The following is a 72,089-nucleotide window of genomic DNA, read 5'->3' on the forward strand; positions in this document are numbered from 1 at the left end:
CTGCAGTGGCTACCGCCGCGCACATCCCCGCGTTTTCCCCACACTGTTTTCACCACAACTGTTGCGCAGTAGTATTGAGTGCAGACAACAACAGTAATGGCGGCCAGCGCGGGTGTACTCCCCCACTGCGTAGGTGCGGCGCGTGGTGAAATGAAATGTCCTGTCTTTCTTATTCACCGTACTATCGTTCGTTATCTTTTCTGTTCGTTTTACGGATGTTAGCCAGCCCCAGATACCCCTCTACAAAACCACGCATGCAGCTCATTCATATAGGTCTGTCAGGCGAACACCTTTGCTGTAAAACAAATGATCTATTGCTTCAGCCTCATGACAGAGTGAACATAATGGAGAGGGAACCATTTTAGACCTGCATAAATAGAAGGTGTTTGTAGCAGCTGGTTAGTGTTGACACACGACAGCTCAGCCTTATGATGCGAGACTTCAAAGCACTGTTGATGGGGCATGAACCGCTAGCCTGTCTTCTTTCTCATCCACTTTGCTCCTGCTTGTCCTATTCCTTAACCTCCAAAGCGTTCTTAGCTCATTGTGAACACTTATCTATCAACACTTCACAGATGCGTTATCAAAGCAGCATCAAGTCAGAGCAAATGCCACAATCCTTATAATGTAAGGATAGATCCACCTGCAGCTACCATCGTTAGTATGAACACCATTTAACATGGCACTGTATACTGCTTTAGAGTTCCACACAGGCTGCTAGATGACAGTATGGTATTACAATCATTAGGGAGCATTCATAACCATTCATGCAGGCTCCCTAACAATCATTCTACTAAGGTACGGCTTGCAGGCACAGGGGTAAGGTGGGCAAGCCCATTTATATTGAACTCCCAAAAGAAAGTGTCTGTGAATGCAACATAACTTTTAATTCGATGTAAACTTCCATATAATTTTACTACGAAATGTACTTTTATTTTTAAAGGCGCTATCTTTACCAGGAGAGACATTGATTAACTCTTACTTAGGGGAACCCCACCATAGGATCCACAATTTCTTTTAAGGGGCTGTTGACATGGCATGTCTTGGGAAAAGTTTAATGCAGATTCCTTCAAGCAATATTGCAGTAGGTAGCCTACTACCTGCCTTGCTTCAACTCCAAGTGCATAACCTTCAGAATTGGCTCCTGTTGTCACAATGCAACCGCTGCGATTACCATACCGCTGTCGTCATCAACATATAGGTGGTGTTGTCTACTGTTGCAAATGGGTCGGAAGCCCCAAGGGTAGCGTTGGCCTGGCGGCCTGGGGCACAGCTGGAAGCATCCAAAGGTCCCGGCAAAGGATCAGTCGACTGCTAACAGAACAACTTGTTTATTTTAGCGTCGCAAAAGAGCGGCCGGTCAGGTCGACCGAAGTGGAGAGACGGGAGACCACGTTACTCGACGGAAGAAATCGAAGCCTCTCTTGGCGTCCGGGGGCAGCTGCTTTTATACTCTCGGAGTCGAGGGCAAAAAGGAACAGCTCTGAAAGAGGCGCCCGTGACGGCGGCGCACGGACACGTTGTGAAAAGAAGTGACGTATCCGCCGGGCCGGCGCCGGTCCGACCTCCTCGCTTCACAGTTGGGGAGCTCCTCTCCCCGGCTGCCGCGCTTTGACAAGCGTGGGCACCAACATGCACACACACACACACACACACACGAAGACACGTGGCATTGAAACATGCCTGGACACGCTTGGCAGGAAGCGTTGCGGCAGTGCTGAATCGGCCAAAATGTCCGCCGCTTTGAACGAAGCCCCGGCATTCGTTGCATCCGCGCCGGCTATACCGTGCGTCGTAGGCGAAACGTGACACTACATGTCATCGTTATGATGCCATCATCATCATTGCTGTTGTACTTTTCTCGCCAGCGTCATTATCATACCATCGTCAACACTGTCATACCATTGTCGCCACACCATTGTCATTATCATTTCATTGTCGTAATCATACCGTCGTTGCCATGCCATTGCGATTCTGCAAGCATCACCACTATCTTCATGCTGTCATCACACGCACGCACAATGGCCTTGCAAAGACACAGACATGGTTCACCAATTAACACTTTGCAGAATGAGGCTAGATAGTCAGCTACTTGCAAAATGCTTTGCATAACATGATTCCTGCAGTGCATGGGGTCTGCTTTTTTTATTTTCCCCTTCAGGTGGTAGGAGCCTGTCGGTGCAGGAAAACCAACTTATGGAGCTCTTTCAATTGGGCATTGCATGGAGTTTGGTTGACCAGGTGTCGATATAATTTTCGTTTGATGTAACAGTACATTTAGCTATGTATTGTCACGGTAGCTTTACTGTGTTCAGAAATCATTCTAATAAGGGACAATTTAACATAACCAGCTTCACTATAATCAGGTTTGACAGCACACAGAGCTCTTAAGATCTATTCAATGGCTTCATAAAGAACAGTCTTTATGACTTCTTTTATTGTTCTGCACAATTTTTTCACTGCACAAAAACAATGTGGAGGAAGTTCACCCCTCTGCACTGAGTCCAGCCACTGGTGGCTAGAAAACCACAGTCTCTCATTGCTTCACACACGCTAAACCAGTGTGATCAATGAACACTTGCACAAAAATGTAGCCATAACATGCTTCCAAAAGAACCCCAGAATAACCAGGTTCAGAATCATGCACTTTCTAGACACCACACTGATAGCGTGCTCTTTAAGAGAAAAGTGCCTGGCATCAAATTGAAATGTTTTTACACGAGGCCTACTCTGTGACAAAGCAAAATCTAGAGAACAACAATCCCACAAAAAAGAGCAAGCTGATTTTCTTTTAAAAGACTTCTAGGCCAGCTGCCCACATTAACACCAGCCTGCTTCGACAAACCATGGCAAGCTCATTACAGTCCATGGGGCCTGCACACCAGCAAAACAGAATGTCATGCACGTAGGAATGTGAGACTGGGAAGTGTTTCATGCACGGTACTTTTGTTGCAATGCATGCTTCAAATGCCATGCATAACACGGTCTGCTCAAGGCTTGAAAACCACAGCGTACGCAAAGCTGCACTGTTTTTACAGTGGACAGTTGTCCTTGCTACACGTTGCACCTTCTTTAAATTACATGCACCTTCATTACCGAAGGTAAATAAGTGCAGCACAGTTCTAACCCGTCACTGCATCACACCATGGCGAAGTAAGCAATACCAGTAGCTGCTCCCTATGATGGGTTGGCGATCGCAGTTGTGTGCATCTCCCTGAATTTTCTTTTACTAAAAGTTGCGGCCCAGAGATAAACACCATTCGCTAGCTGCACTACACTCGGCAAAAACATTGCAGTCACAGCATTCACCTGTTCTCTGACGAGTTCTAACTACAGTGCGCAATCTCCTTCGTGCGCAAATGCCAACAATAAGAGACCAGATCGCGCACCCTGGCTGCCTCCCTGCATTCATTCTCACAAAAGAAACAAGTGTCTTCACACTTTCGAAATATGCAATATGCACAGTTGGCATAAAAAAAGTTTGCGGAGTGAAGTATCTGAGAAAAACATGCGCAATTCTACAGCCTCGCATTCAGATTTCCAGCCTGTACTTGTATACAGAAACAACAACAGCCTCTTAACTTTCTACATTCTACAGAACAGGAAAGACTGCAGATCTCATAACTTCACACAATGCAATGGTTACATTAATGCAACCCACTTTTAAAAAAGTATCCTGGTCATAACATTTGGCTGTGCTCTTGCCTTCTTAAAAACAATGATGATAAGTGGTTTGAGAAGTACAGATGACACAACTTCCCGAACAATAATATCAATGGGAAATCTAGGGCGAGCATTCTGTAATTCGCTCATTTAGCAGGCAAAGGTAATTCCTTATATCAACTGCAACAGAACACGGCACTTAAAATAAACTAGCCAGAGCTTTTACCAGCAATGTCCAGAGGCAATGTGAGGGCACACTCTTTGAAGAGAAAAAAAGACCTAATGTTCACTATGTCAGCTGTAGAACACCGCTATTGTGGGGTCTTCGTGCTGCACAGTGAAGAGCACCTCGCGGAACTTGTCCAAAAGAGCGAGGAGGTGAGACCGGCGCACATTCTCGTAGTACATGATCTCCTCGAGGTGATCCTTGCCCTTGAAGCGTGGGCACAACCTGAAATGAGTGGCACGACTTCATTTTAGAAACATGTTACAGAGTGCACGGTGAAGCGTGACATGTAGCTTAACCCTGCAACTTAAATGTCCTAAATACTATATGAAAAACCAAGAGCGGCATTATTTATTCAAATAAGACACGACCAAACATAGAAATAAGATGCTGTACGAAATTATAAAGATACAGTTACCAAGAGTAGATAATGCAAGCGTAATATCTCATTATCAAAAGAAAATTTCGAGAAAACACACGTCTTTTGTAAAAAAAACATTACTTCAAGTAAAAAAATGCAAAACTTACTCCCACAAGGTGGACAAAGATACAAATTCACATGCAATATAGGAATGGTGTGGTTTTTTTACATGCACAGAAAAAAAAGTACAAAGTTTTAAGTATACATACAGAAATATTGCTCTAAAACTCGTGTGTTCGCCCCCTCCTGCCTCTAACTCCTTCCCACAAAACTTATGATTGGCATGAAAAACAAAAGCAAACAAAAAACAGTATAAACTCACAAACTTCAATGAATGTCAAGCACCCAATCGATCCATTACTTCTAAAGAAGAGCCACAGAAATGAAAAAAGTAAAATAGTGCACATTTGGGAATTTGTTTTACTGGCACCGTGATTCCCCTGTTTACTACAGAGACATTTCACAACTTATAATGGCTACCCTCAGTAAAATCCATCCAAAAATAATTATGCCATTGCAAGTTTCGTCGCTGCTGCTAAACAGTCCTCAGGGTGTCTACCAAGTTGACATTTCCAAATTCCCTGAGATTTCCAGGTTTTCCCTGAGTGCCTTTGCAATATTCCCTGAGTGACACAGAACTTTGTTTTATGTCAAGATGTGTTCCCTACATCATGTCACCCAATGGTGTCACTCTGTAGTAAGCATGTTAAAAAATAAAAAAAACAACTTACTCCAGTTTGAATAGTAAGGAGTAGAGTTTATTTGATTCAAAACGAAAACAGAAGGGAAGGGTTAGTAAAATGCAGAGCGAATAAAATAGCTTCGTAAAAAATAGTAAAACCCATTGCAAATCGAGTCGAACATTCTCAACAACAAATAAAAATGATGTATACAGAATATTTTCGACTGTGAGCTATTACCAGCAAGTGATAACAAGCTAATTGGTAGGAGGCCCAAACTTTATCACAAGTGAGATTCTCTCACAACAACTGGTAAGTCAACCTCAACTGTCCTGACATACCCTCAGCCCACGCTCAACGCCTCAGCATTGCGTTTCACTGTTTTTATTAAAGAGTTTTTTTTTGGCTTGTATGAGGGACACCTGCATCTCAGTGTCAGCCAACACGTTGCTTTGAGAGTGCAAGCTCCTTCAAAAAAGCGGCAGCACACTTCCTTTCCCGTTCATTTCTCAATGCGTAGGTCTTTTGTCTTCTTGTTCTCCTTCGGCTGCACGTTCACCGCACATACTATTTGAAGCATCCCCTTGGACAGTTGTACAGTCAGCGTCCGATTTTTCGGACTCCCTAGGGGCTGCAAAACCTTCTGAAAAAACGAATGCATGTCTTTTACATCCCTTAAGGGCTCAAATCGCCACAGGCACGCCCGAAAAAGCTCTGAAGGCCTGCCAGCACACTTATTAGGCATGTCGGTGCTCGTACTGTGACAGAAGATGGCGGGTGCACGCGTTTATAATTAAGGAATACATATTGTATCCCGTGACAGTTGCCCCTTCACACACTTAAGCTTCACAGCGTAACATTCCTGTAATGAGGTGATGCTGACTTTCGGGAACAGGCATCCTGTAATGCGCCGTGCTTTCCTAACTTCGAAGCCAATCGCGATGACCACAAAAGCGGTGTCGGTGCCATTGCTGACAGCGGCGAATTCTTTCAATGAAAAACACGGCACAGAATGGCAAGAAGCTTAATACCGAACCTCGAAGCAGCTAGGCCTAGCATTGCCGCGGTGGTGGCTACGGCTGCCAGCGGATCTGCGTGCGAGTGTGCCGGTTTGAGGCGGCGAAGTTATCAAAATGGCGACGGTTGTGGCTTCTATTAATGCCGTTTCGGACCTGCGGTCACGGCAAAAAGTCCGGATAATCGGACGGCGAAGGGTTCTTGCGTCCGAAATTTTAGGAGTTCTTATACATTGACCCTATGGAGTACGTAGTGGTGCCGCGAAGCCGTCCGAATCATCTGGCGTCAGGAAAGTCGCTCGTTGACTGTGCTCTGGCAACTCCTCCAGCCCACGACGTGGCATCAAATACCACTCGTTACGATTCCTCTCTGTTACTCAGGCCAGCATTACCGCGACTTTCGTTCCCTTTCGATAGAATTACAGCTAATTTTCCCTGATAGAAGCACAAATTCCCTGAGTTTCCCCGAGTCTTTCCAGACTACTCAAAATCCCTGAGAATTCCCGGTTTTCCTGGTTTTCCCGGTTCGCAGACACCGTGAGTCTCCACGCTACAGATGCTTCAGTGCATGTGTCTGCCTTGTAAGTTCATGGGCTCGCTTTATTTAAAAAAGCAATATGCCTTAATGCATTAGCAGCTATTGACAATAAGGGGGCTAAGGGTCTTCTTTAGATGCTTCTGCTATGAATCAACAGATCATATTACAACATATAACATAAGCCACATATATACAGCGTGTTAGGGTTTTTTTAAGACTTACAAAATATTAAAAAAATTACCTGTCGCATGCAGCACAATACCAGTGCTTAAGCTTGTGGGGTTCTCCTCCCGTACTCTTGGGACAAAGGAACGACAACACAGTAGTGCAAACAATCACAAGGGCATTTATTGCACCTTTCATAGATCAATGCCTGCTAGCCGGGTTGCTATCCACAAAACATGCCGATGGGCGCGCGACAAATCTAGAAGTCCGCCTCACCGCGACCGGATAGCGAGCGAATATGTTCGCCCCATGCTGGATCCCAACGCCTGGTCGTTCGCGTGTACGGTCACGCCAACGGTGGCGCATTCCAAGGCGGCCACGCGAGACGGTCTCGCAGAAGCATGGGTCGGCGCACGCGCGGCACGGCACGTCCGTCCCGCTTGCTTCCCGAACCCAAAGAGAGAGCGCCTTCCGCTCCCGCGCCAAAGTAACCCCGCCGGTAGCAGCGCAACACTCGCGCCATCTCTCGCGCTGCGCTTCAACCACATCGACCGCCGCGGGCGTCAAGCAGGCCACGCGGCGAAGCGGGAAAACAGCATATCAGGGGATGCGTGAGAGTCGCGCATGCCCCACAAGCTGGATTACGTAATTATGCGAACATAATGCGCATGAGAAATTAAAATGTGCAAGTGATTTCCAAAACTTGCCAAATTTTCTTTCAAACTAATTACTTTATTGCACACATATTTGCAAATTACTAGTGGTACAAGGCGAGCTCGCAAGGCATATTCATTTGTAATGAATGCGCAGGATAACACTAGTTTCGAAATATGCATCTCCAAACTGCGATGAAATACACTGGCATTCCAGTATTTTTGTGTTCCAATGCATAAATAAGCACTACGCTATAAATGTAAATGAAACAGCAAAGCCTTTTACCATACGTTTGACTTGTCGCAAAACTTGGCTTGTCGCAAAACTGGTACTAGTTTCAAAATTTGCTTCAAATCTTGTGCTTCAAGATTGAAAACTCAGTGGCTTCAATTCGTAAGTTGCAACATCTGCACTAAGTTAATTAGTTAAAAGTTAATTACAGAAACCTTGTAAATTACTAAAAGTGTTTTTTATTTCTTGTGCAAATAATGTCTGTTATTTGAGTAATCCAGCTCAAGTAGTAGATTAGCGCTATATCCTACAGACTAATTCTTAAAATTTTTGTTAACTCTAAGGTAATAGACGTGGCAAAATACTGAGAGAGCTGGGAACCTTTGAGCACCTGAGAAAGAGCTTGCGGTCTTCGAGGTTCCGGTAAGCAGGCACCCTGGCCACGGCCTCCTTTTCGTCCCAGGACAGCGCAAAGCGGCCATCGGACTCTGCCGGTGAGAGGTCTTCGTCGGAACCACACTTCGAAGACTGGCTGGACTGACTCGGGCTGCCAATCATGGAATCTTCACTGAGTACTGCATGGACAACAACATCAGGATTATAGCTGGCTTGCCAAGATGCAGCCATTTCTGCAGGTATAAGAGGTGCAGATGCGCATTCAAGCCACGAATAGAATTCTCACCAATTTTCCCGCACTTGCCTATGTACCCCCCCCCCCCCACTTATGCATTTGCTGTTTCTTTTTTTTTTTTTACAGGGATTTTTATAGCTGAAGACAAATACCTGAATTGCACATTCAAGTGTCTGTGATCTGCAAATGCTCATAGATACTTCCAGGCCATTTTGTCAGCCTAGGTAAATGTCATGGGCTTGTTATAAAGAAACTGGTCATATGTTCCACAGAAAAAAACATACAAATGTGTGAAGACTATTCGATTTCATTACTAACATTATACTGCACTTTTGAATCTGAAACCGGCAGTATGTGACTTTAAAGTGAGCTATATTAAGATGCATTTCTTGGGAACAACTTAACGATAAGATAATCTTTTAAATCCCAATAACAATTCATGGCATACTGATTAAGCTAAACTCTTCATAAGTCAAACAGATTTATAAGGAGCCTTAAAATTATTTCTAAATGAATTTTTTCTTAATTTTCTTTCTTAAATGGCTCAAGTGATGTGGCACCTGTAAGATGCCCAGAGAAAACATACACAAAACTCCTTAAAAGCCCGATAGGCTACATTACTGTACAAAATGCAACTGCTCACAACATGTAAACTGACGTGTGCTTCTGACATGGCCTGATTATGACCAATAGGACTTGTGAATTCAAGAAAACTTGGGCAGATCTTCCCAAATTTCAGTGGCTGTACATGATGGATAGCGCACAGCTGCCAGTGTTGTTTAAGACGTGACCGTGTGCTTCCAAATTTTGTTCATTATTTCTGTGTAGATTTTGACAAAACTTGCCGAGTTTCTGTATTTCAATGTGCGAACTTATGATACTGTATTTGCACAAATAGTTTGTGTATTTAAATGTGGTAACTTAAGATAACATATTTGCAGAAATTTTCTTTCAGAAAAAAATGGGTCCGAAAATTGCCTGCGCACTAAGACCGCATACAAAACCAAACTGAAGTTCATGGTGATGACCGCAGACTACCGTCGGAGCCATGCGATATGGCGTCATCGCCACCACCAGAGGACGGCAGAGAATGTTTTTTTTTTCCTACTGAGAGGCTAGCTTTCCCACTCAGTTCAGACATTTAATGGCAAAGCGTGCTTTACAAAGTTTCGCTAGCAGCACGAAGTCATCGCCAAATTCTACCCAAATATTCTTAGATTAGATAGCAACAAACGATAATAACCATGTTTGCTCCCGCACAGCCAGCAATATATTCGATTTGATTTAAATGTTCGTATCCAACTGAATATTCGAACTATGTGAATATTTGCACGCCCCTATTTTTATGCTATTCCTTTTCCCGCTTTTCATGTTTCATCAGTGGTCAGAGCGACACTCCGCACCTGTTATCAACAGCATTAACCGATCAGGAAGAGTGCCTTAGAATCAAGTGGAAGGTGTCACTACAAAAATGAGGCCCGTATCTCGACCAGTCTCATGCTGTCTCTACAGATAGTATAGTCAATGCATGCGCTGAATTCTCATTGCCGACTACTACCTAGTTTCGGTTTTGCGGAGCACCGGCAATATGGCTGATGACCATGCCGGTGATGTCTCAAAACGAAACTATTGCTATTTAAGCTTGACTTGGTGTCCACCCTAAGCATTCGTGCAGGCGGAGTAAGAATTATTGCATGACGCCCTGGAAGGTACTTGAAATTTTGGTCATCTCTATACATTCTCTATGGGTTTGTGGCGGAGCTGCGGGGCTGTCCAAATGATCGGTGTTCGAATAATCAGTCTTGACTTCATTGCTTTTTAAAAATTTCTGTAATAATATTTGTACATATTGTAACCAAGCGCAGCCAGGGACAAAGCTGAGGACATTACAGAATACGAAGACGCTCGCTGATGTCGTGCGAACTGTCTGCCATCTTGTACGCCAGTGAAAGCATTGTAAATACCTGTAAACATATCTAACGCTCTCTTAGCTCCATAAAATTTTGGTGGAGGTTGCAGGCTCTCCAATATGCACGGGAGATTTACGCAGCGAGCATTCCTTGGCTACATCAGTAATGTCAGCTCAAGACGTCACTGCTTTGAGCACGTCACCACCCACGCCCACCGTCCCCGTAGCACAATCGCATGACCCAGGAACCTCTTCTGGCATGCATAATACCGACTTTGAAGATTGCCTTCAACTACACAAATGGGTGAGCACAAGCAATCACTGGGACCAGGCCGTCATTCTCGTTAACCTATCTTCGACCTCATGGGAATGGCATGCGTCTGGTTTGAGACCCAAGAAAAAAAGAATCTCACTGATTTGTTTGGCAAGCCTGTTGGCCCCCACCGTGCCACGCAGAAAGCCTGTGTGCAGAGTTCAGGCTTGCACTAAGTTCTGTGTGACATATATCCAGGACATGCTTGCACGTTGTCGCAAGGTTGACGACAAAATGCCAGAAGCGGAAAAGGTTGCCCATATCCTCAAAGGAATTGCAGGCGATAAGTTCACTCTCCTAGTCTTTAAGAACACTTCGACATTGCAGGACATCAATGCTGAATGCCGCCACTTCGAAGAAGCCACAAGCCGTCGCATTGCCTGCCACTTTTCTCACCTTCCTAACACGGCTGCAAACCTACCTGCGAGAACCTCCATCTCCCACCCATGCCAGCTGCATCCCACGGTATTGCGCGCATCTGCTGGGACATTGAAGCTGCCTCTACAGTTCATCCCCAGGTTCGTGCCCAAGACGATTTTTATGCAACCATATCCCTCATCCAGACCGTCGTACCGCAAAAATTGGCCAATGTTGGATTCCAGTCACTTTGCCCTGTCAACAGACCCGACTGCCGCTCACCACGTCTACCATAAATTTATCTACCACGAATTTATCATCTATTTATATTTATTTTTATCATCATATCACATCATATATTTATCATCTACTACGAATTTCGTATGCTCGTCCTCATTATCAAAATCATATTTCATATTTCATTTCAAATTTCATATCAAATGTTGTCCAGGACCTCTTGCACGCCTGCCCTACAAAACACAAGTTGACAATGGCGTACCACCCTCAGACCAATGGCCTCACAGAGAGTCTTAACAGAACTATCAAAGACATGCTTGCTATGTATGCTTCTGCCAACCATTGTGACTGAGACGTCGCTTTGCCCTTCGTAACATTTGCTTATAATTGCTCCCGACATAACTCTGCGGGTGCTTCTCTGTTTTACCTACTGTACGGAAGAAACCCTATGCTGCCATTTGACACAATCCTTTCCACCGTTCTTGACATGTCGTTAGAGTGCGCCCATGACGCCATCTTCAGAGCTGTAGAGGCATGGCAGAGTGCCGACCGGCACCTTACCACTCTGCAGGAAAAGCAACGACACATCTATCATGCCCACCATCATGGTGCTCACTTCAACCCTGGTGATATGGTACTTGTTTGGACACCGTTATGGCGAGTGGGCCTTTGCAAAAAGTTGAGTTCGCCTTACTTGGGCCCATACCGTGCTTTGCACCAAGTGATCGACGTGGCATATGAAATAACACATCTCAATTCCACCATGCCTTGACCTTCCACCGATGCTGTCTATGTCATCCGCCTTAAGCAATACCACTCGGATGATCTAGCAAGCACCGGGATGGCACCTTCGTCACTGGGGGTCATGTTACCAAGCACAGCCACAGACGAAGCTGAGGACAGTACAGCAGACGACAACGCTCACGGATGTCACGCGGACTGTCTTCCTTCTTGTATGCCAGTTAGTGCATTGTAAATACGAGGGCAAATCAGAAAGTCTTCACTCCTATTTTTTAGCCAAATTACGGCTTTAAATGTGAAGTCAACATATCCATTACCAGCAGTGGACCCTTTGATGGACTGGCCCGGACTTATTTGCTGATAGGTACGCGGCACGGCACTGCTGCTGTTGAAGATGGTGGTTATGATTCACATGTCCACGGTGTACGAGCAACAGTTATTCATTTTCTATGGAGCACAGGGCGAACACCCATCGAATCCATAGGGAAATGCAGCCCACATATATGGAAAGGAGTCTCGCTTTGAGAAGTGCGAGGTGGTGGTGTTGCGAGTTTGCAAAAGGCCATGAAGACCAACGGTTGTTCCACAATCAGCCAAACGAGTTCTACCACAGGGGCATCTCAAATTTAGTGCAATGTCTGAAGCAAGGACTCTGTGGAAAAATGCTGTAAGGTACTTAGAATAGTATGTATATTTGTAATTACCTGTATATACGTTACTTTGCCTAATAAAATAATAAAGGCAAAGACTTTCTGATTCACCCTCGTACCTGTAAACATGTACAAACCTCTATTCTCCCCGTAACAATATTATAGGCCTACTACACTTTCTAATTGTCTACCTTTCTTGCAAAAAATAATTATTGCAAACGGCTATGTAGAACCAGAGATATCATCACTCCGAAACTGTGACCCCATCAGAAATGCGGTTTCCAGAAAATGAAATAAAACATTTCACATGTTTGTGGTGAACGTCGAATCAATTAGAAATGTTGCCGGGGTCCAATCAAACAAAAATAATAAATGCTCCACACAAACCTGGAGCAAGGGAATGTGAAAAGGTGTTCGGGCCAATTTGCGGCTCCCGAGCAGTCTCCTCCCTCCATTTCATTTGTTTCCCCCCAACAGCTTCAATGTCAACCCAAAATATGGGGTTTAATGTCCAAACCAAAAGCAACACAACAGCTATGACGGACACCCAAGAACCACCTGGGCTTCTTTAATGCAGGCCCAACCCTATGTATGCAAAAGTTCTTGCATAGTACTCCCGCTGGAACTTGTCCACTGTGGCTAGGAAGTGGCCGTCATGCTCCACAGCAGAATGCCATAGCCACTGAGACACAGCAGTGGGTCACCTAATAGTTTTTCCTAACTTAATGGCTGCTCATTTATGACTCTCTCGTGCACCACCAAATTGCTAATTTTTTCCTTATTATTTTCATAATTTCATTACCCACAACACCAAGTAAAGTACTGTTGGTACTGTTCTTCTTCATATTGCTAGGGGAAAAAATTGACAGTCTTGCCCGAGGGGCAAAGAAATGAAAGGAAGAGCAATGTTTAGTGTTGCACTCCAGCTCTTCAGACGGCATTCTAACAATATGCAGTGGCAACAGGGCCCGACACAGCACTGCAGAGCCAAGCAAGCAAGGCATGAGAGTGCTTCCGCTTGGCTTCCGTCATCTTTGTAGCGAAACACACTGTGCATCGCTCACATATATAAAAACCTTAAACCTTCCATGCATGGGCTGTGCATGCACTCCCAGTACTATGACAGCACGACAGCAGCAGCACTGACAGCATGGATGCAGCTCCAGCATCCACACAATTGCTTTTGCAATGAAAGGCCTGGACCTTGTACAACACACTTGCAAAGTCACAAACGATGGCAGAGGCACTTCAAAGGAAATGACACAAAGTGGACAGCGTATTTGCCAAGCACCGCAAGGGCAACCATTCACTGTAAAGCCATGAGCTTCACTTCTGACCTGAGCCACTGAAGTCCGATTGGCTGGTGGCCGGTCGGTGACCCAGATGAGGTTCCGACAGGTAAGGCCGCGACCCGAGGTACCCGTTGGAAGGTTGCTCAGTTGGCACGAGGTAGACGTAGGTGTGCAGCTGCATCAGAATCCTCTCCTGAAGCATCCACACCAGGATCTGCAACAGCTGCTTCTGCAGATAGATAAATCGGAAAGACAATGCAGAAGATTTGCCTACCACTGTGTGCAGCTGCAAACACTACATGAGCACTACACCAGTGCCAACAAAATGAGGAGTCTCAAAAAAGTGTGCTGATCTACCCATTAACATTATTAACTCCTCTAGTATGTTTTGCAATGTACCCGCTTTATGTGTTCAAAGTTTCAGCCCAGTATGGCTTTTTAGTTTGCCTACAGCAATGGTTTCAAATATCCCAATGTATGTTATTTTCAATTACAAGAAAATAGTTACTTGAGCATCCTGAAATTAACCCAGGTCTTTATTGTTTTACCTACTTATCACATGCAATTATCACTGTATGCTTGGAAAATTTCATCCCAACACAACTTTTAGTACTCTTGTACAAGACAGAAACACTTGCTGTGTACACATACTTTTTGCAAATGCTTATTTCTACATACTTATAAGCAATCACAGTAGGATTAAGAGCTTCAGTAAAGCTAAGATTTGTGTTCTGTCCATATATGAATTGCATATAAAATGCTTAAACTGCTTTGAACTATGGCAGCACCTCATTAGTAACATCTATCCAAGGGCTGTTTGCAATCATCATCAGTCTAATTTCAATGCAATACATAGACCCATGCTAGAAATATCTAATCAACTCTGGCCTGCATTAAACAAACATAAGCTATATAACTCAAATTTTCAGAACTTACATATATATCCTAAGTGTCTCTATTGACCTGGTTTAGCTAAAAAGCTACATATACCGTTAACATCCTATTTTTCTTACTCCCTAGGGGCTGCAAAACATCTAAAAAATCGGGCAGTCCAAAAAAACCAAATGAATGCAGTGGCTCAAATCCCCACAGGTACATCCGAAATAGCTCTGAAGGCCTGCTAGTACACTTACTAGGCATATCGGTGCTTATACTGTGACAGGATTGGACAGGAGATGGCAGGTGCATGTGTGTGTAATTAAAATATACACACTGTGTCCCATGACAGTTGCCCCTTTCCACTCTTAATATGCATCACTGCAATACACTGTGTATGCTTGACCGCGTAACATCACCGTGTTGCAGCGAACTTTAGGGAACTGACATAATGCAATGCTTAACCCTTGCCGTACTTTCCGTGCTTTGAAGCCATTGGCAAGGATGACAAAGGCAGTGTCAGCAACACTGCTGACAGTGGCAAATTCTATAGATGAAAAACATGGCACTGAACAGATGAAGGCTTGGTAGCGAATGTCGAAGCAGCGAGGCTGGTTGCTCTAGTTGCCGCAGCGGATGCGGCCACTAGAGGGATCATCGTGAGAGAGCGCTGGTTTGATGCTGCGAGATAATCAAAATGGCAGCGGTGATGGCGTCGATTTTAGCCATTTCTGACCTGGATCTGACCTGGATCATGGCAAGACATTCAAAAAATCAGATGGCAAAGGGTTTCAGCATCAGAAATCTCAGATGTCCTTATACATTAGCTTTATGGGATACAGGGTGGTGCCACAAACACATCTGAATTATTGGGCATTTCCAAAAAACTTGGTATCTGAAAAATCGGTCGTTGACTGTACACCACTTCAAGTGCAGCAATGAATGCAGCTAACATCCGAAAACATATGTACAGACTACACTTGGGACATACCCGCTCATTCTTCAGGTCCATAGGGTCATTCAGCTGGGACAATGATGTTGGCAATGAGAACTTGGACATAAATGCTGGCAGGGAGACTCCAGGGAACATCTCTGCAAACCTCTCGTGCACCGGAGATTTTCTGGAAGTGAATTAACACATTTGTTTCAGTCATGTTAACTCCATTACAATGAAGCTCAAATGACATGGACCAGAGCATTAGAAAACATATTTAGTCATCCCAAATGTACCATGTTCATATACATAGAACGAAACCATTGATTTCTGCTCAAAAGGAAATACTAGAAGGAATGTCAACAACCAGAGGATAATTATGCACCAGCTGCACTACCCTAATCCATGATTACTGAGCGCATGTCATTCACAGTATGATCTCGTGGACAAGCTGCCAAGCGAACAAGCAGCCACTGAGAAAGAACAGATTGAGTTGATCTTGCAAACTATGTGAATACACCACCATAACTTGAAGGAACAGTAGCTATGCCCCATACACACATTGTTTCGAGTCAGTTTGACAAAAAGAAATGCTTATCGAGAGCCACGTACCAAAGGCAGACTCTTGGTGCCACTGTTAGTAGAAAAAGCTGCTTCCCCAGCTGGCTTCAAGGCACAGATAGGGTTATCATAGCAACAAGGTAATCATATCGAAAAGACATAGCAAAAGGCCATAAAGGAAACTCATTGCAAAAGCCGAAAATTGGACAGCCGAAAAATTGGGCAGTCCAAAAAAAACGAACGCAGGCCTTTTCGTGCCCCTAAGGGCTCAAATCACTACAGGCACATTCTAAATGGCTCTGAATGCCTGCCAGTACACTTACTAGGCATATAGGTGCTCGCACTGCGGCAGGAGATGGCAGGTGCATGCACATATAATTAAAAAATACACACTGTGTCTTGTGACAGTCGCAGGCTTCTGGCTAACCGTGCTGTGTGATCTTATTGGTCTGTGCAGAAATGAAGATCAATCTTTTCTTATACGCCCCTTCAGCATTCAAAAATCACCATCAAGTAAGCTTTGTGATTGTGTTTGGGCCATACTTTTGTCATTCAACGATGAAAGTCAAACTTTGCATACCGCTTTGATCCGAGTTGACGACAGAGAGTTCATAAAAGAAAGAAATTTTGGACTATGGACTCGGCAGTCATGCGAACAGAAGGCCATCAGAGCCCTGCTGCATTTTTTCAAGACTGGGCTCAGTGGCCTCCTTTCAATGTGCTGTGAATGCTGTCATGAGCGTTCTCTATTTCCCTTTTCTACCTGCTTCCCTCAGGATAGGGTAGCAAACTGGATGCAACCTGGTTAACCTACCCAACTTTCCTTTCTCTCTCTCTCTCTCCATCGAGCAGTCTAGCTAAGGTTCCAGTGCGATCAAACCAACTCACAGATTGGTCGGCGCATTGGGAGCAAGGACGTAGCAGTTGCTCTCGCACAGAGGGTAGATGATGGTGGCCTTGGCCCAGTAGACCAGATGCGCTGACAGCTGAAATACCTGAGGCAATGAATCCTCCTATAAGCAATCCAGCCAAACACAGCCCGCAGACAATTTTCTTTAAAAGTAAATAATGGTAAAGGAGCATCAAACTTAACTCCTTTTTGAACACATGAAGCAAAGTAAAATTCTCACTCAAGCGCGTGGCTCGATTAAAAAGCTAACAGTATGTGTTCGACAGAAGCTTGAGAAGGAATTAAGGATCACCCCATGAACAAAGAAAAGTCATGGTTGTAACATTAAGACTGTAAGACAACTGTGTGCATTATACCTAGAGCAAATATTGTAGTTGAGAGTAACAGGAATAAATGAAGTTTGGCTGGCCGTGCGCCGCGTAGAGCAGATAATTTGTGGTGGTCCTTTAGAGTTATACAATGACTGCTAAGGGAAGGGAAGTGCAGTCAAGATTGGCATAGAACTAGGTGACGTGATGAAGGAATTTGTACAGGCATAGCATGAAAGTGGCAGCTACATCGGAGGCATAAATAGAGACTGCAGAAAGAGGCCCACAGTGGACATAATAAATTGTAGTAGAGTTGTGAGCTGAGTCAATTGGTACATATTCTTGAGAATTAAACCAGCAAAAGACGAAGAACAGACACGAGACATGGCACACACAACGACTGGTCAGCAGTCCTGTGTGCTACGTCTGGTTTGACTGGTTTAATTCTCAATAATAAATTGGGTTTGCGATGATAACGTATTCTGCTTGTTCTGATATACAGTCTACATCCAATTTTTCGGACTCCCTAGGGGCCAAGAAAACGTCCGAAAAATTGGGAAGTCTGAAAAAACAAATGCATGTCTTTTACTACGCCCAAGCGCTCAAATCATGACTGGCACGTCCGAAATAGCGCTGAAGGCCTGCCACTTATTACACAGTACACTTATTAGGTTTACTGGTGCTCGTACTGTGACAGGAGATGGCAGGTTGTATAATTAAGGAGTGCATAATGTGCCCCGTGACAATTGCCGCTTTTCACTCTTGGTATGCTTCACCACAATACTTAGTGCATGATTCGCCGCGTAACATCACTATATTGAGGCGAAGCTGACTTTTGAAAACCAGCATTATGCAACGCATTGTGCTTTTCAAGTTTTAAGCCATTGGCAAGAATTACAAAGGCAGAGTCGGTGCCATTGATAACAGCGGCAAATTGTTTCAATAAAAAAACACGGCACCAAGCAGCAAAAAGCTCTGTAGCGAACATCCAAGTTGCTGGGCCTAGCATTGCTGCGGTGGTGGCTACTGCCAGTTGATCTGCATGCGAGGGTGCTTCTTTGAGGAGGCGAGATAATCAAAATGGTGGTAGTGGTGGCTTTGATCAATACCGTTTCGGACCTGCGATCATGGCAAAAAGTCCAGAAAATCAGACGGCGAATGATTTTTGAGCCCAAAATTTCAGACATTCTTATACATTGGCTCTACGGGGTATCATGGCAGTGCCGTGAAGGCGTCCGAATTATCGGGCATGTTCGAAAAATCGGGTGTCCAGAAAAACTATCACTGACTGTATTCCAGAGTTCCTTACTTGCAGTATGCTACAGTGTAAATAGCGTTGTATAATTAACAAGTAACTACATTATCCTTTTGTTTTTTGTTCATACCTCTGTTCTTCTATAATGTTTTCTCTGCAGCTTACTTGCCTTTATATTTGCGTTTTGTCATTTCTCCCTAGTTCTTCAAGGGCCTCACAGCAAAGGCTTAATAGCTGTCCTTGCAAACTATATAGATGATTGATTGCCAAAAGAGATATATTCAAGAAATGGAAATGAGAGAAGGCAGACTGGCTGTAGCACACAAGAATTAAAACTATTTCCCCTGTAGTAGCACCAGATGCACACAGGTGGAGCAGCGATGTATCATAATTTGCTCAACCAGCTACATTAAGTTCCCCAAGCAACTTCAAAGACGTCAGAACACCACACATGCCTGTCGCAGGGTAAGATCCGTATCTGCAGCCAGTTGCACCAGGCTGCGCATTGGGCTTGCCATGTGGATGAGTCGGACAAGTGCAGATGATGCGTCTGTAGGTAGAGATTCCACCAGCTCCCTCGGGTCCACCAAAAGCAGGAGGGAATGGTATGGCCTGAAAAGTATGGCATGTCCTGGAAATGCTAATGCATTCTCATAATCATCACAGGTGAATTTTGCAACACGTTTTTAATTTCGTTTTTTCTTTCTTCTTGTGCATGCGTACCTACCCCCTAACTCTACCTCCCTCCCCAAGAGAGAAACTGCAGAGTATAAGGTCATAAACGTAGCAGCAGTGCCCTCATATTCTGTGCAGGAAGAAGAATTTCGAAATGATCTACTGGTACGAACATTCACAGAAGGCAAGAATAATAGCTGCCATTATGTTCTCAAATGGAACTTCAAAAAAATAATCTAACAATGATGTCAACGTAATGCTCTTTTTGTAGGGTGAATGTCCCTGTGTTAAACCAGCATGCTGCCCATCTATAATGCTCATATAGCATTGCAGGTTCGGCATAATATGTGATTAATATCTGCATGTTTCTAGTAAAGCGCTACAAGTGAACAAGAAGCATACGTAAAACCACAAACAAAATAGCACTTTGTTTGCCAGTCACCACAGTTAATTGGAATAGAACATTTCAGTATGCATAGCATAAAAAAGAACACACAATGCAAATGCTCACCTGAGTTGTGTCAGGCACTTCTGAATAGCTTCGGCCTGTTGAAACAGAAAATGAGTTCACAGTTATTTAATGACCCGCAGTGTCAACATGTCCACAAAAATATCATGATGCCTCATAAGCACAAAATCCGTCTGTGAGACAACCTTCTTGGTGTGCTCTTGTTTTGCTACACCAACTTCTTCCAGTTCCACCATGCAAAACAGTCGAACTATAATAAAACATTGTATATAAAGAAGTAAATATAAAACTTGGTTGGCCATTCGTTATTTGAATAACACTTTTGCAGCTATGATGAAAGAAAAAATCAAGAGCCATTCCACTCTGTGAAAATGGATGAGCAGCAAAGCTGTTTAGTACATAGCACAGAGGCGACACAATTTTAAACAAAGGTACAACCACACATTTATTTATATACATTTGTGTGGACTGTGTGTGTGTGTGTGTGTGTGTGCGTGCGTGCGTGCGTGCGTGCGTGTGTGTGTGTGTTTGTGTGTGTGTGTGTGTGTGTTTGTGTGTGTGCAGGGTGTCCAACATTACTTGAGCCAAAAATTTAAAAATGAAAGGCATGTTGGAAGCGAATTGAACTGAAAGGTCGGCTCCAGTCAAATGATGGCAAAAATGCATGCTGCTGGCCGAGCGCTGCCGAGGAGATAAAGAACGCCCTGCCGCTTCTTCGTCATCAGTCTCGATGCAGCCGACCTTGTTCACCCGAATGCACGCTTGAGAGCAGCACAATACCACTGCGCAAACGCTCCGTTATGTGGCTTTTTTCATATTTCGTGGGCTTTCTTTGCAACCCGGAAAAAAAAGACTACATGAAACGTAAGGTAAAGGAAACAACTCCATCGGTGGTTTCTGAAGGTGCTCCACAAATCTGCGTATCATACTTGGGGTCCTCAGCCAATTATTAAAAAGTTGGGTAATTAAACTTAATTATTTAGCGAGTTATGGGAAAAACAAAAAATTGCCTGAGTTACTATAGGCTATTTTGAATAGTATGCATGTGGTTCAATTTGCTTCCGATGCGCCTTTCATTTTTAAATTCATGACTCAAGTTATGTGGGACACTTTGTATGTTGCCACATGCGCTCCTGTAGTTTTTTGACTGCCCACCTTCGGCACTGCTTTGTCATCGTGTTTTTGTTGTAGCGCAATGACGCACCAGCGATTTCGTACTATTCATGCATCCTTGAACTTTCGTTAGACGGGCCCGTCAGATAAGATTGACGCACATGCTCGAAGGTTCTTGGAGCAAGTTATGAATAACAAACGAGTGAGCTGTCGAGATGGATTCAACACGCGACATTCAAGCTTGATACTTCCGCCACCACTGAGTATTCTCGCGGGCACAAGTTCACCCAATAAACTGCATCAGTTTATTGCTCTCCGACTCATTATTCTGACTTTCTTGTGCACTGCGACAACTATGTGACAACGAATATATATATATATATATATATATATATATATATATTGTTACAAGGAGTTGTGAAGAAATGGTTTTATTTACAGGTGATGGACGATGATCGTAGCATGATCATAGCGCAGTCCGGCCTCTCAAACTCCTAGTTCTCTACGTCTTCCCTCTTCTTGTCTGCGCCTTTCGTATCCGTTACATTTCTACGCAAGCAGACGAAGCCCGTGGGGCGAGTCAGGATGGACAAGCAGGGTAGAAAGGCTTCAGGCGAGCAATATGAGTCAGCTGAGTTCTGCTTGATCGCCGACCATTGCACAGGAGGCGAGCTATGACGTAAGTGAGTTCGCTCAGGCGGTCCACAACTACAAATGGGCCTGAATATTGTGACAAGAACTTTTGGCACAATCCACGCTTGCATTGCAGTGTCCAAAGAAGGACCAAGTCACCTTTTTCCAATGATACTTGTATGTGATGGTCGTCGTATCATGATTTCAAGCGACTTTGCGAGGCCAGAGTACGAAGACAAGCTATTCGACGGGCTTCTTCGGCGAGACACAATGTCTTCGATACAGAATCGTCACTGTGCAGTACGAAGGGTAAGAAAGTGTCCAGAGGGCTTCGCAGTAACCTTGCATACAGGAGATGAAATGGGCTATAGTTCGTGGTTTCGTGTTTTGTCGTGTTGTATGCGTAAGTGATAAACGGAAGCACGTCATCCCAGTTCTTATGATTGGAGGAGATGTACATGGCAAACATGTTGGTCAGCGTTCTGTTCATCCTTTCAACGAGGCCACTGGTCTGTGGATGATACAGCATGGAATGATGGAACTGTGAAGTGCACAAACGAAGTAACTCTTCAATGGAATCAGCAGTGAATTGGCGACCACGGTCGCTGATGATGACATGTGGTGGACCATGACGAAGGACCACGGAACGCAGCAGGGAGACCGCCACGCAAGCAGCAGTGGAAGACGGTATGGCTGCAGTTTCTGCATACCGTGTAAGATGGTCTACGCAGACAATTATCCAATGGTTCTTGTTGTTAGATAACGGGAATGGACCCAAAAGGTCAATGCCTACTTGATCGAACGGCGTACTGGGCGGTGTCAATGGCCGAGGGGGACCCGGGGCTGCGGTGGTCGGTCGCTTGTGATGTTGGCACGTTTCACAACTAGCGACATAGCGCTTGGTTGTTTCATACATTTTGGGCCAGTAAAAGCGCTCCTGCGTGCGGTGCAGCGTACGTACGAAGCCGAAATGGCCGGATGCCACATCGTCATGCATGGCGCGTAGAACGTCAGAGCGGAGACTCTCTGGGACAACAAGCAGAAAACCCACTCCATGCCCGGAGTAATTAGTTTTGCAGAGCAATTTATCACGGACAGTAAAGCGACCACTGCCTTTAGAAGTACGGGCAGCGACAAAAAGCGGATCGAGGGTAATATCATTCCGTTGTTCTCGCTGAAAGTCTGCCGCGTCAGGGAACGCAGAAGTAACAGCAGCGAGACAGTCGTCAAAATTCTCAGCATCGCAGTCGGTAGTCGCAAGAGGAATCCGAGAGAGGCAGTCTGGGTCAGCGTGACGACGGCCACTCTTGTACGATACCACAAAGTCGTATTCCTGGAGGCGCAGTGCCCAACGTGCGAGGCGACCAGAGGGATCACACAAACCGACCAGCCAGCATAAAGAATGATGGTCGGTGATAATCTTGAATGGTCAACTGTAAAGATAACACCGAAACTTTTGTATGGCGAAAACGGCTGCCAGGCATTCCTGTTCCGTAACAGTATAATTTCGTTCAGATTTGCTCAGGCAACGGCTGGCATATGCGACATGTTCTGCGCCACTGCGACGTTGTACAAGCACCGCTCCTATCCCGATTCCACTAGCATCAGTGTGAACTTCAGTCGGGCAAGATGGATCGAAGTGATGCAAGAGAGGTGCTGACGTTAGTATAAACTTCAGTTGAGAGAATGATGCGTCACACTCTGGTGTCCAATTGAAGGATGCATTTTGTCGCAAAATACTTGTCAATGGGTAAACGATGTCGGCAAGCCGGGGAACAAAACAACGAAAATACGAACATAGGCCAATGAATGAGCGGAGTTCTCGTGCTGACTATGGTGGTTTGAAGGAGCTCACCGCTTCAATCTTACGAGGATCGGGTCTGACGCCATCCTTGTCGACTAAGTGTCCCAGGACCAGTGTTTGACGTTTGCCGAACTGACACTTTTTTGAGTTTAGAACCAGTCCAGCTTTCTCAATGCAGTCGAGAACGAGGCTGAGGCGTTCGTTATGTTCTTCTGCACTTGCGGCCAAAGATTACAACATCATAGAGGTAACACATACATATCTCCCACTTTAGACCACTTAGTACTGTGTCCATGAATCTTTCAAAGGTGACAGGAGCATTGCAAAGGCCAAAAGGCATAACATTAAATTCGAATAGGCCATCTGGAGTCACGAAAGCAGTCTTTTCCTTGTCGGCAGGGTCCATAGGTATTTGCCAATACCCCGATCGCAAATTAAGTGTTGAGAAGTAAGAAGCAGCGTGTAAGCAATCAATGATGTCATCGATTCGCGTTAGTGGATAGACATCCTTCTTCGTCACTGCGTTTAGATGTCTGTAATCCATACAGAATCTCCAGGAGCCATCTTTTTTTCGGACCAGGATTACTGGGGCTGCCCATGGACTAGACGACTCTTGAACGACACCTTTGTTCATCATCTCCTTGACTTGCTCTGCAATAACTTTGCGCTCGGACGATGACACTCGGTAGGGCTTCTGGCGGAAGGGGTGTGCTGAGCCGGTATCTATTCTCTATCTATCTATTCTCTATTATCTATGAAGGGGTGCATCTCCATGCATGAAGTCAAATGCAGCCTCATGCCAGGCAAGGACCTGTACTAGTGCTTGCCATTCCGATGTACCGAGAGCGTTGCTGATCATGCCAAGCATTAGCTCTTCAGAATGGCGATTATCGCAAAGAGAGCAATCTGTGTAGACGTCCGTAATTAGTGCCGCTATTGAGCTACATGCGCAGTGGCGTAGCTAGGTCGTCTGGCACCCAGGGCCCATAGGTCTTCTGTCCCCCCCCCTGGGTTTAGCCGGCGGAAAGGGTGTCTTCAGACGTATATGACACCTCCCCCCCCCCCCCAGCTGGGCCCTTGCACCCGGGGCCCACGGGCCCACGGGCCCACGGCCCCACGACCCCCCGGCCCCCCCTGTTGCTACGCCACTGTACATGCGGCTTTATCAAAGAGAGCAATTTTCATACCGCGAGGAAGGACAACCGGCGTGGCGGAACAGTTCAGCACCCACAATATGGCAACTCCTTTCGTCATGCACACGACAGAGCAGGGCACAGGTATATTTTTTTTTAGCACAGTTTATGCGAAGAGGCCTAACTACAAGGTCAACACAATCAGCATCAACAGTAGTTGCCCAAACACGAACGGGCGTCAGGCACCACGATGGTGCAATCACTTCATCAAGAACACTGAGTGTGTCTGTGTCCCTGTCTTCACCACTCGAGCTTTGTTCGGAATATGCAGATATAAATAACTTGTTCAATGATATTTCGCCACAACCGCAGTCCACAGAAGCGCCGCACTGTTCAAGAAAATTGATACCAAGAATAACATCGTGCGAGCAATGAGAAAGAACAAGGAATTCCGACACAAACACTTTCCCAGCCAGCAAAACACTCACAGCACAAACACCAAGGGGATGAAGCCACTCGCCGCCTACTCCACGAAAGGTAGTACCGTCGTTCCAAGAAAACATAACTTTGTGGCCTAGACGGTTTTTGAAAGCGAGGCTCATCACAGACACAGTTGCCCCAGTATCAACTAACGCCATGGTCGGTATTCCGTCAATCAAGACATTCACTTTGTTTTTGTACATCACAACAGGTAGAGATATTTCTTGCAAAGACCGTCCGGCGACCACACCTCCATTGACCACGGATGCTAGTTTCCCGGCGGCGGTGAGGAAGAACGGTGCCGAGGGGACGGAGAGCGACGGGGACAGAGAGCGACGGGGACGGCTATTTAGTGGAGTCAAACTCCGCTCAGATGCTGGCGAATCGCTGCGTCTGGTCTCGTGTGAGAAGTGATCCCTTGGAAGCAGATCGGTCGTCCGCAAGTCATATGAAGTACGGGTTCCGGATGGCGAGAACATCGATGGTGTCCTACGTGATTGACGGGCTTGGCAACAATACCGAGCTATATGGCCCGTGGAACCGCAGTTGTAGCACACAGGACGGTCGCAGTTCACAGGGTCTTCCTCGAAACGAATGGTAGACAGCTGCGGGTGGCGACAAAGTTCGTTGTCATGTGGATAACGTGCCTCTGCTGCTTGCTGAAATCCGTTATATCTTTCATAAGTCGCGTCGTGGTAGTAGGGTCGGTGCTGTTCTTGTCGCGTCCTGACAGAAGTCACAGGGCCTTGGGGGTAAAAATGCGGCTGCTCTCGTTGTGGCCAAGCGTCATAAGCAGGGCCTCTGTCGTAGGGACGTGGCTGCTGTCGGGGCGCGAGTTCATAAACCTCAGTGCCCCTCGCCGCAGGATACGGGGAGAAGGATGCCACGTTTGGCTCAAAATCTGGTGGTAGGCGGAAGCTATGAGTGCCTGGATGTGTCACTTGCGCGTGCAGGCTGAGTTCTTCCCGAACTATTTGTCTGATAGTTGATGCAAGATCAAGGGGCTGGTGGCTGTCAACGCTTGCAACTGTCGTCACATTGGCTAGCCTGCCAAACTTCAGCGTTATGCGCCTTGTCTTTAGTTGCTCGAAAGTGCGACAGTGCCGAATCATGTCCGTGACGGAAGCCAGGTTGTCTTTTGCGATGAGGAAATTGTAAACATCCTCGGCAATTCCTTTTAGGATGTGCCCGACTTTGTTTTCCTCGGACATTCCAGAATCCACCATCCTACACAGTTTTGTTACTGCCTCAATGTAGGTCGTGCATGTTTCGCCTGGCACTTGCGCACATTGCAGTAGCGTCTGTTCTGCCCTTTTCTTTTTCGTCGCAGAGTCGCCGAATCACTCTTTGATTTCCAAAACAAATCTTTCCCATGTTGTGAACATTTCCTCGTGGTTCTCGAACCACAACAATGCAGTATCCGTTAGAAAGAACACGACGTTCGAAAGCTGAGAAGTGCTGTTCCACTTGTTGGCGGCACTCACCCGGTGGTAATGGATGAGCCATTCCTCGAAGTCTTCGTCTGATCTCCCGGCGAAGGGACGCGCATCTCTCAGTTGCAGAACAGAACTTGTCGGGGCAGCAGTTGGAATGGGCCGTTGTTCGTCTGCGTCGTGGGACATATTCAGCTCCGGTGGATTTGGTGAGAGTCCAGCAAGGCGACAGCTCCGTCATATAACTTGTGGTTCAGCCTCCGTCTTCGGGTGTCGATTACCTCGCACCTTCCACCACAACTGTTACAAGGAGTTGCGAAGAAATGGTTTTATTTACAGGTGATGGACGATGATCGTAGCGTGATCGTAGCGCAGCCCGGCCTCTCAAACTCCTCGTTCTCTACGTCTTCTCTCTTCTTGTCCGTGCCTTTCGCATCCGTTACAATATATATATATATGTATATATATATATGTACCCGCCGTGGTTGCTCAGTGGCTATGGTGTTGGGCTGCTGAGCACGAGGTCACGGGATCGAATCCCGGCCACGGCGGCCGCATTTCGATGGGGGCGAAATGCGAAAACACCCGTGTGCTTAGATTTAGGTGCACGTTAAAGAACCCCAGGTGGTCAAAATTTCCGGAGTCCTCCACTACGGCGTGCCTCATAATCAGAAAGTGGTTCTGGCACGTAAAACCCCAAATATTATTATTATTATATATATATATATATATATATGTATATATATATATATATATATATATATATATATGATATCATCATCAGCAATGACTCATATGTCCCTAAGCAAGCAAAAAATGCAATGTGTCATCCCTTTCGTAACGCAGAGGATATATATATATATATATATATATATATATATATATATATATATATATATATATGACACGATAGTATCTATATATATATATATATATATCCTCTGCGTTACGAAAGGGATAGATGACACATTGCATTTTTTGCTTGCTTAGGGACATATGAGTCATTGCTGATGATGATAGTTTTTGTTGACGCAGAACAAAAAAGCATGAAAGCCTAGCCATAAACAGCTTCGCTGTAAAATGCAAGCCAATATTTCTTGCAGCAAAACAATATGTGTTCAGTCGACAGCCCAAAGTACATATTCTGGTAGCTACTTGGCACGATCAACTTGAAGAACAGCACATTCTGGACGTGTGTGCGCGTCATGGCAGTGGCCTGGCTTGGGTAGTCCGCTGCCAGCAAGCTAATGTGCCAATCCCGTGTGAGAACAATGATCACACGCTCACATATTAACAAAGGAACAAGGCCCATTTAAAACTTACTGTTGTTGTATAAAGTATGTATTGGCACAGCAAGCCACTGACGAATGAGTGAAAGTAACAGGAGAGCCTTTGCTGGCTCATTGTAGATATCCTGCTTTCATTTCTGTCACATAGACCTGAGTGCAATTTTCCCCCCGCAAATATCAAAGTCTATGCTTATAACAAATGTTGAATATAACAAAGATACTATCGTGTCAAAGAGCTGGCAGGTTTGTACAAACATGTAGTTTTCCAGAAATGGCTAGTACAATATGTTTAACGGCAAAGTACAGCATCTCAGAGCAGTAGCTGCAATGAAGAAAGCATAATAGTGTAACGTAGATTGAAGACGAGTCTTACAAAATAGACGCTTCTCTTTAATGGCGGGCCAGAAGTAGAGCGTGCAGCTTACGTGCTTCGTCGTCTTCCACTCGCTTCTCGCTTTTTAAGGGATTTGTTGCTATTTGACATAACACACACAAAACACAGTTGTACAAATGACTATTATTTGAGCAGTTCCTTTCTGCCTTGTCTGACTGAAGAAAAACTGTCATGTGCATGCAAGTTTCTTTTATGCACACAATTTCAAAAGTATATGAGCCGAAATGTTTAATGGCGAAGCACTGTTAAACATCTTGTCCTAGCCATTTCGGAAAAACTGCACGTTTGTGCAAACCTTCCAGTTGTTTTTTGATTCAAATGACAGTGTGGCTAGACGGTACCACACGTCTTGATTCATTTGCTTGACCAGTGTCGAGTAAATGGCCAGTTGCTATTGTGCATGGTCTGTGTTTGTCTCGCATTTATGTGCCAGTGTTCCTGTTTGTGACTTCAGTAGCATGACTTAATCATTCAATGCAAAATGTTGCAATGTCACCAAGTATGACTGGCACACTACTACATATTGCCTTAAAGGGTGATACGACTCCTCTCGCTTCCCCTGACATTCGTCTTCCCCACATGACTCATGTCTCCTAACGGTCAACTTTCCTACATCACATGAACACGACGGTGGAAGTCTGTGTAGTTCTGCAGCTATGACAAAACATAATGCATGTGTTCAGACGCTAGCGACACTTGACATTGTGTGTAACTTAGGTGCAGGAGGCATTTACTATCCCCTTTTTCGCAGTGGCTGTCTACACACAGGGACCAACCGGCGACCACTCACCAGTGAATTTCACAGAACTATCCTGCAGATGGCTTCTCAATAGACTTTGAAGAGTCGCGTAGCCGTGGGCAAACGCGTTCACTCGGATGCGCTTCTGTTTGTGAGACCCCGACCACAAATGACTTAGGCCTCAAAGTCTAGTATGGGCAACAGATTCGCTCAGTATCCTTGGGTGATAACTCGAACTCCCTCGATTCCTCGGCATGCCTCAACGAAGGACTATTTCTTGCATATCGGCTAGCTACCATTATAGTATAGAAGGAACAATAAATGCCATTTTGTATGCTCGCACTGCTGAGCTGTTGAAGTCTTCAACCCTGCAGCCTACAGCTGGAGTTGGTGCACGATGGCACAAAATAAAAAGAAGCAAGTCACCTTGACACAGCTTCTCGCCAGGTGCAGCCGGTGGACCTTGTGTGGTAGGCAGAAGGAGACGTTGATCCAACGATTGATGTGCAGCTGTACTGAACCACTGCTGTGCAGCCTGCAATGACCACAATGTTGCTGCAAGTTGCCAAAAAAACTGAAAACTATTTATCAGAAACTTCATTAGAAACCTGAAAGTTGTGCATAGCGGCCAGTTGGATAATGAATCAACTAATTTTCACTAGTTGTTCTTTAATTATTTACCATAGTGCACACATAACACTTGCAATCAGTGCTCAGGATGTGTCCACTAGTAGGTATTGAATAATTGAATATTGCACCGTGTCGCAAAGGTGGGAATCGCCACACAGCAGGCAACTCACACCACATGACTCATGGGGATACAAAGTAAGAGCATCATCTGGCACTAAAATATAAATGCCACCATCTGCTCATGTGTGTAACTGCAGCGAGAAAGAAGGCAAAATTAAATGTGCACTCGTGCCTGGATCACATGCGCATGCCACGCATGAGTGGAGACACACGAGACACTGAGGCAAGCACAGGCTTATTCTCTGCTGTCTGGCAAATGCTGCAGAGTGCAAGTAGTTGCTCTTACATAAATACTGAGCAGTAGTAATTCTAAGACAGCCCTTGAATGTGGCATGGTATTTTTCCATGAAATGAGCCCGCAGGTATGAGTTTTGCATTATTTGGTGCCATAGTACATAAAGAAGGCTTTTGGGGAAAACAATTAGCAGAATGCCAACGCTTTTCACCACAACTTTGGGCATAGATATTTTTAACCTGGTGTCAGTCTCAGGATTCTTGCTGAGTAGATATGCCTTGAGACGTGGGCACCTTCGATTCCACAGTACCAATATGCACTTAGGTTAGTAATTAGTAAAGGTTAGTCATCGAGATCTCACTGGCAAACATTGTATTAATTCTGAAGCTTGCAACCGCTACGACTTTGGGCTAGCAAAAGTTATTTTTGCTCTGATATTGCTTTATATAATATTGGAGACAGTTGTCCCTGAAACAGCCCGTACGTGTATACAGTGTAAGATCCCCATACATTCCTTCCTGTGCCCATCACGAGGGCTCCACAAACCTTTGCTGGTCAACAGTAAGAAATTAAATTAGACAAAACACCTCGCCAAGCAAGTCTCAAAGGCAACCAAGCACATCATTTTAAAACTGCAGTACACATGCAAAGTTCATGGTGCAAAACACTCACTGCTACCACATTAATTTTGGCACTCGCTTTGACATGCTAAATGACACGGCTGTTTAATCATGAGGACATGGGCAACTAAGTACAGGCCCACTTCATAATTCATAAGTGCACTTCATCGCATTACCCACTTGCCCAAGCAAGGGTGGTAACCGTCTGTCACGTGCGATCTCACCGCAGCAGCCCCATCTACATTTCATTTCTACAATTCTACAAATCTACGCTTTCCACCTCAGAAGACACACAAACACTTAACGCAGGACAATTACCTTCAACATGCGCACTAACTACCTTGCACAAAAGGCAGCATTACAATTGGGAAAAGCGCCTGCCGACAGATTATGACCAAGTATTGGCTGCGGACAAGGTGCAAGTGTGTCTTCAGATAGAAGATATAAAAGGTGTTCGCACCACCGTTACCACCAGACAGAGGTCAGCTTGGCAAACAAGATTACAGTTCTGCAGGATCCACTAAAATCCGAGTGCACCTATTCATCTCAAGTGTGCCCAAGAAACCTCGTACAGTGTCGAAACGTCTGCTTTTTTTCACCTTGGCTTGATCAGTGACCACAACTTCTTAATTCACCACACAGTTCCCAGTCATTGTTCGAAGAAGACTGCCTTAGTAAGTAATGTCGAATGTTGGGCTAGTTGGTGATTAGCCATCATACCTTGCTGGTGAAGCAGCACACTGACACGGACACAGTGAAGACGCACAAGAAAAGACGACACTCGCTGCATTCGCAGCTATTTTATTTCAGAACACATACTTCATATTTATATACCGACGCCTGAGGGTGCGCAGATGCCTTCTAACATCACTTGTAACACATTGCTCAGGCACAATTTTTTTTTTCTTTCTCTTCCATGTGATTTATGCCACAATGTGTCATTGAGCTCTAATAAAAACAACAAGGCCAACTTACTCATTGTATGCCCGCTGCAAGTCCCGGGCCAGCTGACTGCGTTTTAGGATCAGGTAGTATGGTGATTCCCCACTGTCTGGGTAAGTGCAGATAACAAGAGACAGCAATAAGCAAGTCGTATTTGTCTACAAATTTGCAGTGAAATGCATTGGTGGTCTGCTCCTAATTTCCTTGAATGCATTATCGTATGTACTCTATAATCTAGGCCAACCCCCATCATCGGGAAGATCAGCAGAAAATACAAAAAAAATTTCCTCGAATGTAAGCCAAATGCAAAAAAAATATTCATTTGACTGCAACAAGAATATGCATTTTGTTACGTTTTGTCGATATGTTTAAGTAGACAGTTGTCTGAACTTGCTTTGAGCAATGCCCCAAATGTTTGCAACCTCACTCACCTTCCTATAATGTTAGACACTTCCATTTCTCATGGTGTTTTGAAGAAATTGGCTCCTCATGGTGCCAATTTTTTCACATTACAGTAAAAGCCATGCGCTTTCCAGCACAGTTGAAAAGACCCTTCTGTTGTCTCATCTGTACTGTGGCCGAAAGATGATGTTCAGAGTCTGAATTTTATCATCTAAGCTGACCCACAGCTTTCATACAATATTTTTCCGAGAAAAACATTGGCCTACATTCAAGTAAATATGGCGATCCACAAGCGCAGCCCTAATTTTCCTCGAAAAACTTTGCGGTACACAGAACAGGTACAAAGCTATGTAGAACACCAATGTATTTTACGATGCATTTTGGTAGCAAATGTATCCAAGCCAACTGGACGTACACTCCAGAATCGAAGACTGGGCAACAAACTTACAAAATTTACAAGCTAACTAGTAATAAATCATTTGTTAAAAAGACTTAGCAGCGATTCTTCAACACTACATGAATTTGAACAGCAAGCAAGATGAAATCAGTTTCTGCTGCAAGTTATAACCTTGTAATGCCCAAACACAGTTCCACATCACAAAAAAATTATAACTTGTTCATCTTTATTTTTGGCCATGGAGTGCATGTACACATGACAAACAATGAAATTTCACTTGACTTATAACTTGTTTAGTAGAGTAACTAATCAATTATTAATTGGCTTAACGAACTATTTAGAACTAAAAAACTCAGTCCAGCATAACAAAAACGCTACAAAAGGCTATGCAATGTTTCCCAAGCATAAACAAGATTTCTGAGGTATAGAATTCAGTGTAGCAGATATATGTTGGCTCAACTAGAAAAAATTGCATGAGCTTATTTTGAACAGAAACGCTCTGTATTTCACAAATTACAGATTTCACAATAAGGGATCATGTGCAACTGAAGGCGGTACTCTTGGTTCTTTCCTTTCAGGGACGCAATCATTTTCACAAGGTTTCGCATGACTACGACTCCCGGCACGTCGCCACCTTCTGGCAACAGCATTCCAGGTGCAGTCGCAAGCATGCCACCTTAGCACTGCATCAGGAACCCGAAAGTAAATAACCGAGAATGCTGCCCTTGAACTAAAAGAGGACAAACTGTTACACTGAACAGAATTTACTGGCTCAACAGCCCAATATTTACAGTGCGATGGCATGTTACAGTGAATAAATCCCCTGCGGCTAAGCAGCACAAGAAAACGCACACACAGGGAACATTGGACAAGACAGTGTACCGACGTCAAACTAAAGTTTATTGCGACGTGCACAAATACATAGGCAGAGTATGAGCACTATCACACAAAAATAACAAACAGCAAGCAAAAAAAAAAAAACAAAGTCATGATGCATCCAGCAAAGCCTTCCTTGGGCGACATGACTGAAGCCTGGCTTACACACTCATCACCAGCGTTTAATAAATGACATGCCTCAATTATCGATCTAGTAAGATCATTCTTGTCCTTAAACAACTCCGTAGTCTCCTGAAACTTAGGATAGCATTAGCACGAGCAGCAGTGCGAGGCCAGATGGGCTAAATCACTCTTTTTTTATTGCAGATCTATATATTGCTTCCCACATGACAAAGGCATGAAATAGACGAGGCTTGTTGCACACCTGACAGAGGGTTTCACATGCTTCTCCACACAGCCGCTTCGTGAGATAGTCGCATCGTTTTCAACTTTTTGCTGCAATGCAGAGCACAAACTGCCCAAATGCAGAGGTGCTGAAAACAGGATCCACGCCATAGCGACTGGCCACCTCTTATAGGCCATGCAAGAATTTATTCACATACGGGACTGTCTTTACACATGCAGGTGATGGTGCGCGGGCCTCCGTTTCCTTGACCATACTTGACTACATTTACAAATCTTTTACAAGCGGACACAACACAGTGCTCGGGATAGCCTGCAGCCCTTCACCAGATGACTAGTAAAACCTTGATTCAACACATGCACACGATTATTTGGCGCAGACAAACAAAAAACAAATGCCATTCTTCACAAGCTTACATTGTGCTAACACATAATTAAGAAGTGGCTTTTCGAGTGGGGTGAGTACACTGAGCACACATGTTTATTATTACACTTTTTTCCCTAGGCAGCACAAAGGTGAACTTCAGGCCAAGACACCATTCCTTAAACATCTTGAGAACATCTGTGGCCTTGATGTTGAGTTCAAACTTCTCCAAAGACAGCAAGTAATCTTCAATGTACCAGTACACTCAGAGCTAAACGACTTGAGTTGCACTGAATAGACCTGTGGACACCACTGAAGAAGATACTGCTCAAGATGGGTGCCAATTTAAAGGGATACTAAAGACAAGTACTACGCCAACGTGGACTGTTTAAATACCATTCCAGAAACCTCGCAACGCTTGTTTGATGCTAAGAAAAGACTTAGTTTACGAAAAAATTACATCTGAAGAGTCCGAATTGCAACTTTAATCTCTGGCCACTTTACCAGGGAGTAGTCACATTGAAATAAGCCATCACAGTCCTTGGTTGCCATTGGTGAGTAAAGGAGGAGGAATAAACATTTATTGATAATAAAAAAAGAAATGGGGCGAGAAAGTGGTGCAGGGTGAGTCCCCCGGTAAGTACAATGATGGCCAAAAGACAGTGTGGTACAGTTCTTTGTACAAAACGTAAATGTGCAGCCATGGAGAAACCAAGTCAAGACAGAGCAGTGAATGTGCCACTGCACCTGCTTTTGGTCAAGTGGTGTAGATTGTTCGGGCATTTTGTGACATCAGATGGAAGTGTAATTCACTGCTACTTGCAGTTTGTGCGAGTTTCGCCAACAAAACCAGCGCAGCACTACACCATAACAAAACTACTGAAACCCGAAAGCGCGGGTAGCAAAGAGTCGAGTGAAAACAAAACCTTACTGCCCGCATCGTAGTCGAGGGTAACGTCAATGAGCTTTTCTTTGTTTTTTTTAAGTGAAATAGAACTGTACAAGTAGCTTTTTTTTTTTTCATCTTATAATGCAATACAATGATTTTTTTATTATGAGCGGTTGAGCACTAGTAACAAAGTTTAAATGAGGAGTGCCTTTGTCATAAGGCAAGTACTTGGATGTGCCAGGGAAGTCTCTAATTGTGTCCTGTATTTATCTCAATTACTTGATTACTAAGGCTCTGTTTACGATAACATTGATGCCTTGGTGATTCTGAAGCACTAATCTATCACTTTAGCTTGACTTAATATATGCCATTAGTGTCTCTTTAAATCCTATGCAGATCCCAGAATCCTGCACGATGAAACTGTTGGCCCGTCCAACCGAGGCAGAATATGAACCAAAGCTAAGCAACATTGAAAAAGCTTCGACAGGCACTCCGCACTTTTGTATAAACACAAGCTTGTCCTTCTCTTCTGTAGTACACTTCTTAACAGACTTCAAAAGCTCAGTATGCGGTATAAAATAAAACAGGTCTCCCATTTCAATATACATGGCCTTGGAAGTGTCCCGGATTGTGCTCCGTAAGGAATTCCACTAACACATTGAAACTATACAACAGGAAGGGATCCTTGACGTCTAACGAGGCCAAATTCAATGGCAGGAAGCTGGAAACATGGTGTTGTCAAGTGCCTCTTTTGAAAACTACGGCTCCCAGGGGCATCCCAGTTTTATACGTCTTAGTGACGTACAGCACCTGTGGTTTCACTAGCTTAGGTTTGCATATGGATGCCGCTAGGTCCTCTAAATTACTGACGCTTAAGCAGTGTCATTGCCTGCACCTTCACCTTGGCATCCACAAGCTCGAAGTTCTTGTCAACTGCATCACGTGCCTTTTCTGAGAATGCGCTTTCGAAAACAACAAAGAAACCCTCTTCGTCCAGTTTCAGTCGTGTGAGCCCATCCGATAAAAGGTGATTAACTGCAGGACCCAAAGGCAACTGCCTTTTCCTTTCACCATTTGCCTTTGCAGCTACATCAACGCATTATTTGTCAGCTGTGCAACAGGCCTCATCTATTCCCTACCTTTGTCCCGTGGGAAGTGATATATAGGACAGACGGGCAGGTGCCTGAACAAACGTTGGGCCAAGGATGCGCCTGCAATAAAAACAAGTGATTTAGCCCACCTGGCCACACACAGCCGATCTCAGTGCTACCTTAAGTTTCAGGAAACTACGAAGCTGTTTAACCCCTTGAGCACTTTATTTCTTTGACGACAAGTAACCTTATTTCGCTTCTTTTTTATGGCACATTTTCAAACATCAATTTCTTCAAAACACTAACAAAGTGTATTAAAAAAAAGAATTCACTTCACACTTTATGCTGCAAACCTCATTTTATCTCTTCACTAAACAATATAAATGCTTTTTATTTTACTTTATTATTTACAAGCTACTGCAGGGCAAGATGTGGCCCAAGCAGGAGTGGAAAATCGTTCAGTACATAGACCGTGTCCATTCGTAACAGAGAGCTACAAAAATGTGGCTAAACAGAACAAGTAATATTTCAATAAAGTCTACCTGTACTAGGCAATTTCAAAGTGTGTCGTTGCCGCAAATGGCACAGTCTGAAACGAGGAAGAGGCTTTACATTACAGTCCTTCAAAATCAACTACTATGCGAAGCAAAGTTCGGCACCAAAGCAAGTTTTTCACCCATTCTTCTTCTGCTAAGGCCGGTCACAAAGTGCGTGAAATTTCATGAAGCTCCTTTACCAGATGGCTTGCACCAGGCTCTGCGCGACCCACAGGCAAGCTGTCAGTGGAAGATACCATCTCAGAATAGCTGCTGCCAAAGGGCACCCAAAGAGCGCGATTCCACGAAGGCCATGTTTGAGCGCTAACAAAGTGCTGTTATCTATGCAGCAGAAGTGAACGCATTCTGTTTGTCCAAATTGTTTTGAAAACAGATAGATTGCCGTGGACGAGCTGAACTCGTTTAAATCAAGGTTTACCAATATCGCGCTGACGAGAGCTAGAAAGGGAGAGAGAGAGAGACGGGCTGGGAAAGGCATAGAGGACAAACTAGGCTCATCCAAAGCGCTTAAGGGGTTAAGGATAAGCATGCTCTCACTAGACTGATAATTGAGGCTTATTATATTATCAACGCGGGTTATGAGTGCATAAGCCAGGCTTCGATCATGTTGTCGCCGAAGGAGGTGGCTATGCTGGATATGTTACAACTCCCTGTTTTTTGCTTCTTGCTTGTCGTTGACGTTTTTATGTGATAACGGTGATATCCTGCTCATGTATTTGTCATATTTATATATATACACACATGCCAATAAGCTTTAGTTGACAGTCAGCACCCCATTTCGTCCCATTTTTCCCGAGTACATGCTTCCTTAAGCTGTTTAGCCACAATGAATTAACACCAACTAGCTCAACTTTCAATGCTTCTGCAGAAGTGTTGGCTATGTCAGATTGCAGTAAGTAAGGCTTGCATGAGAATGCACCACCTCTGGACCCTACCCCCCCATGTCTCTAAAGAAAAACAACCATTTTTTAAACACATTCTTTTAGATGAATTTGACTGATCAATTGATTTCCGATACTATTGCTGACGCTCAAAGGCACCTTGAAAGAAAGCTCTCCGACACCACGAACGTTGCCAACAAAAATCACCACAAGCAGCTTTATAAATGAAGGAAACGAGTAGAGAGCTCACCTTCAGGCATGGCCACAGTGTCGTCATGGGCTCGCAGCATGCCTTTGAGCTCATAGCTAAGATAGTTGCAGCGATTCTCTTCAGAAGACAGGGCTATCGCAATCTTGTGTGTGAAGTCGTGGTAAAAGTTGACAATGTCGTGACTGGCATAGGCCTACACAGAGCGCGCAAGAAAGATGTGACAGAACTATTGAAGTTTGTGCAATGATACGTTGCGATGAGTAGTCAGAAAGCAAGCACCAGTACACAGTCTTGTCGACACCTCGACGACTAGTCAACGAGCAGGTGAAGTTGCAGTACATTGGCCACCGCTTTCTACACTGCATACATACCAATGTTTGTTTTTTGTTTCTTTCACTGCTTTTTGCATTGCATTCATACCCACTTGCCCAGCTTGCCATTCTGTTAAAATGTTGACATCTCTCACTAACCAAGAACAAGTCCGCATACATTCACATTCGAACATATTAGCTATACCTTGAGGGCGAAGACGACATTGAACATGAGAAATGTCGAAGTCTCCCGCTTCGAACACAGCTGGACGGGGTGGCCCACAAACCGTACATCATTCACCTTCAGTTCAAACTTTCTGTTGCAGAGTTCACTCTTTGTGGCAAAGAGATTCGAGAGGGCTTTGTCCGAGATTCTGCCACAAGACAAGAAGGAAACATTTATCACCTAAATGTGCACAGAGAGATCTCAACAAAGCTTTTAAAGCAAAGCAAGTGAAAGGCCATAGATTTCGTTCAAAACACATTGAAAAACACTAAAACATTCACAAAATATGGAACGAAGCACATGTGTGCCTATGCAGTAACTGCCTCTTGAGAATTTTATTTTGCACCTATCAGCTCTTCTTGGTATGAACGTGTGTGCTACACTTAAACGAAACACTTATAAAATTCACGTGTCATCAAAAAGAAGAAAGCAAGTACTGCCGAGTGCTTGTAGATTTTCACAATTCAATTAAGTTATCTTTAAGTGTTCGGCATGTTAAAAATTGTAAGTGAAACGTTCCAAAGCTGGCCTAAACATCGCAGTACGATATTCATGCATTTCAAGCTGAACTCACAAGGGCAGTGCGCCTTGCATACTTACAAAACTAAGTTTTTGTCGGAAATCTCAGAACAGCTCCTGGCTCTGAAAAGAGAAATTAAAAGAAACCATAACGTGTGGTTTGGCCAGAGACGGGAGAGCAGGAATAAGTTCGTTCGCGGCGGTTGCAAAGTTTGGTTCGCACCTCGTTATATTCAGCGTGTCTTCGTTCACAGCGAGCGAGTACGGGTTGGTCCGCTTCCCTGAAAAAGTGCAAATTCGAGTGCATAAATACTCCACGTGGTCTTTACAAGTGCGTGCGCAACTGACGAACACGCTTAAAAACAGCTGCTGCCGCCGCCGGCATTGCAGGTCATTTAACTCACTGTTGGCATGCGAGTCACTTTCCGTGTCGACGGCGTACGGGTACCGGAAGAGAAGCCGATCACCTTTACTGCCCGATTTAACTAAGTATACACCTAAGGGGCTAGCTTCATCCATGATCAGGTAGTGACTTTTTGAGTACTCCGAGGTGTCATCATTTCAAAAAACACACCTCCCAAAGCAGCCTCAAATCACGTAAGCCGACGCCAAAGTTTTTAGAAAGTAGTCCCACGTGATGACAGTGGAGCGACACAATGTTTGTTGACGTTCAGGACAATTCAACCTGCCCTTGCTCAAAAACTTTCCATTATGTGTAGCACATACATACGGCGTATTATTTGTCTTAAGTGGCTTCGCATTATGACAACCCATTACAATCCTGCGACGCTGTGATTTCGCAGAAAACTTCCGAACTATTTTTTGCGCGCGGACGTTCAATGTGCAGCGCAGGCGAAACTTGTATCTGCTTGTGCTCGTATCGCAGAGGCATCAGATCCCGCCCGGCGCTACCGTGGTGTTTTTGGCTGGGGTTTCTCTAATCTGACCGCCGCGACGGATTCCTTGACAGCCTGCATCCAGCGCATGGAGATAAACAAGGCGAAAATTCTCGAAGAGAAACTTCGAGAAGCGGCATGCTACGGCGACGAAGACAGCGTGATCGCGCTCATCGAGCGGAACGTACGCGTTAACTCGCAGCACGACATTAATGGATGGTGAGTTATCTAACGAATGCGCAGTGATGTAGTTCTCAGGGTGAAGAGACTTCTAAATTTGTTCATAGAGAACGATCGAAAATGAAAAAGCCAGTAATTGCGGTCTCCTAAGCGTGCGTCTTTAGTGCGATGCTTTCGTGCAGCGCCATGAAGCCGACCGCGTGTTTTGCAGGGGCGTCAACCTAACGTACGGTTATGGTAATTACCTATGCCGCAATCTGGAGTTCATGTATATATTCTTTCGCTTGCATTTGTTTGCTCGGGCTGTGTGTTTCCATCTGTTTGTTTCGCCCTGAAGTAATGATAAATTTCACCTGACTCTTTTGTCGGGGCGGTTGATATACAAGTGCACCTTTGCCACGTTACTTGCATGTAGAGCAAAGAAGCTGCTCTACATAAAGTGGGCGGAGAGCGCAAACGTGCTAAGGCTATTGTTGCATATAAGTAGAACCGTGAACAGGCGGTTACGGTTATTTTTCTTCGGAGGCTGTATGATTGTGTTCGTTACTTTCTCAATCGTGACGCTACATATGCGCGATAAATGAGTTTGTTAGCTTTGCCATTGACTATATAGGATTATATAAACTTTAAATGTGATATTGTTTTTGTTATACTGAAACCCAGGGCTATCTGTGCAACGTAGTAATTAAGGGTGCTGCTTATTGAGGGAGATTCCGACGCCAGATCAATCAAGGAATAAATTTGTGTACCTTCCATATACAAGTGATTGTTTGCATTAATTAACTGAAAACCGTACATTAGATATATTTAATTGCTGGCTATTTAGTGAAATTGTGATGTAAACATAACTCAAAAATTAAACTTGCGTGCTTACTGCATACCACTTATAGCAGCTATTCTTTATGTACATAGTTTCAACATTGGCTTCATTGCTGGCATCAAATAACTGAAATCAGTACACGTATGTCCATGGTTCCATGCTATACGATTGCACTTAGTAGTTTCATTCCGTTGTCTTTACAAGCGTACAAACATGGTATGTCGTAACTGCAGCCTGTTTGAGAGTATGTTGTACTTTTTTGTAGTGTTGTGCTTGGTATTCAGCCAGTTTTATAATAGCTTCTATTTAATAAACTTAAAACGTTTCACTGTTCATGCCTCGTAATTATTGTGACATGCCAATTATAATCTTCCCTTGGCAAGGAAAAACATTTGAGATGAAAAATCACACGGTTTCTTCAACGCTATATTTGCAGGACACCACTTCACTGGGCTTGTAAGAGGGGTCACATTGCCACTGTGCGGTACCTGCTCAGCCAAGGTGCCGATCCCACCATCACGACATTCAAGGGAGAGACACCAGCCGCACTTACTGACAACGACGACATCAGATCTTTGCTTGGAGGTGAGCCCTATGCGCACACATAAGTGTTTCACAGTATGGTCCACTGTTAAAGGTAACACAGCTATTGTTCTGCCAGAAATGATTGTTGAGATAGGCGCAATGTACCACAGGCAACTTTTTGTGTGCTGTAAATATTCGCTCAATTGATTGTATCTGCCAATTTATAAGAAAAAGTTTTTTTTCAGTAAAGGTGAAGAAATTATCTAGTTGCCTTCATTAGTGGTTAGGCGTCCCCTTTAACAGTGTGCCATACTGTACATAGTCACAATTATATGAAGCCAACAGACAATAAAAGCAAGGAAAGCGTAGGAAAAAAAATTACTTTCTTTTTCATTGAAATGCAGAAATGATAAAGTAAATAGAAAATGAAATTGGGCAATATAACATCTTGCCATAGGTGGCTACTGAACTCGTATCTTCGAATTACGTGCGTGATGCTCTTACCAATTGATGTACCGCAGCGCAATTTTCCCAACCACATTCACGGGTATTATATGTGCATGCTAGATCTAGCCCTGGAAGTGTTGGTCAGCACCACAACTTCTGGCCATGGCAAAAGATCCATAACATCCATAGTGCATGAACTTAGCAGAAGGTACTCCAATAAACCTCCATATGCTACCTGACCTGAAGGCATCAAAGCTTCCAGAATTCGAGACCCTCAGTACTGTACAATGAGACTTCGCGGCCATGAATGGCGATCGTCATAGGCACTGGGAAGAATTTCTGTGATGCATTGCAGTTTAACTATACTTCTTGGCAGTATACATGTCAAACCTCGTTACGACAATATCACATGCAACGCAAAAATCCTTTTGTTATATCCAATATTCGTTGTAAGCGTATACATTACACGCTGATATCGGCAGAAACATTGTAGGTTTGCCTTGTTATATATCTGATAAATTATGCCTGTGTTGATTACGTAGAGGTTGGACTGTTGTGCTAAAAATTAATTTATGGCTTTTTACAGCCAAAGCATAGTCTGGCTAAGAGAGCTGTCGTAGTGAGAGGCTCTGGAACCATTTTGACCACCTTCAGCTCTTTAACACGCACCTAAATTCAAGTACACAAACGGTTTCATGTTATGCCTCGGTTGAAATGCGACCACCGTGGCCAGGCATGGTCCTTCATTTCCTTCTTCCTTTTGTCCTTAATACAAGAAACCACCACTACTGCTGTAAAAAGCAAAACTTGTCGTACAATTTTAATTTATCCACTTCTGTGTAGATGGCGCAATTAGCTTACGAATGTTTTACCTTCACGAATTGCCTCGGAAACGGCAGGGAGGGCACGGGAAACGTGACACAGTTTTGCTTGGGCACAGCCAAAGGCATGCATTGATGTCAAGACATGTATACATGGGTGCGGCAGTTGATGGGTTAAGGGGTCATCACTGTGCTGCATGGGTAATATACAGAGGGGTAGGCTGTGTGGGATAGTGTGGCAGCCGCAGTAAGAGTGCATGGCTGGTGGAAGAGAAGCTGCACATATTCTTTCCAATTTTAAACTTATAAGTTAAATCACACAGACTATGTATAGCGTACGAATGTCTAGTGCTTTTCTGTCTAAGCCTATATGTAGCAAATGAGTAATGGAGTTGGGGGTAAGTAGTGTGATATACTGGTGTCACATAACCTCTTCTGATTGCGATCGGGTCTAATCCGGATCATATTGCTTGATCGCGATCAACAATGACTGCTGCTACACAGTCCAACGATCTGGATCCGGTTTGGCCGAGGTCAAGCTGGTGCACCTGTTGTCGTTAGTAGAGTGCATAGCACTTATAAAACTTGCTTAATAAGCTGAAAAAATTTTAACATAAATGCTTTTATTTATGTTCAGGAAAGTATTATTTTGTTTGTCCTTATGGGTAAGACTGTTATCGTCTGCTGATTGTTGGCAACTCTCAGAACCCAGAACTACATGGTAATCTGCCTACAGTTGTGATCAAGAGGCTTGATCGAAATCCAGTGCGGGCCTGATTGTGATCAAAAGCGACCGTGTGACACCAGTATAAAAAGCAGTTAGGGTTGTAAGAGGCTACTAATCCAGCCCCACAATCATTGCACAGTTGGTATTCCTACAGTCCACAGAAGCTGAAAAGCTGTTCTTTTTTTTTTTTTTTTTTTCCTGGTTGAAACAGTATTTGATGCAACCTTACCAGAAAGCCTGTGTGTTTCTACCATGCAGAGGTTGGACAGGGCGATGCAGCCAGCTCAACTCCATCGCTGCCAATCACCCCTCACTTTCTGAGTCACCCCACCATCGAGTACAAGGTGGACCTCTCAGAACTCTCACGAAGCACCAGAAACGTCGATGCAGACCTTCCGGGAAAGCACAGCCTGCCCCACGACAATGGCCAGTCAGATTATTCTAGCGGCCATCAAGGTACAGCACCACTATAGTCAAGCGACTGGTCGGGATTATAGCAGCAAATGCCGCTCACGAGGAACCTGTGCCCACTCTTTGTCAGAGGCTAGCGGGCTAGCGTTGCCTATAACCGCCAGGCCGACTGCAGGCTCTCGGAAAGGATGTTAAAGAAAAATATTAAGCCGAGTTAGATCAACACTTATTTGCCTAAAAGTCTGTCACTGTTTTCTGTGTGCCAGTATGTGACTTTGTTGTATAGAAAATAGCCACCAATGCTGCTGCACCTTATGTTAAATATGACCCACGCCAAAATGGATAAGTTTACATAATCTGTTATCTCACTCTGTTAATCGCCCAATTCTGACATCACACGAGAGGTACCATAGTCCAAAATAGGTGGCGCCACTTCAGTTTTCCGTTTTCGTCATTTTCTTGCTTACAAAAACTCTGTTCTCTCTGCAAATGTCAAATTCATAGTTATAGAAACTTACGCTTTCTTAACATTCTCCTTTAGTGTCCCTTTAAAGGCGTTCCTTCTGTATGCCCTAAGTTTAAACTCCCAGGCGAATGGTGGAGGTCTATGGTGGAGGCACAGAGCAGCCCGTACACTTTCGACAAAGGCTGTACATGTGCCAGCGAGTAGCCTTGTCATAGTCTCCCTTTCTTTCATTTTCCTCACTATTCTTTGCTTGATAGTGCAAGTTGTGCTGCTAAGCTGACAGACATGGTGACACTGACATATTAACATGAAACACGTGAATCTTGCACTGTTTACGTTTCCCATTTATGTGTCAGTGTCCCTGTGTGGGTGTGGGTGTGTGTGTGTCACCTAAGTAGTGCAACTAGGCGCAACTCACATCATCGAGTCATGCCACATAAACTGGAATATTGGTCAAGATTTCTTTCATGAAAAAAAAAAAAGAGGTGAAGTCGCCCTCGTCTTATAAGCAGCCTTTAGCTCATTGTGAGTCATCTGGCCAAGTCAAGGTCAGGGGTCGACCTATATTATGGGTTATACAGCATGCTATGTTTCATACGTAGCAAACAACACTTCGAAAGCTAGAGACATTTCTCTCACTGCTTGCTTTCGTGACCAAAAAATTGTGCGACACACTTGAAAAAGAAATATATGGGCATGCACCATTTATTTCAATGTAAAATTATAAGTCTCATGCATTTAAGTTGCAAAACATGACTTATTTATTACACGAAAGGCGTCAAAAGTCTGAACCCATTTACTACCAAACGAGCAGAGTGGCACGTTTCTGTGACTACCAGCCACAGTACATCTCGTACGCTCACGACCAAAACATATTATGCTGCCTACTAGAAACACAAATGTGAACAAGTAGCATGCAATCTGGCATAAATGTGCATCCACAAGTTGTAGTTGATATATATGGTAGTTATTCTGCAGGAAACATTGCTGATCAAAAAAGAAACTTCGCTGCGAAATGCGCAGAGTGCGTCATCTATGACCATGTTTGCCCGCTGTGTATAGCCTTCTATGACTTGCATTGCCCGCTGTGTATGAGGCGAGCTCCTGTCAAAGCACTTTAACCCCCGCCCCTCTTGCTCCCTCTTGAAATATCTGTAGAGCAGGATTCTGCCTGCCTCCGTCCTGCCTGCCTGCCTCCATCCCCAGTCAAGTGGGTGCCCTCCTGAAAAAAATTCCTGGCTCTGCCACTACGCATTCTAGATCAGTGAGCGTGACAATTTGAGAATTTACATTGTACATCACTGAAATAACATGTTTTAATCTCTAGTACCTTCAAGAGTTGTCATTTATTTTTATTATTTTTTTAATGATTGCTTTAGCTTGCCCATATATCTGCCTCACCAGGAGGGCTTCCATAAAACACCAAATTATGCTGTCATTAAGCAGACATTACAGATGCATTGAGTTACTTTTCCCCTCATGAAAAAGATATACCATGACAAACTGTCTTCTCTTATTTGACTGAGTACAGGTTTCTTAGGCATGTGATGCGGCAAGTGCTGAGGTGAGGTCTTTCTCTTACACTGACAGAAGAGACAGACCTTGTGCTCAAAGTGAGGATTGCATACCTTGATGATCCGGACTTCATCGAAGTGGAGCTCCCAAGGACAGAGCTGACATTTGCCAACCTCCTGCGTACCTGCTGTGATGAGCTTTGTGCTGATTTGAAACGGGTCAGTTGTTATCACATTTTCTGGTTGTGGCCATTAACTGGCCTGCGATTGCAATCCTTTCAACTGCTTTTATGGAAAAGCCAGAGCAAGCATCTTTTTTGTGTCAAAACTATTAAGAAAAAAAGCTCAGATTGCCATATTTTTTATGCCTTACAGCATGCATTCATAAAAGTCTGGCGTTTGCTATCATTATGCGTAGGAATTTTTTAACTCTCAAGAGTCAGCTGTGTGCGAGATCTTTGCCACTTGCTGGCGCTCTATGGCTGTATAGTATGGCACAACTTTCACAGACAGCGCCTCATTACTGTAGGTAGCTCTCTTAATGGCCAGAATGTCCAATCACTCCATAACAGCTAGCACTGTGACATAGAAGCCGGCATACATGAGAATGCACAAAGATAGGCCTTGCAACATGTGAGGGGCCATATGCAACAGAGAGGGCAAGACTTGTCATCCAGCTTGCTGCATAGATGCGCTTGCGTCTTTTTTGGCAGCAGGCTAGTGGCACAGTTTGAGTGCGGAAAGCAGTGTGATTTCTCATTCGCCAGTATGTTGCGCAAACTCATTTGCACTACCCATTCACCTGCCTCTCTTGGCCGCTGTTCACTTTCCTCTATGTCATTTTTGTTATTCTGATAGACAGCCGGTGATCTCCTCGGTATGTTTATTACATGACCTGCCCAACTCCCTTCTGTCCTTGTAATTGCAACTAGAATGTCATTCACTCGTGTTCAATCTCCTTTTACGTACGGTCATCTTTTTACCTCACAATGACACTCTTAATGCTTTCTTTTAATTATCTTCAGATATGCTACACCAACCAGCATTTCAGCAATGAGTGCAGCATCTATGTTGACAGAATTCGGATGTTTCAAAGGCCTGTGTAAAGGCTGTACTGTGTAATAGTGTTTCAGTCACATTTTCAAAACAACACATGTAGTTTATTTTTCTTCTTGAAAAAATTTTGTGTATTCAGCCGTGTTCTTTCATTTGAATATTGCATGCTGAATTTCTTACCTGCTGCTTACTGTTATAAAGCTGTGCACCCTACTCCTATTTCTATTAACCAGAATGAATACTATACACACAAAGAAAATACGTTCCTGATGCAGAGCGTTAAAATCTCGAGCATACGTTTGATCTCCTGTTCCGAATTACTTGAAAAAAATCTGCGAGTGTAATACCATGACACCTGTGGTCTCACCTCGTGTATTCTGCCAATGTTCCTTGCAGGTGCGCAAGCTTCGCAAGCTGCCCAACACCATCCTCCGCAAGGACAAGGAGGTGCAGAGGCTCTCCGACTACCAGGAGCTTGAACTGGTGCTGGACAATGTCCAGCCAAAGCCGCAGCCAAGCCCAAATCCAGCTCTGCCCACTGTCTCGGGTGGGAATGCGAGCGTTGCCCTAAACCCTGTCGTTCACCTCGCTGGCCTCCTCTCGGGCGCCAGCTACAACTCGCCGCCGGGATACCTTCCCAACGGTAGCGGAGGGACAATGCCAGCACAGAATGCATTTGCCAAGTCGGCTTACTGTGTGAATGGAACCATCCTGTACTGAACGGACGGACGCATGTGGCATAAAGCTTGGCATCGGCCTGCTCCAGGAGCGATATGTTCGGTCAATAGCTTTCGGAGGTATCACTTCTGGAGAATGCTAATTGGCTAAGCCAGCGGGCAGAGCACGTGTCGCTACTTTGAGGCGTTGCATTTGACGCCATGTCACACAAGACTGAGTTTCCCTAAAAGGGATCAACCAAAAACATAGCCTGATACATAAAGCTTTGCACCTTGCGCAAGTGCACCTTGCAATTAACCAGTGTATGAGCACTTTTTAATAACGTGTTGGCTAGTGCTTGTAACAACAACATTTCTTGAAAGAGCGTAGGTTAGGGCGTGTTGGTATTCCATAACTGAGGTTTTTAGCACACGAAAAGGGACGAGAGACAGCGGCAAGATGCGAACACAGCACTATGTCCGCGTCTTGCCGCTGTCTCTCATCCCTTTTCGTGCGCTAAAAACCTCAGTTATGAAAAACATTTCATGAGGGATGGAAGTGTGATATCAATGACATAATCTAGTCATGGCTGAACAGCATTTGTATGCTGGCTTATAACAACGTATTATGTGATGATAAAGGCACAAGCCAGTCACAGTTGACTGGCTCTTGCGTGCTGGCTAATCGTGGCAATAAATTTGGTGGTCGAGGCACTGGTCAGCCACAAGAGGTGCGCACTCGTGCACCGACTTATCAGAATAAATGATATGATAGTAAGGGTAGTGACTGATAGCGTCACAATTTTCCCCTGCTTTTGTATTGGCCAGTCACAGCAGTTCACAGCTTGATAGCCGTGGCACTGGCCAATCGCAAGTTGCGTATAAGACGCTTTCTTTACACAACCATAGCTGTCGAGGCTGGCGGTCTTAGCGTCAATTCAAAGTGAACAGCCACCAAGTCTTGTCCAGTTGACGATGCACACTACGGCAGGATTGCCCTCGTGGCTTTCAGCATGGCCAAAACAGTCTTTGTTTGCACGTGTGAAAACATGTTGCCCGAGCGATGGAGAAAACCATATTTGAGATGTGTTAACACAATGGAGTCACAATTGTCCTTGCCACCGCATTAACTTTCATAAATGCACTAATAATTTTTTTCTTCCTTTCGGTGGCAGACAGACAAAAATGTGCTCTGCAGGACGGCAGCCGTGTCGTGAGCTTAGATAACTAGCAAAGTAATGTGCTGTTTTCGACTTCAGTAATTTGGGTCTCTAAATATGTTCGGCAAGCTCTAGAAGCGCGAAAATCAGAGTACTCTGCTGTCGAAAACACAAGTCCAGTTTGTTGCTGAAAAGGCACGTACGTGTTGCGCGTATCTACGCCGGCACCCACTCACTAATGCTTTTATTTGTCTTGGTAGCTTTTGAGGCACTGAAATATTTTGAGCTATAGATGTGCTTCCGCATATCGCCTTACAACTTGCCCGCAAACCTGTTCAGACAAATGGTCCTGTGAGACTTTTAAGTCTCAAGTGCCCATCTTGTTTTCAACCAAACGTTATGGCCAGCTGTGCTCAAACTTGTACACACACAACGTTTACACTGTGCCATTTGATATGAGAATTCATCTTTTAATGCATGGGTCCTTCCTTTGTTTTTCCTCCATATTTTAAAAATATTTCTCATGTAAAATTTCATTTTGTACTATATCTGAATTTCAAGCATTTTCAAGCATTATGCAGTGGGCCTAATCACAGTCCTAACGATTACAGGCTTTCTGTAGGTAGAGATACAGGGCAAGATATTGGTCGAGAACAGTGGAATTGATATTACGTTAGCTTAAGGCGCAGAGTGTATAAATTTATGCAAAGCAATTTTCTCTTCATCGGAAAATATATGAACGATACTTCTTATTTATTTATTTTTTATATTATTTTTGTTTTATCGTTATTTTGTTCTGTTGCAAAATCACCCCTCATAACACGTACGGGGTTCACGTGGTGTGGATTATTATAGTAAATTAATTTTGTTTCATTTTAGCCTACGTTTTGTCCCCAGCATCTTGACTGAGACATTTGTGGTATTTTCCCTTTCAGGCAACTCTATGATGGAAAGTGGCGGAAAACTTGCTCAACCTCGAACTCTGTTCATAACAAAGAGAGCACATAAAGGCTGTGGGACGACAACACAAATATTAAAACAACCATAAAAGCACTCACCCATAGCTGATGCTTACTTGATTGTGACTGAGTGCCTCCTTGTTTGTGTCCTGCAGTTTGTCCTCATGTCATCGAAATCAACGGAATCTGGCTAGTCCGACTGGTAGTTTCTCAAACATTAAAGGGGACAGTACAGCGAAATATAAATTGAGCAGTGTTGGTAAATTACTCTACTGCAGTACCAAAAAAGTTTACTTGTGCCATGAGTAGAGGCTTGGTAAGCCGGAAGAGTCGTGAAATGGAAGGACAAGTGGCGATGCCACTTTAATGTTCTCGCATCAGCTCACCATGGCATCAGTGATTTTGACGTCGTGTGTTGGGACCTATTTAACTTATTGCCTGGGATGAGGCACTGCATCCTATTCTAAAACAGTAAGAGCCTGAACTTTGCAAATTTCAAGAACTTCTGCAGGGCAACAACGGTCCCGAATGTGAGAAAAGTACATTGAAATCCGTGACGTCACGCCGACGCACCGACGCTCGGGTAATGGCGCAAGATTCTACAAACAGAGTCAGCCCACTATGATGTCATGGGTTTTGACAGAACCTGCTCGTGCCTGGTCAAGTTTTGTATCTGTAAAGGCGGACTCCCTCGTATCCCAAGGGAGCAAGAAAGGCTGAAATTGCTAAAAAGCAATAAGAAAGTGTGGACTGAGGGCGTTAGCACACTTCCTAAGCCTCTGTTTTCATCAGTGTTCAATTCTTGTTATCTTTCTTTTTTTAATGCACAAATAATAATTACATGAAGATATGTCAAACCTTGTTCGGGCCTATATCCACAATGGCTAGCAACAGGTTGAATGTTGAAGTGCATTATCGACTATGTTATTTATACTATATTACAAATACAGAATATGCAGGAAGTTATTCGTCAAGTGCGTGATATGTACCAAATGAAAATTTTCTCGTAGCGGTGTTAAAATTATGCGTCAGTTTAATGTTATTGGGCACAAAATTCCTTACGACAGCAACCTTGAATTCCAGTAACCTTCACCAATATTTATTTCTGCAACTGGTAGAGTCAAGCATTCATAAGGTAAACGTTGAATTCCTGATGGTTCTTTCATTTTCCTGTGCCTTTTTTGTTTCTTTTTTTGGTCCCAAGCTGAGAACGACGGCAGCTCATAAAGTATGCGTGGCTTGACAGTTTGAAAGTGCGTAAATTGCCAGGCACTGTTTTCAATTTAAACTAAGCTACTTCTGAGTGGGCAAGACAGTTTTTCTGTTCGAAATAAGCTTATCACTTGTCTATATTTCAAGCCAGGCTGCGAGTGCTTTACACAGCACAGCATGAAAATATGTTGGCCATTCGGCGTTCGTGTCATTGTTTCGACCCATGACTGTTGTGATAGGTTGTGATCCCAGACCCCTGCATATCTTCCGCCATGCGGCATGTTTTTGATTGTACATAAACCACGCTAGCAACTTATTTTGTACATAGCATATCGGAGTTCAAACTATGCATGTCATGAATTTTTGTTTGTGATGTTTAGATGTGCGTGTTTTGACGGACGTCTCAGCCATGCGATTTGCTTTTGTATGTGTTTACTTGTGAAGCTGATGTGGGCTGTTGCATTCACAATTCTCAGGACCACTGACACCGCAACTAACATTTTGTGCTGTGCTGTGTTTGACTTAGTTTTGCTCTGGCTAGCCCAAAGTTGGCACATAGCTACTTACAGTGCAGGTCTTAAACTGCTTCAACAATGCAACAATGGTATCCTGGATGCACTCTGCGCAGCTACCAGAAGAGTTTAATTTTGCATAGAGAATTTAGTTTCCCTGCCTCAGTCTTCCAGAAGGCTGAATGAACCATGAGGTTGTCAGACATGGTCCTTTTCAAGGCTGCGGCCAGAGCTGTGTATCCTTTCAGGGAGAGTTCCGTGGAGCACTTTGTCATGGCAAAAGTCTCACAACTGTCTCCAAATGGTCTGGTGTCTTCATAGTTGCTACCGTCTGTGCTGCGTCAGAGCGCGCATTACCTCATAGAACTGTTCTGTGCAGATAGTGACATTGATCATTGCTCTGTGGTCGTCTAATCGCAGTGGTGTGTTGGCAGAAGACTGCTGCCAAGCAGGAGGTTCCATACGGAAGATGCAAAACTCAACGACGACGACCGTCTCATAGCAACTGCTATGCATCCATCACTTGAGGTTCTCTCCTTTTTCAAACTAATGCTCATTTCAGCTAGTTACAAGGAAGAACCAACATTGCAGAACTTTATTCAATGTGGCATATTTTTATGATAACCCGTTTGCCTCTCTACTGGCATTTTTTTACATGACAAATAAGTTAGCACCTCTTCTGATGCTTTCTTACGAACAGACTGCATGACTGACTTCATTTTATTTTTACATTTCACTGCAGAGTTGTCTACTGTGTGTACAAATGTTATTCACTTTTGCCACAGCAAGAGATAAGTTGCCGGCATTTGCATTCTCACTTCTTGGCCTTGTTGGGCTTCATTTTCATTGTAAACGAGTGTGTTGTGGGCTCTTTGTATGCTGTCTCCAATATTTGCACAGAAAAGTGCCTTTCTTGACCTGTGTCACTTTATTGTGCTTTTATGTTCCAACCATGTTCCTAGTTATGGTCAGTACATGACATGTAGTGCAATGCAAGCTCAGTGTTATGCTAACAGCATTCCGTGCTCTACGTATAAACTCTTCTTTTTTGTCAAGAAGATATCATTAGCTGTAGGTGCCATGTAGCTTTCGAGTATGGTCCAGCCTTTGACAATTTCGCAAAAGTTTTTCACCCTTTGGGAAACAAATTATGTCAGTGCCATCCGCATGAGAGCTGTACAACATTCCCAATGAATCAAATTCGAAGCGCAACAACAAATCTAATGATGGTGTTCTGTCTGGTAGCACAGGCCAACACAACACAGAGTAAGAGACTGGAAAGGATCACAGACATCTTTTTTAAACCTCGCCGCCACCTGCAAGCGTTTTAGTCATGCACAACTCTCTTTGTGCATCCCTTTAATGTGGCCAGCACTAGCTGAAAAATTAATGTTGTGTCAACAAAATGTCGGAGTTATCACGGATGGACCATTCTTGAAGGCGCTAGCATATGTTTGTTGGCTGCATAGTCATTGTAGCTCTCGAGCCTTGTTGAAAAATGGCGCCTTTTTCTCGGTGACCCAGAGTTTATGAAAAGTAAAGTAAATGCAACACGTCCATTCGTCGTAATGAAAGCAGGAGCAGGTCGTGCAATCTTTGTACATGTTCTCATGCAAATGACGTGTAGGGACGCAGCTGGCGGTGAAGCAGTTATCCTAGCAGGTGAAAAGAAGGGATTTTGTACCACCATCAGCTGTTAGCTTCGCTTTTGCTTCTAGGGACCAAAACATATGATCGATGACCGCAAGCACTGCGTCTTCTGCAAGAGGGTGCTCCCTTTGTGTGACTAATGTCCCTGTGAATAATGCGATGTTGCTCCGTACGAAAATACGACAAAATCCTTGATAATGCGCATTGTGGATGCCTTGTGCCGCTCGATTTTTTGGGATCACACCCGGCAATTGCCCGCACATGTTCCGAGCTTGGTGGCGTAGTGGTCAAACAGTTTGATAGCGCTGGCAAGCTGCTCTTGAGCACTAAAAAAGCATAGATCACTTGCATCTGCTTTGTTAATGATGAAATGGCAACCACACTAAACCTTGTTTCCAATGTGTTTTAAATGTGGCATCACGTAGAATTGTTGCTTGCATTTCATGCTATGAAATGGTGATGCTGAAATTAGTGCTGAAACAACTCTTGGAAATTGCTGAATAATAAAGAAAGCAAGTGTGCAGCTAGTCCTTGTGTGCGGCTGAGTCTGATTATATTTCAGTCACGTCTAGGAATAAAGAGCCTTTATTACATCCGATGTTCTTCTGTAACATGTTTTTATTATGTTCTACATTTGCTTGGATGTACACATTGGCATTGACAAAAAAACATTTGCAATCGGGTCAGCGTGAAAGAAGTGCAAACAAATGATGCTGAAACATGGAATGTAAGCAGTGCTAAATTACAAAGATGCACATGGCTTTATTGCGAACACAAAACCATGTGACACTATGTGACAGTAGTGGCGACGGCACTATACAGAGGCTGATCATGCAGGATCAACATGCTGGTTGTCCAGTGTTTTGGGCTGGCCTAGCCAAGCCGTTGGCCATAATATGCGTACACATCCCGAATGTGAAGTTTTGTACATTGTATCACCCAGAAGATGTTTGTAAAATTAACATTACAGTAAAATGTTGTATCAGGCCAGTTGGTGCACATCGGCTTCAAGTGAAACTGCACAGTACAACGGGGACAAAGCGAGACATTGAAATGACGGGGACAAGCACTCGTTCCTGTCATTACTGTGTCTTGCTTTGTTTATGTTGCATTGAATAGTTTTACTTGATGCCATTGCGATTTTCTCTTGCTTGGAATTCGCCACTTGTGCTACAAGAATATGTATCTTGAGCTGTGAGCAAACAAGTGTTGGCTATACTATGAAGCTCTGTCATATAAGTTCTAGTCTCTTTTCAAGTGATAGAAACTGTGGATTTTTATATAGGACTAATGTTGGGCCCTGTTTAGTTGTCAACAACACTGAGTGCTTATGTTGTGTGTCCCTTTCTTCGTCTTGTGCTGCACTCTAAGTTTCGTTTCTGTAATACTTTTATTATTTGTTGCCATTTCTAATGCAAATGAATTCTGCCATTCCAGGCTGTGCTAGAGTGATATTTAAATGATGCAGAAAGTGAGGAGTTTAAATTAACCTTATCAGTTCAGCAATTTTCTGGCATAAATTGGCTACGTAGTACGAACATTTGTATTGCATAGCACCTTGCTTAACGATGTACGACTGATTCACCCAGCAACATGCGCTATTAATTGGCTGCTCTCAATGTCACACTCAAAAAAAGCCTAGTGAGATATCTGCTGCTGCTCATAATACTATAAGAGCATAAAGGATGGTCAAGTACTTTAAAAGGTAGCTGTCCGACTGTGTCACCTTTAACTTAACTGTCCCTTCTGGGGTACCACTGGAGTTGACTGGTCTTTCAGATTCTTCACTTCCACTTGCAGCAGTGCAAATAAAAAGAAGAATTGACAACTGGCATCATGAAACATTTGTACCAAAGTTCACTTTTTGTAGGCAACTTTGGCAATAAAGCATTTTTTTCTTCACCAGCAGTGCATCTTGTTTAATGCTGCAGGTGCAATGTGTGTGTATTGACACTATTTCAACCATCTCCAGACATGATGTGCGCAGGAAATGGTGTTTCATGTCCACCACATTGGCCTTGAGTGGTGTCCTAGGGCTAATTTTTACACACACACACAAATAGGTCGAACCTTGACATGGCGAACACAGATATAGCAATTTATCTGATCATCATCTTCGTCGACCTATATTTATGTCCACTGCAGGTCAAACGCCTCCCCCTGCAATCTCCAATTACCCTTGTCTTGCGATAGCTGATTTTAAGTTGTGCCTGCAAATTTCCTCATTTCATCACCCTACCTAATTTTCCGCCATCCCCAAATGTGCTTTTGTTCTGTCAGCAGCCATATTGTAACTCTAATGATCCACCGTTTATCTGCACTACGCATTACGTGACCTGTCCAGCTACATTTTTTTGTGATAGCAATTATATGGACACTTCAAGCAAATTTCTGCCATCACCGCGATGTTCTCCATAAAGCCCAAACACGATAACATCGTCGCCGCGTGCCGTACGGTGTATGTGCGAGTAAAAGCTTCGAGAGTCGGCGGACGACTGCGGCTCAATCTCGTGGCGAGGGAGTGAAGGGGGGCCTTCTACTCCAGTGGCTGCTGCTTACGACGTGGCCGTTCAGGCACCATAGCTTGAAAGCAATCTGCTCTGTGGACAAAGTACGCGCCCGTGCGAGCCTCATCTTCAAAGCGATCTGCGATGCGGACAAATTGCATAAGCCGGGTGCCAGTAGCTTCGTATGCACTGTGCTTTCGACGTTTAGGTCACGTTGAAGCAAGAAACAACACGAAGGTCAATTCGCTCGCTGCTGCTGCCATGTTTCGTCACTCCAGGGTTTTGACAGCGAGTTTCCGCAGTCATCGAGCACGATGTGTTCATGTTCACCTGTGCGCGCGTGACACCATGCTTGTTAATTCAGTTAGTAAGTGAATACTTACAACTTTATACGGCCAATAAAACTACTATCCTCACTTCGTATAGCTGTCTACTAATTTGCTATTGCAATCGATGCTTGCGAAGTTTTTTTTTTTCTTAATGTCAAGTAGAATATTGGCTATCCCTGTTTGCTCTCTGATCCACATCACTCTCTTCCTGTCTCTTAACGTTGAACCTAACATTTTTCATTGCATTGCTCTTTGCGAAGTCTTTAACTTGTTCTCAAGCTTCTTTGTTAACCTACAAGTTTCTGCCCCATATGTTAGCACCCATAAAATACAATGATTGTACGCTTTTCTTTTCAACAACACTGGTAAGCTCCCAGTTAGGATTTGGCAATGCCTGCAGTATGCACTCCAACCTATGTTTAGTCTTCTGCCGCTTTTCCCCGGGCCATGTCTTGCAAAGCCCTTCTAACTTGATCGCCAGTTATAGAAGGAGCCGTTTTATTGATCCGGTTCATCACCACTTTAAATGAAGGTAGTGTGGCTGCTGTGGGTACTGCACAGGTCAATATAGAATTATTATGCTTTTACTATATCATAGAAACTTTTTAGAGGTAGGTAGTACCAGGCAAGTTGGTGCTTTATAACGACAAATTAGCAGCATGAAGTGATGACACAATTAAGTGCTAAATATTAAATGAAACTAAATGAGAACAAACAGAACTTATACACAGAGCAGCGGATGTGGCAACTATCACCAAAAAATTACTTTAGTACCGTATGCAGGCAGGTAATCTATATCCAAACTGTGCCGTGAATCAGAAGGTCTCGCAACACACATATATCATCGAGATATCTTGCGAATCAACAATACTTCAGGCTGCCCTATCTGTGTGCCTGGACAGCACATTTGCGCTTGATAATAATAAATTGCACTTGCGTTCTTCACTGCGCAGTGACAAATTCAAAGACAGCCAGCTGTCTCCTCAAAGAAGCAATCACAAGATGGGAGCAATCTGATGCGTGTTCTGATTGGAGGCCGGACATTTAGGCACTATAAAATGATTTTTTGGGTGCCTATAAGCACACTAAAACTGTTTAAGGCATATATAGGCGGCAAATACTGTAGTTTAGGAATGCACAAGGCTTAATTAACAAGAACTTCCATTTTGCATCTGAGGATAAATTACGATTTTCTAACACAGCCAACTTAATCCCTGTTTTGTCAAATTCATGTTATTTTCTCGATGAAATTGAGCAAGGCGTATTGCGTAGTTTATGAGACTTTCCTAAAATCTAATGTAACTACACATTATACACCACAGAAAAGTTGTGAAAGCAGCGACAATTAAACAAGGGTCATCATCAAGATTTTTGGGTATCGTATGTTGTCTCTTTTTTCACTGGGTTTCATCTGCAGAATATTAATGCTCAATATTCGCTGAAGTTACTGGCATATACATGTACTACTGAGTGTTCAACAATTCACTGCCCTCTGGAATTGAAGAATATTCATCGGTCAGAACCTTTGACAGTTATTTCAGTACGGAAAATTAGGTACTTTTGTCCAAGACAGAAGTTTAGAACTATATGAGGGACAGGTCATTTGGGGATGGTAGTGATTGAACCTTTCCTGAACGTTCCAATTGAGCGCGAGCATTGAAGTTTCTCGATGATGTTGGCTAGAAACGTCAATTAAGTGAGTGCACAAGTAAGCTAAGCGTAGCGTCGCACGGAGCAGTATGAGCGCTTCTTGCAGTGAAGCGCTAGTCAGCAGCAAAGCTGTTGATAACAGCCTTTTTAGTGGCAAAGTGTTTGTGGTGAAAACCGGCTGCCTACAGTGAAGCCCCGCCAAACAAAATGAGACAAGACAAAACACGGGAAAAAAAGCATTTTCAGGCTATGAAAAATTCTATATAGGCACCAACTATGACGTAGGAATTTGTGCGAATGACAGAGGTGCCACTAACATGTTTCTAGGCCAATAGTTTATGCTTATATGTTAAATGGGTACAGTACGGACATAAAAAACAATAGGCATTTTATCTAAAGTTGCATTTTACCTGAAGTTTCAGTCTCTAATCATGATGCATCCACCTACCCGCTGCTGAAACTGAACTAAACTGCTTATCAACTAGTATAGGAGTAAATTATTTAGCTTACTATCTGACAGTTTTCAGTATATCTTCTAGGGTTTAGAATGCATAGCCACTAATTTAGAGAAAAAAAAATTATTTGAAAATGTCATGTCAGTATACTCCTTTAAACCAGCTTCTACAAATAAATCACCAGGCTAAATTTATTATATGCCGATTCACAAGAATGTTGCGGATTGGTATCAAAATGTTGTGAATCAGTAGTATTACTAGCAGTGAAATAATTGAGAGACAGTGCCAACTCTTGTAAATATGCTGATGGAAATGTGGCTAAAACTATTTCTTCTTACATGCATCCATTATATTTCACGGATTTCAAGACATACCAGGACCACAAAAGGACGAAAACGGCCATTTGCAGCACAGAAAATGCTTTCAGAAGTGTTCCTTTCTTTTCCCTCTAACCATTGCTAGAGGGAAAAAAAAACGAGGTTCCGGCATTCAGCAAGACAAATGGAGTGCAACTCCTCTCACTTGGGCGACTATTGAGGGTTTCTAGCTACGGCACTCCTAAATCAATGGAGTACACTAAACAAAAAGTTCCCTTATGTGTCCCACAAGCATGGTATTCAAGAGATGCGGTTATTGTATAAGAGAATTAGCTTGAAACAAGAATTAAGATTAGCAGTGTGCACACAGGAGGGTGTCAATCAGTGACACATTTCTGCATGTGTGATGCATTTCCTTGGCATTACATCCACATTCACAATTAGCATATAATTATCAGCTCAATTGATTAGTCACATGCCTACATTCAGTCTCCGACTCCTTTAGAATGCAAGGCAGGCCTTTTTTACCGATAAAAATTAATGAGGCCCAAACAGATGCCTTCAAAACCAATGATGTCATGATGGCATCGCCAACCATCTTTCCTTTTTCTTTTCTTTTCTAACTTATATCCTCATAGTAAGTGTGGCTTTCTTGATATTGTAGAAAGGTAACTTTCTAATACACCTATGCTTATTGTTTTCTTTAGTGTCCCTCTATATATCCATCCCAGATATCAATTTGGGTGCACGCAGAACTGTGTGAAAGTCGTTTAAGCGTGTTCTTGCCATCAGCTTCCAAGAAAATAGACACTAATTTCATCTACACCATTGCATCATCACATGCAATGAAACGCACTAGGAGAGGCATGTTTACAGTACCACCAGATCACATGACAATCCAGGACACAGCACCAATGTGCATGTGATGTTGCAGCTTCATTTATGCATTGTGACAAAGAAAGTGGTTTTTACAAAAGCAAACATAAGGAAAGGGTGTGTTGTCAATGTACATGTTGCTTTCGGCATATAACCATGTGCTTAATCAAAAAAAATTTTTTTTTTTTACATTTGTTCAGTTGGACCACATTTCAGCATGTATCATTATAAGCATGTTTTTGCTACATGCCGATATTCGTGGGAAACATTTTAGACTTACCTTGGTGTATCCCATAATTAGATATATCCACGTTTGATATATTATGGTTCGAATGCAAATAGATTAAGAACCAACTTGACATGCCTTTTTGTCTCTCGACTGACTTGGGGTCTTGGGAGGATATATCAGGGCCTGTGGGCTATCAAGAGGCCTGATCGACAAAACATGTTGTCACAGTAAGCACAGCACTTTTCATACATTAAGATGTTTCCTGGCCTGATGTCCATGTGAAATGAGATGGTGCTCGAGCGTTTCCTTTAGAGGGTTGTTCCACCCTCCGACTTATGCAGAATGGCAAATGACTGTTAAGGGAAAACATGGGGAAGGCGGGAGATGAAAATTCAAGACGATAAGCAAAACAAGAACAAGGTAAAAGCAGGAGCCAACTTTTCGACAAGTGGACTTGTCTTTTTCAAGATGGCTGTTAAGTATGGCCTCTAGACACTTTCGATGCACTGCGGGAAACTAGCAGATAGCTTTCTATTCAGCAGCGCAGCTTTCTGGGCTTTGTGCATAATTTGAATTCCCTGGCCTGTAGGTGGTATCCAAAACATGACAGTCATCACGTTTCCAACTCATGCAATTGCTTTTGGCATATGGAACCAGCAAAGGTATAAGTCTTCAAGATTAGTTTTTTTCACTCAGTGAGAGCGGTCACTGCGGTGTGGATTTGGTCACCACCTTTTGAAATGAAATAGACACCGATTGTTCTCAATTGCAACTTTCTTGGTGATTAAGTCATCCCTTGGCACCGAACATGTACTGAGAGAGATTTTTATAAATGCTACTTGCGGCCTAGCTTGCCATCATGTTTGCTTCTAGCATCCCTTTGGAGTTTCACACAGGTCTAACGATCATACTTCAGTACTTTGCAAATGGCAGCATCACACATGTGACTGCAGAGTGCTGCAAATTACCCTGATAAAATATCTTTGAGCAGTTCCCAAGTTGTCAATGGCTGCCAAAAACAGACTTTCCATGATTTCTTTCACAAGTCCTGCAAAGATATTTGGCATTGTGCCCCTCCTCTCTTTGGATAAGGCAAATTATTGAACGCCGAATTATGCTTCTGCTCCTAGCCTGTCATTTGCACCTGTCCACAAGCCTATAATTACAATAGTGGAATCCAGGCCACTCGCACATGCTAACGTGCATTCAAGCTTTTACAGCAGATCTTTCTCTTCAGCATTTTATTTCTTATAAACAGCATATAACGAAACCACTCAGAGCTGTTTGGTACCCTCACTGGAATGCTGCTTTTATTCACACTAGCAAAACATTGCCAAGTTGTCTGAGCATCTGAGGGCACCGGCACCACACTCCTCGACCTCCTGCTCGCCGGATGAAGTCGGAGTCATAAAGTACTTTCCAGTGATTAGTGCAGAAACGTGTGTGTCTCTCGACTTCTGTCCATGTTGTCTCAAGTTTTTGCACTAACAGGGCGTCTACCAAATTGACATTTCCAAATTCCCCGAGTTTTTCAGGTTCTTCCCTAAGTGCCTTTGCGAAATTCCTTGAGTGATGCAGAACTATGTTTTATGTCGAGACGGGCAGAAACCATATTGGCCGATGCTGTCACTCTCTAGTAAGCTTATGAAAATCTTTCTAAAAAAAAAGACTTAATTCAATTTGAATATTGAGGAGTAGTGCTTATCTTATTCAAAAAGAGAACAGAAGGGAGGGGTTAGCAAAATGCACAGCAAATAAGTTGTCTTCGAAAAAAATCGCAAATCGAGTCGGACATTCTCAAATACGAATAAAAAGGAGATGCGTACAGAAATATTTTCAAATATGAGCTGTTTCTATCAACTGACAGCAAGCTCAGTGGTATGAGACCCAAACTTTGTCACAATCGAGATTCTCTCTCAACAGCTCAAAATTCAACACCAACTGTCCTGACAAACTCTCAGCCCGCGCACGACGCCTCAGTGTTGTGCTTCACTGCTTGAAAGAGTTTATTTTGGTATGGATGAGGGACACCTGCATCTCGGGATCAGCTAACACTTTGTTTTTTGAGCTCAAGCTCCTTCAAAACGGCGGCAGCACGCTTCCTTTCCCGTTCATTCCTCAATGTGTAGGTCCTTTCTGTTCTTGTCCTTCTTCCGCCACTCGTTCGCCCCACGGACCATTTGAAGCATCTTCTTGGTCAGTTGCACAGTCCAGGTCCAATTTTTCGAACTCCTTAGTGGCCACAAAAACTTCCGAAAAATCGGCCAGTTGGAAAAAATAAATGTGTCATTTACTGCCCTTAAGGGCTCAAACCGCCACAGGCACATTCGAAAACGCTCTGAAAACCTGTTGATACACGTATTAGGCATATCGGGGCTCGTACTGTGACAGGAGCTACTGGCTGCACGCGTGTATAATTAAGGAATACATACTGTGTCCCGTGGCAATAGCCCCTTCCCACGCTTCTTATGGTTCACTGCAATACTTTTGCATATGCTTCACTAATGTTGAATTCTAATGGCAGATCCAGATCAAGTTTTTCTGCTCTGTATGGAGCAATCCTATTCCAATGGCAGAATGGGAGCGTGAGCTGTGTGTTCCAATGGCAGATTGGGACCAGCCGCTGATCCCGGATTGCTCCGTGGAGCAAAAATATTTGCTCCACCGAGATCGGCAGATTTGACCGGAAGTCCTCGTGACATATTTCCTTCACCTGCCTCTGCTTCCTGTCACGGTCGCCTGTTTCCGGTCGCGGGCAGCTATGGACAACATCGGAAACATGGACGCCGCTTCGCGCCGTGTGATTTTGTTCGCGCTCCTAGACAGCTCCGACTCAGACAGTACGATTTCCAAGTCGAGTGATGTTTCTTCTGACACGGACAGTGAAATGGGGTGGTGGGATGCGCTTCCAAGCGCTTGTTCCTCTCTCTATTCTAGCGCCCTCTCACTTGATTTTCCTGTACTAAGTGCCCCCGTGGTAGCACGCATTCCCTTCGCAGATATGGTGTGAGCAGATGAGAGCGATCTCAGTCGGAGCGACGCGCTCCGTTCGTGATCCGGCCGAGCGCTCGCGATCTACCATTGGAATTCAACGTAAGCATCATTTCTGTACAGAGGTGAAGCTGACTTTCAAAAACTGGCATTGTGCAATGCACCATGCTTTCCAAGCTTCTAAGCCGATCGCAAGGACCACAAAAGCGGAGTCGGTGCCATTGCTCACAGCAGCGAATTCTTTCAATGAAAAACGTGGCACCCAACGGCAAGAGCTTAATAGCGAACGGCGAAGCAGCTAGGTTTGGCGTTGCCACAGTGGTGGCTACGGCTGGCGGCAGATATGCGTGCGAGAGCGCCGGTTCGATGCAGCGAGGTGATCAGAATGGCATTAATGCCATTTCGGACAGCGAAGGGTTCTTGCGTCCAAAATTTCAGATGCTCTGATACATTGGCTCTATGGGGTAGGTGGTGGTGCCGCGAAGCCATCCAAATTATCGCGCGTCCTGAAAGTTGGTCGTTGAGTGCGCACTGGCAACTCCTCCAGCCGATGACAGGGTGTCAATGACTATTCATTACGATTCCTGTCTGTTACTCGAGCCAGCATTAGCATGACTTTCGACCCTTACAATAAAATTACAGCTAAGTTTCTCCGATAGAGGCACAAATTCCCTGAGTTTTTCCAGACTATGCAAAATCCCTGAGAACTCCCGGTTTTCCCGGTTGGTAGACGCTCTGACTAAATCTCTAGAACATATGACCTACCAACAAGATGAAACTGCAGCTCTCCAAAAATTTGTTTAGGCTTCGACTGCAGAACCTCCGTAAGAAGTTCTTGGAACACGGTAGGAACATTCTCCACGATATTGAATACAATATGAATTCGGAGCCAAACACTGCAGGCCATAAAGAGTGTCCCTTCAGAAATGATGCAAACACAATGCATCACATACCTCGAAGAACACCCAATTAAATACATTGGTCCACTTAAACTGGCTCATTCTGAGATGATAAATAATAATAAAAATTTTAAAAACACTACTCTTGTTCACAAATGCAAGTCCTTTCCAGGCTGGATGGATGGATGGCGGCTATACCCTTTGTAACGGGCGGCGGCTGGCGCCACCTAGCCTTTTGCTCCCCCTCCTATTTTATTTTTTTTTCCTTTCTTTATATCCTCTTTTCCTTAAACTAGCTTGCACTCCCCTCCTCCCCTAATAACTATATAAAAAAGCAGAGGAAACATTATCTCCCCGATTTATGGTATTATCTCTCCCTTGACTTCCTCCACCAATCCTCTAGCCTCCCCTTCGTTACTGCCACTCTTTTCTCGTCTATTTGCCCGCGTTCCCCGGGAAAACCCAATGCCCCTTCCATATCTGCCAATGTTCCCTCTGCCAGAGTCGGGCGAAGGTCTGTGCATCTCAGCACTATATGCTCAGCGGTCTCCATTTCGGCTCCGCAAGCTGTGCACCAAAGGTCCACGTGTTCAAATTTAGCCCTGTATGTTTTCGTTCTCAAAACCCCCGTCCTAGCTTCGAATAATAGTGAGCTGCCCCGCGAGTTATCAAATAAGAGCTCTCTCTTAATCTCCTGTTTTTGTGACCTATACATAGATAGCGCTGGCTTTCCGAGCATTCTTTCTTCCCACATTTTAACGCGATAGCGTTAAGGAGCTCGTGTCGCAGAAAAGCCGGTGTCGTCGGCGTCCGCGGCGTTGGCCGTGAGCGATAAATCACGGCAGGCACTTCATAAATAAAAAGCAACTTCCAAGATGGGCTGGGTGGGAATCGAACCAGGGTCTCCGGAGTGTGAGACGGAGACGTTACCACTGAGCCACGAGTTCGATGCTTCAAAGCGGTACAAAAGCGCCTCTAGTGAACGCGGTGTTGCCTTAGATACGAGCTGTTTCTAAGGCTCAGACGTGCGTCGCTTGCTCAGGCGCACATTTCGTTGTCGCGCCGAACGCTGCGTTGCTCGACGCTCACCGCGTCCGATGCGGGACGCGTAGTCGCTGCGCCGTAGCCCATTGTCTTACACCCCTTGGCGGGTCGACGGGAACGCTGTCGGGTTCCACTCTTGAAGGCGAAGCTTAAGCGTCCTCCAATTTTTTTCTTTCCGTCTCCTTTACCGCCTTTCCCACACTAGAACCACGTTGGACTCCCTCCCTTGGATGTAGGTATCTATTCCTCAGCTTCCTCGTTCTGAGTGTCCACTTTGTGTTCAAACTTTTCATGTATAGATATTTGTACACTTTTCCTGCCCACCTTTTTTCCTCCAGTGCTGGGAGTCTGTTCATATTTTAGCTTACTTATTGCCTCTCTACCTTCGAATGACGTCCATCCCATGTCCCCTTGCACTCCCTCATTAGGGGTGTTCCCGTGTGCTCCTAAGGCCAACCTGCCTACACTTCTCTGTCTCGTTTCCATGCATGCCTGAACTTCCGATTTCATGCACAGTACTGAATTTCCGAATGCGAGGCCAGATACCCATAACCCCTTTCCATACGCCCCTAACCACCTCGTACCTATTATAGTTCCATAGTGCCTTGTGTTTCATTACAGCTGAGTTCCTTTTCACTTTTTCAATCATAATTTTTTCCTGTTCTTCCAAGTACTTTTTGCCCTCATTTAGCCATATGCCCAAATACTTCTATTTTTCAACATGATCAATCTTAGTGCTTTGCATTTCCAATGGTTCCCCCCTTTCTTCATTGTATACTATTATCCCAGACTTCTCTCTACTGAATTGCAGTCCCAATTTTTCTACCTCCTCTCCACATAATGCTCATTAGTTCCTGTAGCCCTACTCGGGTGTCAGCAAGTAGTACAATATCATCTGCATACATCAGTCCGGCTAGTACTTGAGCTACCTTCTGCCCTTCCAGCATATAGCTTATGTCGGTTCCTATTGTGCTCTGTTCTAGTCTCTTTTCCATTTGGCTCATGTAAATCATAAAAAGCTGAGGCGACAATGGACAGCCCTGCCCGAGACCTCTTCTTATTTTAGCTGGCTTAGTAGTTTCCCCCTCCCATGTTTTCTCTACCTCATCTGTATAAACTTGTTGTAGGAACTCAATCATCTTTCTATCTAGGCCATATTCCCTCAACTGGCTCCATAACTTTTCTTGGTTTACATTATCATAGGCTCCTATAATGTCTAAAAAAGCTATCCATAGCGGTTTCTGCCTGGCTGTCGCTATCTCTATGCACTTTGTTATAACAAATAAATTATCATCTAGCCTTCTGTTCCTTCTAAATCCATTCGGTAGTTCTCCCAAGATCTCTTCATGTTCTGCCCATTCCTCCATTCTCTTTTTCACCATCTGCATTGCTACTCTGTATATGACTGATGTTATATTCTAAGTATGTAAGGTTGTCTACTCAATCACAAGAGCTGGCGGGATGACGGTACAGTGTTGCCATCCCTCTTCTTCACAGCATCTTATTATTTTCTCACATAAAAGACAGGGCTGGCTTCCTACAATGTAACATTGTGCTTATGTCATTTCAAGTACACATGTGCATGTGTACTTACATGTGCATTCACTCAAGCTAATGATGACTGAGCAAAATGTGAAATACGACAAAGCATGATGTGCAAGTGCCCTTTGGTTCTTCGCTGTAGTGATAGGCTGCGATGATGCGTCATCTTTCCAGGGCTTTGACGAACGGCAGTGTTGCGTGCAGCTTTACAAAGCACGAAAGTCATTGAAGAAGTGCTAACACCACGCAAAACGACGAAAAGGGAAAAGAAGGTACGACGTGGCACAGAGCACATCGCTACTTGTTCGCGAACCGACTGAATCAAGTGATTTTACGATCACAGAGCCACGACGGGACGGCACGTCACTTTATCGACTCGGCTGAGTTCGAAATCGCCGGCAGCCCTGGCGCGCAGTCGCTGCCACCAGGCGTCCACATGTGGCCGCAAATCGGCGTCGAGAGCGACCGGGAAGCTGAAAGAGTAGACGTCGTCTTCCATGCCAGCCGCGGTCGGAGCGGATCGCACTCTGACAACGTTCAGTTCCTCCATGGCGAGGCAGTTGCCGGCGTCGGCACCGCCTTCAAACCAGTACACGACTGGGTACCCCAGTAGAACGCCGAACGCCGTGCAAAGGTTCCATTCGCCGTCGGCGGGTTCCAAATCGACGAACACGTCGCTACGGCCCGGCGAAGCCGCCACATCGGCAAGTCGTCGCTTCAGCGACGACAGCATTCCGCGCACGCTCGGAGGCGGCGATGCCAGAGCGTTCGGGGAACGCAGCCCCGCGGAAACGTCAACGAACTTCACGTCGAGGCTGGCGTCTTCGAGCCTACGAAGAGTCTCGGGAACGTTGCAGAGCAGCACATCGCGTCTCAACCTGACCGCTCTGACGTCGTCTCCGGTAACGAGGAGCAGATTTTTGTCGCTGCGGGAGTCTGCCGTCGCCCTGCAGAGGCGCAGGCAGTCGGCGACGGTGCTTTCGGTCGGTTCGTTCACGTCCCACAGGTAGCCCGGTTTGTAACCGCGCGCCGTCCACAGCGCGGCGGGAAGTGCGGCCGCGACCGCGCGCCGGCACCGCGGAGTCGGTGCGCCGCGCACGACATTCTTGAGAGCGAAGTCCTCGTTCATCTCTGGCGACGCGTAGCAAACACATGCGGCTACAAATGAAGCGCAAGGCTTGGAAGATCAGTCTCTCTAGAGCAGCTTCAGTGTAGAATTATCTCCATAATTCTTTACACGATTTTTTTTTTTTCACATAGAGAAAGCAATTTTTTTGCAATTTCAGACAAGTACGCGGCCATGCTGGATTTTTTTCCGACTTGGCTTGGCGAGTCTTCATCGCCGCACTTATTATCCATAAAAAGAAGAAACGACCATTTCGGTGCAAAATGTTTCTTAAAGCTGCATTTATGCGTAGTCCACTCACAGTAAATAAATATATTTAAATTGTTAATTCAATATTTCATTGAGATGGTACTTGCTTTTCTAATGAAGCGCACGGGTGTCGAGATAGTTTAGCCTCGTTCTGGCGCTTCAAACGCGTTGCTGTATGCTCCCTCCTTTTCCTTTTTCTCTAGATCACTATCATCATCATCATCATCCTATTCACAATCACACCAATCGCGCTCTAGAAAGTTCTAGCACGTTCTAGCCTCTATACACTCTCTCTTCATACACGAAACAAAATTCGCGCCATTTCGATTTTCCGAAACCGACAGCCGCACTTGCACTGCAACGAGCATCGCCACGATCACGATGAACGAAGCAATGGGCCAACTCCGGCGAGCAGAGTCTGTCAGACGTTGCGTCGAAATCTTTGCCGGCCTGCTGACGCCCATTATCGGACAGACCCGCATTCTGTATCTCGGTCTCTTAACTCTCGACCATCATCTCTACGAGCGCGACGGCGACACCCGCTGGAGGCCCGAAGAATCGGACATACATGAACTGTGCTGCGAACTCGCCCGGTGCAGTAACGCCGCCGATATCTTGAACAACCGAAACCCCTTGCCGTCCGTCATGCTGAAACATGCGACCAGACACTACAGCTGCGGCGAAGCGACGCTCCATTTCTTTCGCATAGCCGGTCTCGGTGTCGTCATACTGATAACGCGATCGCCGACAGTGCCCGAGCTCCCGGAGCGTCTGAAGCCTGCCTTGCGAGAGCTGGCCACGAGGATGCGTCAGCTGCACGTTGAACGGAAAGCCGTGTACGCCGTACAGGACAGTCTGAGCTTGTTACTAACCCGCTTCGCTTACGACGAGGAGACCAGAAGGCGCTTCGTCTTGGCTAGCGTGCGTCGTGCACCCATAACGATAGCGATTCTGGACTTGGACAACTTCAAGAAGCTGAACACCCACCTTGGCTACGTGCAGGCCAACGAGGTCATCGCCAGTGTGGGACGCCTGATCCGGGACTCCGTCGGCAATGACAGGGATAGGGCCGTGGCGGGTCGGTGGGGGGGCGACGAGTTTATGCTCACGTTCGACGCGGACGGAGAGTTTGTCCGACGCGTCCTGAGACGCGTACTAAATAGCTTCCCGCGTTTGAATCCCAATTTCGCTGACCGTGGTTTTGATGCCAAGTTTCGCGAATTCGGTGGCTGTAGCGCGTCCATCGGTGTAGCTACGTGTCGATTCGACGCCGATTTTGTAGACGGCGTCGAGCCGGACGCAGGTGTGACAGTACTCACCAATAGGGCGAACGAAGCCCTGACGAGGGCCAAAGAGCGCAAGAATTGCATAGTACTGTATGACGAATTGTGAAGATAGCTGCAACGCACGCCGTTTCAGGTATCTGAAACGTTGTTCCGTTGCAGCAGCTTGCAGATAGCGGGCAAAATCTAAAATCGCACGCCATATTACGCGCAGGGTAGGTTGGCGAAGTTGATGGGCGGTCGTGTCGAGTTGATCAGCCGTTAAATTAACGAGGGAGGGGGCGGATTACACATAAAGAGAGGACGATGGATTAATGACAGAACGGCCACTGGGAAGTTAGGATTTGTGAGAGTACTCAGTGTAAACTATTTTAGTTTACTATGGTGGCTTCTCAAGACACAGAAGAGGCAACGGGGTTACGAAAGGTGGAGCCCGGATTGGTCCATGAGTTGGGGCTCGCCGAGTCCTCCACTAGCCAAGGTTGTGTGCATGGTACTGTACAATCCACGACCTACTGTATAAGGTCGTGGTACAATCATACTGGTGTCACACGGCGCACTTTTGTTCACGATCAAGCCCAATCCAGATCGAATTTCTTGATTGTGATTGGCTCCTTCGCGTAAAGGAGCCACTCGCACACGAAAATTTTGATCCGTATCGGGTTTGACCGCGATCGAAAGTGTTCATGTGACACCGGTATTACTGGCAGTGGTCACAAACTGCTAGAAAATTTCGTTTCCTCAGATTCCTGCGTTCCATAAACTTTTCGGTGCCGATTGTTGGTGAAAATGTAATATTTTGCCGAGCATGGTATTGCTACTGTGCTTTAGTAGTGTGCGATGTTGTGAACATGTTGCGAAGGTTTGTAATGGTGCTTCATTCGCACAAGAAAATTGTGGAAGGCTTGACGGCGCTGCTCCCACTCAATTATTATAATACTTTATAGAACTTTGAAATTATGATGCTTATTATCACAGTCAATCCAGTTGTACTCTTGTTTCACGATTAGCAGGCAGCACTGTATAAGTTACGCAGGTTGTGCAGTCGTAGATGTTCCCCCTCCACATCTTTTGCAGTGCAGTTCTTGTCAGCAGCGCTTTATTTTGTGAACGTCGGGTTACATTACATGGCGCATTATCTGTTCCTTCTATTGTGCTGCATCCTGTGTTTTGATAGTGAGCACAAATGGCGTGCCGCTCGCAGAAACAAAAATATGAGACTTACTGTCGAATTACATGACGCATACCTATATGTTTCGCACTTAATGCACAATTTTTTTTGTTTTGAATGAGAGCTGTGTGAGAAAACTCTCTAGCCTTTATGGTGTTGCCTTCCATGTATGAAATGGTCCAATGCATGACAAAAGCTCCTATAAATCTCAAGAGCTATCAGACCTGGCACGGGTCTACTGAACCCTCTTGGAACCCAAGAAGTTCCTGTCATCAGTCCACCTATTGCTTGGCCATTACTGAACGCATTTTTCGTAGCCCGGTGCGTTTCATTGCTGCGGCAGACCACTGGTTCTCTTGAAGAGCACGGAGCCTTAGAGTGCAAATATTTATTAACTACATTCCTAATGTGCCATTGCCTTAGAGACCCGTGTGTAATGTCAAATGTGGCTGCGGTGTTGTCTGTTTCCTGGCAGCCTTCTTTCATGTATTATTACCGTCCGGTAAAAGTGCACGAAAAGTACTTTGGATTGCGACACATCACAGCATTTTCTCAGAAACATTCAGCATCGCGCTGCTCAGCGATGCTTACCTATGATGCTTACCGTGACCTGAGCCATTGTTTTTCTCGTGGACGTGTTGGATGAAAGTGAACTTAATAGTACAACCATTCAGAACATGATGTCCGATTGATCTAATTTTATGCCTATCTTAACCTGATCTCGTCGGACAAACCTTCGCCTCTGGCAATCTTGACTGTGCTTCCCTTCTGTTGGCACCCATTTTTTTTACGCTTATAAACTGCCAGTTATCTTTTCTGTGCATTATATTACCTGCCCCACCTAAGTCTGCTTTTTCCTCCTAATTTAAACAACATCAGTTATACTTGCCCAATCCACACCACTGTCTTCCAGTCTCTGATAGGGACTCTATATAACTTTACACCGACAACAAAAATACTATTGAAAGGATAATTAATTCTGCAATAGATGGTTGATTGATAATAGAAAAATTAAGGACGACGCTTCCACTTATTAAATTTTGCACTGAAACTCCACTGCCAGTATGTCAGTGTGACACCATGGATTTCAATATGTTGTCTCATATTTGGGCCTCTGTGGTGCAGCAAAAGTTCATGTAGCTTGCTAAGTTCAGTGTTTGGCTCCATTAGAATACAATAGTCCATATTTATCAATAAGGCAATTAAATGAGCCTGAGCAGACCCTGTCAAAATCCACGACATCACGGCAAACTGGTGCAAGTTTCAAAAGTGGTGCGGCACCTACCTCATATTTGAATTTTACCACGAGAGCGTTAAGGAGCTCGTGTCACAGAAAAGTCGGCGTTGGCCGTGAGCGACAATCCCGGAAGGCAATTCATAAATAAAAAACAACTTGCAAGATGGGCTGGGTGGGAATCGAACCAGGGTCTCTGGAATGTGAGACGTAGACGCTACCACTCGGCCACGAGTTCGATGGTTCAAATCGGGACAAAAGCGCCTCTAGTGAATGCGGTGTTGCCTTAGAAACATGCCGAGTTATACTGCGGTGTATATCAGCAATTATGAGCATGTATGTACGTTTGGCTCGCGTAGATCGTTTGAGTGGGCGGTGCAAATGGGGTGCGATAACGCTATCGCGTTCCACTCTTGAAGGCGAAGCTTAAGCGTCCTCCAAATTTTGTTTTTGGGTTACTCAGCCTCTTCTCATGGTAAAACTGGCTTCTTTTATTTGCAGGAGAGTAATTTACAAATACAGCCATACTTGTTTTTCTCCTTAGTGGCCCTTAAACCTTGCATCTACCATTCTTTTTTTTTTTCATTACTCATTGCATGGCTCTCCAAAATGCTGGCCACATGCCGGATAAGGCCAGCCTTTAGACTAGATTTTTATTGTTTCCCGAAATGTTCTCCCATGTATGCTTGCTGCGTGCTCATGAACTTTCAGACTTTCTACGAAAATGTGTCCGCCATAGCCTGGTCACAGTTCAAACAGCCAGAAAACTGCATCAGTGATACGACAGTAAGATTGTTAGATATTTTTGAATCTTCCTTTCAGCATTCCTGTCTGATTTGCATTCTTTAATTGTGGCATCTCCAAAGTGTTCCTTACACGTTTTTGTGCCTGTCAGCTGTCGGACAATGTTGGCACATTGAATTGTTTGCTCACCATTCCCGGTGTAAATTTGCCTGCTTGCTCAAGCATTGTGCCTTACCCTAGTCTGTGCCAGGACGTTGTCTTGTTGTATGGTGCAATATGTCGTCTTTTGTTTGTTAATAAAGATGTATTCTACAATTTGTCCAAGTGGTACTTTGTCTACGTTGTCCCCACGGTCAGATAGTCGTGAGGAGTGGATGATAAGAAGGAAGGGAATCTGGTGAAAGGAATCACTACGTCATACTGGGCTTCTGTCTACTTCCGTGGAGGAAGGACACAGGCTAGGCGAGAGCATTACGTTGCAAAGCCAGCTTTGTCAAGTGTTCCCTTCGCTTGCCATGATGTCGTCATCCAGAAATTCACAATTTATCACTGCAGCTGTGAGTAGAAGAACCAATGTGATTGCACACACAAACTGGGTGCACATTTTAACTAGAAATTTATGTTTGTAGTCCCTACCACTGGCAGTGATCACCATTTTGGCATGGCTTATGCAACATACGTGCGAGGCCACTGCTGTATTATCATGTGCTTTGAAGCCAGGTGCCTGCCGCGCTGAAAGGGCGCATGTGCGAGTGCTCTAGTGGAAACCAAATTCAGCGAGAATGCGTGGACAGGACATGTAGAGCTTCTGTTCAGAGTACCAACACTGAAGAGTGCAATGCCTTCTTCGTCCCACGTTCGGCTCCCACACATTTTGTTTCATTGGTGCTTTAAGAAACTTGAACGGCTTTGGACACCTTTTGCTCCATATGCTCTGGCATCGAGCGATGCATTTAGGGGTATCAATGCACTGTGCCTGCAGTTGTTTCACTCGGGTGATAAAGACTACAAGCTAGACAGCTGCAGAAGCTATCTCCTATCTCGAGCTGACCGCCGAGACACATGCA

General features: G+C 44.5%; 3 protein-coding genes across 6 annotated transcripts; 1 reads left to right on the plus strand and 2 right to left on the minus strand.

The window, feature by feature from the left end:
- Positions 1–2,419: 2,419 nt before the first annotated feature.
- On the minus strand, positions 2,420–39,026 carry Nprl3 (GATOR complex protein Nprl3). 2 transcript variants are annotated; one of them, XM_075702404.1, is made up of 15 exons: positions 38,769–39,026; positions 38,588–38,645; positions 38,446–38,487; positions 37,825–37,993; positions 37,348–37,501; positions 35,708–35,779; positions 31,311–31,386; positions 29,157–29,265; positions 19,755–19,789; positions 19,024–19,180; positions 16,984–17,090; positions 15,592–15,721; positions 13,770–13,953; positions 7,986–8,169; positions 2,420–4,114 (listed from the first exon to the last, which is right to left on the minus strand). In XM_075702404.1, the coding sequence occupies exons 1-15, from the start codon at positions 38,881–38,883 to the stop codon at positions 3,958–3,960; spliced, it is 1,749 nt and encodes a 582-aa protein (XP_075558519.1). In that variant the 5' UTR covers positions 38,884–39,026; the 3' UTR covers positions 2,420–3,957. The 2 variants fall into 2 exon arrangements, with proteins under 2 accessions (XP_075558519.1, XP_075558520.1); XM_075702405.1 differs by lacking the exon at positions 35,708–35,779.
- A 170-nt stretch (positions 39,027–39,196) lies between these two features.
- LOC142590350 (ankyrin repeat domain-containing protein 40-like) lies at positions 39,197–54,284 on the plus strand. 3 transcript variants are annotated; one of them, XM_075702406.1, is made up of 6 exons: positions 39,197–39,479; positions 40,697–40,845; positions 43,039–43,236; positions 45,248–45,390; positions 46,624–46,870; positions 48,979–54,284. In XM_075702406.1, the coding sequence occupies exons 1-6, from the start codon at positions 39,349–39,351 to the stop codon at positions 49,089–49,091; spliced, it is 981 nt and encodes a 326-aa protein (XP_075558521.1). In that variant the 5' UTR covers positions 39,197–39,348; the 3' UTR covers positions 49,092–54,284. The 3 variants fall into 3 exon arrangements, with proteins under 3 accessions (XP_075558521.1, XP_075558523.1, XP_075558522.1); XM_075702408.1 differs by having other exon boundaries at positions 46,624–46,774; XM_075702407.1 differs by lacking the exon at positions 48,979–54,284 and having other exon boundaries at positions 46,624–47,337.
- Positions 54,285–65,306: 11,022 nt separating this feature from the next.
- On the minus strand, positions 65,307–66,648 carry LOC142590352 (UPF0739 protein C1orf74 homolog). The gene has a single exon (XM_075702409.1). The coding sequence runs from the start codon at positions 66,342–66,344 to the stop codon at positions 65,553–65,555; it is 792 nt and encodes a 263-aa protein (XP_075558524.1). The 5' UTR covers positions 66,345–66,648; the 3' UTR covers positions 65,307–65,552.
- Between the last annotated feature and the right edge of the window lie 5,441 nt (positions 66,649–72,089).

The sequence above is a fragment of the Dermacentor variabilis genome, chromosome 8 (assembly GCF_050947875.1).
Source record: "Dermacentor variabilis isolate Ectoservices chromosome 8, ASM5094787v1, whole genome shotgun sequence".
NCBI lineage: Eukaryota > Metazoa > Arthropoda > Arachnida > Ixodida > Ixodidae > Dermacentor > Dermacentor variabilis.

Coding starts and splice junctions, on each gene's coding strand:
- Nprl3 (XM_075702404.1), bottom strand. CDS start 38,883: ATGGATGAAGCTAGCCCCTTAGGTGTATACTTAGTTAAATCGGGCAGT. Junction 35,780..37,347: donor CACTGTGGCCATGCCTGAAG/GTGAGCTCTCTA, acceptor TTTTTATTGCAG/GCGCATCCTTGGCCCAACGT. Junction 19,181..19,754: donor AAGTGCCTGACACAACTCAG/GTGAGCATTTGC, acceptor CATACTTTTCAG/GCCATACCATTCCCTCCTGC.
- LOC142590350 (XM_075702406.1), top strand. CDS start 39,349: ATGGAGATAAACAAGGCGAAAATTCTCGAAGAGAAACTTCGAGAAGCG. Junction 45,391..46,623: donor TTTGTGCTGATTTGAAACGG/GTCAGTTGTTAT, acceptor TGTTCCTTGCAG/GTGCGCAAGCTTCGCAAGCT. Junction 46,871..48,978: donor GCCGGGATACCTTCCCAACG/GTAGCGGAGGGA, acceptor TTTCCCTTTCAG/GCAACTCTATGATGGAAAGT.
- LOC142590352 (XM_075702409.1), bottom strand. CDS start 66,344: ATGAACGAGGACTTCGCTCTCAAGAATGTCGTGCGCGGCGCACCGACT.